At 38.8% G+C, this 65,882-nt stretch overlaps 1 protein-coding gene across 1 annotated transcript; it reads right to left on the reverse strand.

Annotated features, from left to right (window-relative positions):
• Positions 1 to 30,380: 30,380 nt before the first annotated feature.
• On the reverse strand, positions 30,381 to 57,232 carry znf385a (zinc finger protein 385A; the record flags this gene model as incomplete). The annotated part of the gene is given in 6 exon segments (XM_037684171.1): positions 30,381 to 31,163; positions 31,430 to 31,522; positions 32,292 to 32,476; positions 34,784 to 35,134; positions 40,295 to 40,469; positions 57,122 to 57,232. Coding segments are annotated over 6 exon segments (1,167 nt in total), but the record flags the coding sequence as incomplete, so codon positions are not given.
• Positions 57,233 to 65,882: the final 8,650 nt, after the last annotated feature.

Genomic DNA, 65,882 nt, shown 5'->3' on the forward strand with positions numbered 1-65,882 from the left:
TTTGGGAAATGAGTCAGCAGCGCGTCCTGGTGCCGAGTGGAGTGGAAGTGGATAGATCCTGCACTCAGATCCAGTCCAGATAAGTGAGACGTCCAAGCTTTGCGCTTTTAAATAACAGCCAGAAATGTGCGTAACGCCAATCAGCAGCTGGAGCGTAGGTGGTCATGCAGGTCTTATATCACATCGTTCCGAGGGCTACGTAGATCTCCCATTGATCGTGATATGAAGCTTCTTGGGGCGTTCCCCCTTAAAACACAGACACTCCATCAGAAAAATAGAAGGAACTGGACCTTAAAAAATAAAATAAAAACAGGCAATATTTGGTCTTAGTTGGTATAAATAAGTATATCCTCTTTTCATGCGATTTAAATGTCTTATTTCCATAATTTTGAACAATTATGTTGAAAATCTACCATATCCTTTCAGTTCTTTTTGCATAGTCAATGACTTTGGGATGTCACATTACTTTCTGCAAGTTTATCACAGAAATCTCAAATTTGCATCAACAGGCTTGTGGGGTCACTGTGGTGCAGTGGTAAGACAGCCGACTTGGAACCAGAAAGTTGCAGGTTCAATCCCCCGCCATGCCCACATGCTGTGGCATCCTTGAGAGCAAGACACCTAATCCCCAACTGCTCCCCAGCCGCCTACATAGCTGCCCGCTGCTCCACCTGGGTGTATCTCAGGTGTGATGGGTTAAATGCAGAGAACCATTTTCGTCATTGCGTGGCAGCACAAAACACTTTCTTCTTCTTCTTCTTCAAAAACAGTATTTGGAATAGAGCTCCACATTGGCTGCACAGGTTGATAGCTAACCGAAAACATTTCAGAGAAAGGAAAGAATTAAATGTCTTCTGCATCTTATATTGCAATAACAATGAACATAGTTCTCCAGGAACTAACTCCAGAAACTAACTCTTTTCACAGTGACTATATTGTATTTTATGTCACAGATCTGTGTCCATGCTTGTTACCTTAGAACAAGTTCATGTTAGACTCTGTCCAAATGCAGCAAGACCTCACTTGTTGCCAGTGTCAAGCTCTATTAAAATATTGCTTTCCCTCTCTCCAAATTTGGGATATTTCTATCAATTAGTTCTAAAGAAGAACCAGAAACAAACCATCCAAACACATTCTTGGAAAACCTTCATTTATAGTGTCTTGGCTCTTTGCGTCATGCTGCCCTTGAGAGCAGATAAAAATTCATTTTACTATTCATTTATAGTGTTTATTACACCTGTATACCTGCTGATGATGCTGCACAGCCGAGTTTATTCTTACATGTTTCAGACTTTTATTAGGTGTAGGCGAGGAGTGCTTTTTGTTATCTATGAGCCATTCGTGATGTCATATCCTTCTTAAATGAATAGAGTGAGGCTGAAGTGGAGCGGACCACAGACCTGCACTTTTACTATTTGAATCAAACATATGGGATCTCTGGATTCTTCTCTCTAATATATATATATATTAAATAAATAAAAAAATTAAAAAAACAGAAGAAAAGCATTTCTAAATCTGAAAACTCTCCGCTGAGTTTTATTGTCTTAACATCCATCCATCCATCCATTTTCTTTACCCGCTTATTCCATTTTTGGGTCACGGGGGTCGCTGGTGCCCATGTCCAGCAATCACTGTGCGAGGGGCGGGGTACACCCTGGACAGGTCGCAAGTCCATCACAGGGCCACATAGAGACAAACGAGACAAACAACCATTCACTCTCTCATTCACACCTAGGGGCAATTTAGAGTTACCAATCAGCCTAACATGCATGTTTTTGGACTGTGGGAGGAAACCGGAGTACCCGGAGAAAACCCACGCATGCACGGAGAGAACATGCAAACTCCACCCAGAAAGGCCCCTGGACCGGGGTTTGAACCAAGGACCTGCTCGCTGAGAGGCAGCAGCTCTACCAGTTGCGCCACCGTGCTGCCCATTGTCTTAACATCCACAACTAAATTAATCAGACCCTGGATAATATGTTGAATGCATTTACCATTGTAAACAGTGGGGGGCAATCTACGTGTGTTTGTCTGTCTGTTAGCCAAATATCTCAAAACCTAATCAATGGATTTTGATCAAACTTTCAGAAAGCAATTATTGGATGTAAGTGTACAACTGTTAACGTTTTGGATCAAACTGATTCAGTACAGCTGCCACAGCAAATAAACCATATATGACAACATAAAAGATAAAATTCTGTCAGTTTTACTGATAGAGCTAAAAGTTTGTGTGGTAGTAGTCAAAAGTGCTTTGAATGCTATCAAATCACACATTGTTTTGTTTAAAACTTTGGCATTACCTGTTAGTTACTGTAACCCCGTCTGTCTGTTAACAAAATATCTCATGAACGAAAGGTAGAATTTTAAGGAAATACTCCTAAAGTAATTGTTAGATGTACATCTACAACTTATTAACGTTTGAAGTCAACCTGATTCAGGATGTCTGCCACAGTCATTAACTTTAGCACACTCAAAAATGTCCACAGCTTTGTCATTTTCACAGGTTCTGAGCTGAAAGTTGATGTGGTAGTAGCTGAGTGCCATCACCAACACATACTCTGAGCACTGACAGATCACATAAGATGTTTGCTTATAGGCACTGGAAGAAACTCTAGCTGTCATCTGCACTGATGGGAGGGGAAGACAGCTTTTTGAAGTCAGAGTAACAAAAAGATAGTTAGTGCACTAAACTAACAAAAAATCTGATTTTTTGCCTGGACAGACATAATACCACTAAAATAACATCTGATTAACTTAAGCATGTTGTCACAAATGCTTAAATATCTCTGACAGGTGCGACATGACGAGTGCATCATCTAACTTGTAGAAGCATTCATCGTGGGGCTCTTTGCACAAGAACATAATCCGTGCAAGCTCTGCAGGAAAGATGTAATTTTCTTTCTAATCATCATTTGTTGGAAAATACCATTTAGTCCTCATTTGAATGCTGAAAAGACATTTGCGTGTAACGTGAAAACCAGTTATTTTTTTCTACCAATATAATCAGCAGTTTAAAACAACTAAAACACAGAGTTTATTCCAAACCCATCATATTTTTCTTGTAATTAAACATGCATTTATGCTCGTGTTAGTGTTCGAGATCACGCTGGGAATGCAAAATGAGCATGAATATTTCAGAAAAGCCAAGTCTGACATCAGGCAGGTGACACGAAACTGCAGGCGTCTCTCGCTGAGGCCTCTGGAGGTTTAAGGGTGCAACATAAACAAAGTAGCAGGCCAGAATCCAAACGGTTCATTTCCAAAAAGGTTAGCAGCCATGTTTTAGCAATGACTTCCTATTTCTATATTTGCCCTGTGCCTGTATGGAGGAGTGCAGGGGGTGGGTGGAATGAGGGGACTGCAGTGATGCAGAGGTGTGGGATGGGAGATCTAACAAATGTGGGGAAGTCATTAACTACATATTTACATTATTGATGAGAGCTCCCACCCTTAACTCCTCTGGCAATCAAAGCTGCTTTTGGAGAAGCGTAGCACAAAACGCAGAGAATGCCACAGGCTGTTTATCCACGACGTGCCAGGACAGAAGAAGCTTTTCATCCAACCAAAAAAAAAAAACCAACAATTGGATATTTGAGCTGCAGGGCCAAACGCCCTGCCATACATCACAGGTAGCCACCTGCCTTGTGGACTTCTGAATGATGTGACGCTCCTTCTTTACTTGTGCGACATTTGGATGTCATCTTTTCTCGAGTCACTATCAAACCTGTTGCACTCTTATTTTGTATAAACTCCCCTCAGAGTTGCAGACGAACAGACGTTTTTGGACATTCTTCAGCCCTGACAGCTCAGCAGGAGGTTTAAAAGAAAGAAAGACTTAAAAAACACCTCAGGCACATCATGAGAGCATTTCAAATCAGATTATTGTGCGTGTATTGGGTCTGTGCATGCTAAATTCTCCTTTTTTAATAAAATTTTCTTGCACACTTACCGGTTGGAAAGATGATGGAGCAGAAAGCAGAACAAAACATTATTCACTCGGGTGTTTCGGTATTTTCAGATGATTTTTAGGCAGCATTTACCTTGTGGGAGAAGAACGAGAAGGGGAGTTCAGAACCCCAAGAGACCAGTATTAGTCATCCAGGACACGATGATTCAAAGGGCTTGAAAAAAGACAACTCCATTTCCTTTCTTGCTTTAAGGTGAAGTTTTATCTTTCACATCTAAAAGAAGTGAAGAAGTCATTTGAATGAAAGATGAAATAAAAACTGGAAAAAAAAGCCAGTTTACTTTGATTTGAGTGAACTTTTAAGAAGCACCATGTCATCCAGCACTCACCAAATAAACTTTAAAATAATTTGATGACAAATTAAAACCAATTAAAAACTATCCAAACATTAAACCACCAGACTTAAATTATTTTATATGATGAATCGTAGTTTCCATCCAAGCTTCATTAAGAACCTACTGATCAGTTCAATAGATTAGGTGTAGCTGCAACTGATGAGGACTTTGCGGTATGTTTGAGACTCACAGGACACTTGGATTAAAAACGAGCCAGCAAGGATTGCAAGTTTTTCTCAAACTAACTATCTGGCTACTATTTAAACTAAAACGAAAAGGGAAAACATATTTTTGCTTTTCAGTATTCATCTGTTTCCAGTGCTATTAAAAAGGTGGTGAAGGAATATTGGCATACTGGCTACTGGCTCAGACCCATCCCTGAAAGTTTGTTCCCGAATCCCCTTGTTTTGATCAGAACAAACCTCCTGATTTACAAAACACGTACGTCTGATCAGATCTCCTTCCATATTTATCTGTTAGACACACTTTGGAAACAAATGGTGTGAACAGCGTAACTTTAGTCTAAAGATGGGCTTGAAAGGTTGCTTCAATCATTTTGTGTAATGTGAACTCTTTCTGAGATGAACCTCAATTCATTCTTTGTTCAAATCATGATTTGTTTCAAGTCCTGCCTACTCCACACACAATCATCTAACTCCAAACAATGAAAGACATCATTGCAGAAAATGAGCATTCGAACATGCAGCAACAAGGTAAGAACTGTGTGAACGAACAAACCTGAAAAACTTATTCTAGTTTTATATTTTATTACTGACAAGGAGCCTTTCATTTATATGAAGAGGCAGGACTTAAAACTTGTACTGGGATCAGCCTGTGGAGAACTGGTCCCTTTCTGAGTTTAAAAAGTATACATATATATAAAACACACACATATATATATATATATATATATATATATATATATATATATATATATATATATATATATATATATATATTCATTCAACCTTTATTTAGACAGGTAAATCCCATTGAGTCTCGAGGACTCGTTTACAAGAGAGACCTGATTTTATATATGTGTGTATATGTATAGCTCATACCCTGTTTCACCTGGTTTCACCTCCGCCCACAGTTTGCATATAATTTGCCCTTCTACTTCCCTGCTTCTCCCATGATGTGTAGCTGTTTAAGAGGCCGAACAGAAAGATGCTAAATTTCTGTGGTCTCAAAATACTGAAGATGAATACTCCATTCTTGTGTGTTGGTTTTAAACAAGCCTCCGTGTTTCATTTTTCATTTAGCCCTGCAGTTTTTCAAATACTGAATGGTTCGGTGTGTTTGGAGGTCCACGCAAGGACACGAGAGTGCACATTTATCCCTTTGTGGAGCTGCTCCTCTGATGGAGGAGAGCCTGAAGTACAGTCTCAGTGTTATTCCTCTCCTGTCTCTCTAATTGAGCTGCCAGTCATCCATTTGAGCAGACTTTCATGGCCTGCGAGGTAGAAGATAAAATAAGTTAAAGCCAGGATTTCCGTGGGGACACTGATGCAACAGCCCCTACGAGGAGGGATGCTATGAAACGCTGAGCGACCAAAGCAACGAGTGAAAGTAAGAGAAGAAAGCGACTCAGTAAAAATAAGTGAGTAAACACAGAGTGCAGATATAATTATGTTCATTTGGGAGCTGTTTGCACGGAACAGCATCTCTGTCTAATAAGTCCAAAGGGGGTCTTGGATGTGTGAACGCTATCCCAGAAAAGGCAGTTGTCACGAGATCTGTGGCCACCCTCACCGATTACAGATGCTTGCGGCGACATGGAGACTAAAAATATCAGATCTAAATTCAAAACCTCTCCACAGTAGATCATAAAACACCTCGTGATAATTGACTTAATGGGCTTTAATGAAGTCGGGACAATTTTAACTGTGTTCACTTTACACTCCACCTTCAGTGAAAGTCAGTTTGACAGATGTTTTTTTTTTTATGTACACTCTCCTCCCTGATCTTTGACATGTAGGGTCCTGAAATGTCACTTCCATCTAAATGTTAATTTGAAGGCTGCTTCTTTAAATCTGGCACAGACACTTTGAACAGGACCACAGTGTAAAAATGAGTCACTTTTCTTTAAAAAGCCTTTTTTCCCCAAAAATGTGTTGTTGAGTTTTGAACTCGGAAAAAAGGATTGTGTCCTCAGTTTTCTCCCCATTGACAACGAGTGGCAACAGATCTCTTTTTTGAATGGCAACCTTGTCTGTTTCATTTCTGCGTTGCTTATTTTCTACTTCAAAAACGCATCAACATACTGTTTGTCGCTGAAACAAGCAGTCTGTTTGATATACATCTTATTTGCACTTCACCATAAATGGCTACAATCAGATGCTTCAGTTTCGGAAACGCCTTTTTCAATTTAAGGAAGCTCAGAGTTGAAAAAGAATTGTTGCCAAAGGTATTTTTTTTTTTTTTTGTAATTTGTAATCAAATCAAATCCAACGTCTGAAGACAATTTGTCTGTGGGGGAGAAAATAGTTAAATATCCCCCTCTGTATTTTTGAAATAATGTAATCTAGCTTTCAATAAAACATTTTCTTGATGAGACTTAAAACATTAAAATTATTTAAAACGTCTTTCAATAAGTTGGTCAGAGCCTGCAGAGTAATGAGCTGCTGCACAAACGTTATTGTAAAAGAGATCCTTTACTTCTTTCATTATAATATTTTCAGATTTAATTATTCTTCATTAGAATTATTATCTGTTCAACTTTTGTCCAGTTGTCTTCTTTGATGAAGGACGTTTCAGCTTCTTTCTTCAGCTCTGAAAAACCCACACAAAACTTCAGATTAGATCATTCATAGTTTGTAAAAACAATTTGACTCATGCTTTTGTATTCTTATTAAAGTTTCGATGAGTTCAAAGGACAAACCTGCATGAATCTGAAATCATATGTTTGATTTTTAGTCACCCAAACTTGAGATAAATTTTAGACTGAAAGGTTGTGACTTTGTCTTCTGCTGATTGTAACAGTTTAAATAATAAACCTGAAAAACAGCAACATTTTGAGAAGTCATGTGTTAATACCACCTTCATTAATTGTTTTATCCGTTTTGTCTGAGTTGTATTTTGAAACAAGGCCTTATAAGGATTAAGGCCTTAATAGCATAAGGCATTAATTATATAATTAAGGCCTTAATAACACAAGGCCTTATTTATAAGCCCTTAATAACATAAGGCGTTATTTATAAGGCCTTAGGTTTTGTACAATTAGTGCTTGATATACTCTTACTTATCATATTTTCTTAGTTCATATCTTAGGTCTTACTACAGTTTTTCTTTACAATTTGTATTTTTGTTGGATGTAACTGGGACCCTGTGAACACAATTTCATTCTACCACAATAAAGACAACTTGACCTTATAATTATTCACAGATTACAGCGTTGAGTTGTTAGAATGACCTCTGAGACACAAAACTAATCATCCACAAGTCTGAATCTTGAGCAAAACATCTTTTTATATGAGTCTTTGGTTGTTTTAATTCTTCTTGCGAGCGTGTTATCATCTTGTGAAGCAAATTTAAATATATTTTTGTAGAGTTGAATCCTTTTTGTAAGTATTGGCATCAATATTTGGATTTATGGTAGAATTACGACAAAAAGAGCTCATAAAAAATGCATCTGAGCTTCAATTACTCTGAAATAATAACAAAGACGCAATGCTTGGACCTGACCTCTCCATGCTTCTTATTTAATTTGTCCTGCCTGCTCATAAAATTGTGTCAAAAGTAATTACGTAATTATAATGAGGGACTGAGATGGGCGCCATGAAACAGTTCAGTCACTGCTCACTTTCTGACGGGAATATTTGAGATCTGTTACTTTTTGCCGTACAGATCAAGCGTCCTTTTGCTCCAACATGTGAGTGTTTTTGTGAGAACATGTTCAAAGATGCAGCATCAAGTAAAGCTTCAATGTTTACAAAGAAAGCATGGATATTCATGCAGAAGCACAGTCAGCTATGAATAAATGTGATTCCACAAATAACTACAAGGTTTGTTTTTTTTGGAGGAGATCTCCCTGAAATATCCCATCGATCTCAGCTGCTTTCATCCAAACAGCTCAGTTATTACCTGAGAGGGCTGATACAGTCAGTAAGTTATTAATTTGTAAATGTGAATGTGTTTAATGGCTTTAATAAGATCAAAAGCTTGAAGAAGTCTGAGGGCGGGAACAAAACCTGACTCATGTCTGCAGAAGCTCAAAACACAACTGTTGCTATAGATTGCTGATATGTTCAGGCTGAAACAGGTGAATCCTGCATGAAAGTTGATTCAGAAACAAAAAATAAATAAAGAATAAACTTTATGAATAACCTCTGGCATGTTCTAGTTGTACTTTGTCACTTTTCACATGAGACCAAGTCAATGAAACACATTATTCATGTAGCGCTCACGTAATTTGTTGGTCCCATAACCTTGAAGAAAAGAGCTGTTATTGCTTTCATGGACTGTGGGGTCGTCTATTGATCATTTCTGACACATTAGGACTTTTCTCTTCTAAGCTGATCGTAGTTATTGAAAACACCAGGTCATATTTTGTATTAAGAGTCATTAGCAACTATTATTGATTCTGTAAAATAAACATAAATAAGATATTTACTGGATAAACACAAATTAGAGAAGCATAATAAGCCCACATGGATCAATATTTGTATATTAACAATGGATCAAATGATCAATGTGTCCCAATGGAGACAAACTCACAGAACAAAACACACTCATAAACAAATCACTGTTTCGGCTGTACAGTTGTTTTTGTTGTTTTTAAGAATATAGTAATCTACAATTTGGATAACATTAATAGACTTAAGAAATCTGAAGCAAACCTCTGGAGCTAAATTAGTCAAAAACATGAGTATGTTAATAAAGTAAAATGTTTTAAAATGAGCTTGATGGCTTTGTTAGTTGTATTTTGATGTTTGTAATGTCAAATGTGGAACATTTTTCCTTCTCAGTGGTGCATCAGCTTTTTTCTTGTGCTCTTTTTAGACATGACAAGTAGACCACCACCCAGCAGGAGAACAGTCAAGATAGGGTCGTGTGTGAGCCGGGTGGCCTGCGAGGGAGTGTCCCTGGGTTTATCAAATTCTGGCAACATAAGCAGGTTTTAGGTAAGCAAAATATGCAAATAGAATTTGAAAATTTCTTTGTCATATAGATTCAATGAGATGAAATGCAATACAGTAGTCCCACGCTACTTCGGGGTTAGTTTTTCACGGACTCGTTCTATCGTCGTTTGTTTAAGTATAGTACTGTACATAATATTTAAAACAAATAAAATAAATGTGCCGCCATTTTGTAATTTTCTTTCATTAAGCCTGCACTGTTTTGCCAGTCTAAAGAACTACGTTACCCAGAAGCCATCAGTTCACTTCCCAGAAGTCAGCACTGTTTCCTACTGCTGCTTGATGCAAATGGAGGGAAAGTTTTTCAACTCAATCTGTAAGGATCAGCTCACGGGACTGGCAGGAAAGTCACAAATAATTCTGAAGCTGAACTCGTCCTTCAAGTTGTATCTTCACTGCTGAGTAGCTGGGCTGCAGCTGATCTGGACTCAGTGTGACCCGGATCCTGGGAGCTGCAGACTACAGATGGCTGCAGGGTTCAGTCAGGTTCTGGTCACGCGATGCTGGTCCGGACCGGGCCAGAGGTGGTTGATTAAATCCTGGACAACCTTACTCCTGGAGCAGCAGGAGTGGGCTTTAGTCATGCTGTACCAGGACTTTTTTCATCTATCGGGTCGGACCGGAACCGAGCCGCTCCTGTACTGCAGAATCTGGTAAGTAAACTTTAGTAGCTATATATACTTATATGTAGCTTGTTGTTAAAATAAGTAGATTTACGAGTTTAGAGGACTGATTTGTGGGCTTCATTGTTGCAGGATAGGTCTGCAGAAACGAACCGAGTCCGAATAGAACAGAAATGGACTGGAACCGAGCCACTACTGTTCTGCAGAGCTAGTAAGTAAAACTTAGTAACATATGTTGTTAAAATGACGTACGTTTAAGAGTTTAGAACATTCCAAGTGTGTGGGAAGGGTTTCTAAAGCCTTAATATAAAGTTTACTGTACTTGAACTTGAACTTGGACTACTGTATTCGTACGTCGTGTTTTTTTCACTTATCGTGGGGCTTTAGGGTTTGGAGCCACTGCGATAAACGAGGGACTATTGTATTTATACAATCTGAACACCCCCTCCCCTCCCCCCGCACCAAAAAAAAAAAAAAAAAAAAGAAGAAAACATTCACTGTTGATCAGTGCAGTTGTGATAACTCAGACATCAGCCAACATCTGAGGACCAGTTGAAGCCAGAAAGTGATTGACCAAGGCAGTGAGTGGTAAACACACATCAGCTCTTATCTTCAGTGTCACAGTGCATGTTATTCTTCTCTTCTTGTCATTTCCAGCTTCTTCTAAGTTAAACAAGAAAAACCATGACATGACAGCTGCCTGATGAAATTATTAAATTTCTGCGGAAATGACTGCATTTCAGCCCGCCCTATCTGAACACTGCTTTGCGTCAGATCCTTATGAATTTACTGTCATGGGATCGCCTCACTTGAACGCTCCTATATATTTTTTGCTTTTATATTTACTGATTGTATCCAAGCACAACTTAATGTTTGGTTTTCAACAGAGCCACACAGACAGTTGGTAGTTAAGGGCCCTAACGACATCCTCTCAACACCCCCACAGACACACACACAACTTGCTCACACATACTATACACATGCCTGATGGCTCTAGGTTGTCCTCTGTAAAAGACAAGTGCCATCCATAACAGCCAGGTTGGAGTTGGTAAAGAGATTACATTCACAATAATAGAGGTCCAGGTAAATAAATCTGGCACCATGTCTGAAAGGCCAGACACCAATTGCTCCATCATTGCAGAATTGCTGATTATGTTTCAGGTTTGTCACTGGTATGGCAGATGGACTTCACCTTTATTCCACCTCACTTACTGGAGAAACTGTCTGTCTGGGTGAGAGGATGTTGGAGACAGCCCACAGTGATAAAAACTGATAAGATACTGGGAGGAGGAGACTTTGAGTCTATTGTGAGCATTGGGAGGACATTAAAAACTCATTATACAGGACTATCTGATAATCACGTGCATTATAATTCATTATAAATTTGGCACAATCGTATAATGTGGTTTTTATCTGTCAGGGCCATCTCCTGATTAGAATGTTTGTTCTTTGATTTGCTTTGGATAATAAATAGGCTAGATGCACAGCTATACAGAGCAGCATTGCTTTCGCCTAATTAATCACAAAACATCATTAGGAGCAACTCAGCCGGTATTATGTGACCAACATTACCTTAAAGCAATAGTTCAGATCTTTTAAAGTGTGGTTATGTGGAATGATCATGAGCAATTACATCCCATCAGTTTGGAGTAAAAGAGTAATTCACACGAGCAATATTTAACATTTGCCACTGAAGTTATTTTAGCAGAAAAACAGTATATCCTTGACTTGGGCGCCCCAGGCTGAACAAGAAGTGCTACAGCTATCTGATGCTGCCACAGTTTGTGCTTGCAAATAACCAACTGAATGGATAAGGAAAGATTTCTTGAGTTTCAGGACCAAGTTTGCTGATAAAAGAGGCAGAAAACAACAAAACACAAGTAAATGTTTTATTTTTTTAGCATACAAGAAGTAAATACTGTACAGCTTTTTGAGATCAAGATGTCTGTTGGGAAAAATAAGTTGATTTTGACATAGTTTTGGTGAAGATAATCAGAACAGGGTTTATCCTGAATCTTTTCATTTTTGCAGGTTATTGATGGCTGTAGGTTGCAGGGATCCAAAGAGGGCAGACAATAGTGGGCAGGGCAGCAACGTCATTTTTTGTTTTTAGGGTTGTGATGGATTTTTTGTTTGTTTATATATATATTTTTTTTACAGAAAAACCCTTAATAAGCTCACAGATGGACTTGACACTACACTTTCACCATGTGACGTTCAAGTATTCAAACAACAATTGTGTCTCAGCTCAGCCTTAAGTAGGAGGTGACTTATAGGAAAGAATGAGCTTCACCTGTGAGTAATTACCATCTCTCTTGAGAAGTGTCATCCTCAGCAGGGGCCTCATGTACAAAGCATGCATACACACAAAATCGGGGCATACTCCATTTTGCACACAAAACTTCAGATGCATCAAGAATGAAATGCTGCAGCCCCACGCAAACTTCTTGCCTGGTGTACACACGTTTCTATGGTCACTCGTCCATTGGCAACACTTAGAGGTGACACTAAGAAGCTGTTAATGATGTGAAAACTATTATACAATGAACAATTAATACATCCACATGTATGCTATCAGATAAGTGCATGCACAAAGAGGTGCAGAAAATACTTTTGACCACAATTACTTTAGCTTTATTAGAGGTAGTAAGTAATGCCAGTGATGATGACTGGCTCATCAGCATTTTTAAACTTCTGAGGGCAATCCTTTTGGAACTGTGCTTGGAGCTGTGGTCAGTCTTTGAGCGCGACACAGTGAGGAGCTGTGCGCTGCCCGTACACATACAGCTGCTGAGCACACTGTGGTTCCCAGCAACAGGGGCATTCCAGAGGGAGCTGGTAGACCAATCAGGACTGTGCCAGTTGACCCTGAGCCGAGTCATGCCAGCTGTTTGGGATGGAATAATCTGTATGTCAACATATATATAAAATTCCCATAAAATTCAGATGAACTGGCCAACACCAAAGCACAATTTGCAACAACAGCCAGTTTTCCTAATCTAATCGGAGCTTTTTTTTTTGTTCATTCTACTTTTATTTATACAGGCTAGCCTCATTGAACCATGGGGACTCATTTACAAGAGGGACCTGTATTGACTGCAAACATAGTGCTATAAAAGCGTCATCACATGATGAATATTTTTATGTTAACAGGAAGCATTTCATTCAATCAATGTGCAAATTATATGTGATGCACAAAAGCAACTTAACAACACTGTGGCGAGGTGGCCTGGTTCAACGCTCGATTCATTCATTCTAACGAACAACATGGTTGGAAACAGACTAAAGGCGGGATGAGTGGTTTCTTGGTGAGTAAATTAATTTAATTGTCCTAATATGTCTGAACATTTTTTCTTTAATTCTATGGGTGTGTGCTGCTCTGACCCCATAGCATTGACCATCACATTGTCCCACTCACTCCTCGTGCTCTTGGCACTAATACCAGAGGACAGAATGCCACACGGAATGTTTTTATGTGCCTCTACCTTATTTAAAAACGTCTCCAACTTACATTCCATTAAGTTTCTCCTTTTCCATCATGTAGACATGACTTTTGATTGTGCAGAGATGAGATTCCTGAGGTGCAGGGCAGATTTAAATCTATTTGCATATTCAAATGTGTCAAGGGAGGAGTCGGGTATTCCTTCATCTGCACTAAATTCCATATTGATTGGGATGCACAAAAGAACTGTGCTTGGATTCATGCGTATGCACAATTTTATACATCTGGATTTTTTTGTGTACACTGTTTTATCGATTTAAGCTTACGCCATGTTTCAGAAAGAAATTCGTACAGGTTTTTGTACATGAGGCCCCTGGACATCCTGAGAACTGCTCCAGTCTCACTCTATGAAGGGAAAAGGGAGAAGAAACCCTGGACAGACTCAAATTCAGACAAAAAAAAATTAATGTAAAAAAAACCCAGTTTGATGTGAAATTGACTGTGTAAATAAAATAGAGCTCACATTAATTACCAGGGCAGCACGGTGGCTCACGAAAGTTGGTTTCTTGCATTGGACCTTTTTGTGTGGAGTTAGCAGGGTTTTTCTAGTGCATGCATGTTTTTTCTGTGTACTTTCTTTTCCCCCACAACAAGATAAAAAAAATATCCATGCAATTGTTTTGATATTTTTGGCTACTCCATTCAACAGTGCCACAGCGTGCACACTCGCTTGTCATATTTGGCAATGGTTTTACACCACATGCCATTCCAGATACAACTTAGGCTCAAACCAACAGCCTACAGATCATGAGACCACAGTACCAATCTCCGCAGCTATGCTAGGTTAATTGACAACTCTAAAGCCCTCAGTATACTCCTGCGTATGTCCGTACGTGGAGGTACACGCGTACCTCTGCAGGGCATATCCACACAAAGCTAATTTTTTACGACCGCGTACGCGGTGTCGCACAATAAACTGCCCGGCAACGGACTGTTTTGTATGCAACACCAATGTATTAAATTCCCCTTCTTCATCCCTGATCTCACCTTTTCTTTAGTTTTTTTGCCAAGAGGCAAGCGAGCTCTTCTTCCTCGGTTGATGCCATGACTGAAATTGTGAGAAATTAAGGAATTTGTCACGAGTGAATTAAAATCAGTCCCAGCGTGGCTGCAGGAAGGTCTGGAGATTTCCTGTTGGGCTGATCTGATGTGTGGTCTGCAGGGCCAGTGCTCCCCCTTTTATTTATTTATTGTTTTTAAAGAAATTTTTATTGACAACATATAAATAAAGAACACCACTGCAGCTGGGGCTGACAGCTCTCGTTTTGTTTTTTTTCTGACCTGTCAATCAAGGCAGTAGGCGTGTCAGCAGATGACTAATTGGCGACCTCAATTTGTCCCGAAGGTAAACGCCCTTTGTCTGCGAAGCTGCTCTGCAGCTGCTCAGGGTGTACGCTCGAGTATGAAGTCTCAACCCTCCGCGTACCTCCGCGTGGACGTACGTACTCGGGGGCTTTACTTGTGTGTGTGAGTGAAAGTGTGGATGGTTGTTTGCCTCTATGTGGCCCTGTGATGGAAATGTGACCACATGTAAGATTTTGATAATTTATAGCATTTCCACAGAACCAAAGTTTAAATGGTGAGATTCACACTTAATAGTCCTGTAGCAAATAACTGAGATATCAGCATATACTCCTCAAAAATCCTCCATGATAAATCAGTGAGGGATATTAAAATAAGAGATTCTTGTGAAGATGAAGAGCAAAAAAAGCTATTTAAAAAAAGTCTTTACTTGACAACTTTAATAACACACATTTTACAGAATGGAACTGTTGACTTTTCCATTTCAGCTTCACACTTCATGTTAAACAACATTTGACAGGCTTTCAAGCTGTGATCTGTTGGTTTGCTGTCACTGTAGATTGTAATTCCTCCACCAAGGTGAGAGCTGTGGTGGAGGTACATGGTGAGGGCTGTTTATTCATCTGTCTGTCTGTACGTCCGTCTCTCATAAAACGTCAGAAAAATCAGAAGAAATCTCAACTTTATGAAACCTGACGGATCTGTGGAACCTGGGCAGAAGCTGAAGCCAATGAAACATTCATATACTTGGAGAAAATTAACCCTTTGTGCTTCATTTGACCAATAACTGGGAATTCTCTTTATTTGTAATAATTCCTTTTTTACACTTTTGAAAACAAAAGTGATCATGAATGTGGTAGTGAGATGTTGTCACATACAAAGAGACCCATGTGTGCAAAGAAGGATGGCTCATTAGTGAGTGGCTGTCAAAAGAGGATCCTTCTGAATGACAGCATTATTTGTTCCCTTCCCTCAACAAGTCATCTTCTAATTAACTCTGGCACTCCATCTTTCACTTTGCATACGATGTCTGACCATCAACTCTCAGTGACACTGTTTCTCCCATCTCCCACTCACTCTGATCACTTTCATCACCCTTATTTCCTGAAATGCTGCGAGGGTTTACACTCAAATAAAGTTAGACGTTAAAATAGAATGTTCATGGGAGGACATCTGTGACTCCCGGCACCTTTTGATCATAGCTGCAGCCTGCACAGTAAGATTGTCTGCAGAAGCTAATTACTGGACGATCAATGTATTTTAATTTCCCTTAAAGCTCATCATAAAAACAATAAACCCCTGCTAATTTGTCTGGTTGGTTGGAAATTTTAATAAGAAAATCATCACTGAATTTCAGAGAATTTCAAATAGCTCCATCTAATTATTCATGCACGTTTGATGTTTCTATCATTACGTTGCCATCCTTGAGGATTTTATGCTTGTTTTGCAGTTTTATTCCATTTGTCATCATGTTTATTGTTTAGCCATGTTTTTCTTGTTTTATTTAGAGAGGTTCTGTGTTCAGTTTTGTTTCCTTCTATTTATTTGCCAATGTTTTCCCCAACGTTCCTGGTTCCTCAGAGTCATTCACACCCATCTCACATCTGCTAATAAAACTCAGCTGTTTCTACTCAGTAATCACCTCTCTGTTTAAATGGTTCTCTGTCACTCATGTTGTCACTGCTTAGTTCTCCTCATGTATTCTGGTGCCTTGTGTTTATTTATTTATTTATTGTGAATTCCAGTGTTAGTTTTAGCTATATTAATTAATGTTCCTTTGCCATAATTATTATTTTTTCATTAAAGATGTTTTCCTTTTTACTGAGCACTGAATATGACAGTGCAAGGCGTTTCCTGAATCCTATGTGGCAGCAGCAACAGAACACAGTTTTAGGTTTTGTTGTGTAAAACTCTTTGCACGGCACTTGTCTCTTTTAGGAAATAAGAGTTGATTTTCTGGAAAGCTAAAGTAAACTATTCAGTCGTTCAGAAAAAGCAACTTGCTTTTTCAAATGCTAGAAAAATAAATCAAGGCAGGCAAAGAAACTTCACATGTCTACACACCAATGACCGTATACCTCTCCCCAGCCACACTCTCCTTCTACTGGGGGATCCTGAAGTGTTTACTGACCAGAAAGTTTATGTAATCCCTCCAGTCATTTCTCAGTACGTCTAAGGGTCTCCTCCCACTGATATGTGCCTGGAAAACCTCTGGAGGGAGACCCCCAGGAGATATCCTAATTAAATGCCTGAACCATCTCAGCAGATCCTATTTGATGCTTTACTTGTCACTAGTTTAACCCTCATGATGCTTTTGAGTCAAAACGACCCTGAGTGTTATATTGATACAAGAACAGCTTTTTACAACACTGGCAGATGTTGAGTCTTATATAGCATAAATGAATTTTAATAACCCTAACCAAGCATGCAAACAGGAAGTTAAGATTATCAACAAAATTACAAAGTTCTGTAAGAGCTTCCTGTGTGTGTGTTCATCTGACCTTTATCATTTATTTCTTCTACTTAGGCTAATGCAATTCACTGTTTTTCTCCAAACCCACCTGGAATTAGTCATTCCTCGTTCTTGTTGCACTTCAGTTTTAATTTTAGCAGATTTGCACCCCTGCAATTGAACAGTTTAAGCATCCTTTTATTTATTTATTAATTTATTTTAGCTTTTCCTAGTGCTCATTTAGTTTGTTGTCTTTTGTCACTTTTCTGATAAATTTATTGCGATGTTTATTCCAATTTTTTTTAAACTTCTGAGTATTTATTGACGTTGTGCTTACTTTTGATTCACTGACAAATTATTTGAATATTATTTTCCTGGCAGGCCCTCGACACTAAACTTTTCCAGGTTAGGTCTTGATCTCTGAGTTTATTCCTGGTTTATGACACAGAAAACGAATGTGCAATGATTCACACTCTCTAAACTAAAAATGGACTTTCAGTCTATTGAAACTTTTTAATATTTTTGTGATTGTTACATAAAATGCTCCGAGAGTGCATTAGATGAGTACTAAAGTTATTTTCATGTCCACATCAATGGCCAAAGAGAAATCAATAGATTGCATTTTGTGAAAACTTCAGCAACTTTATAAAATGTTACAGCAACAAAAACTAAAATAAAAACAAAAATGATTCATGACAGAAAAACAAACAACAATTGAGACATATCTATAATTAGTTGTCAAAGAGACATAAGCAAAGTTGCTTAACAATTGATTTTGACCAATTATATGTTCCTAACATATTCTACTACACCTTTTGTTCCAGGTTTTTCATAGATTTTCAGTAAAATGTGTTAATTTGTTTCACTTCCTTTTTTAATGATTTTTGTTCAAGGGTACATTTGTGAAGACACGCTTTGTAGTTTTTTTTTAGAACCCTTTTTTTATTGAAAGGCCCAAAATGCACTGATCAAAACTAACATCCACTTCTTTCACGGTCAGCACTTTGTCAGAGCTGAAGGGCATTTTGACTCAACCGCCCACTCCTGCATGAAGGACTGCAGACCGTTCCCTCACAACGGAGCGTTTTGTCTGGAGATGAATCGGTGCCGACATGGCCAAGCTGCAGCAGAGCCGTCAGCTCAGCCGGAAAACTTTGGTGCAAAATTCTTTCACAGTCAACACAGAAAACCATTTTACAGCTGTGGAGTTTCAGCTGCCCATGTGTGAAATAATTAACCGGCAATAGTTTTTCTGATTGTGGAAAAAGCTGCGGTCACAAGGACCAGTGAGAACATTCTACTATTAATAGTAAATGTTTTTCTTCTCTCTCACCAGGTTTTGTTTCTCTGTGTGCTGTGATCTGGACATTCTGGACTGAGAAAAATGTTCAGTGTTAGACACAAGGTTTTGTGACTTGGATACTTTCATGCAATGTTAAAGAAGTCATTTGAAATTGTCTTTGTTGTCCCTCGAACACAGATCTGACATTTTAGTTTAGTTTCAGCGTTTTTAGTTTCCTTGCTTAAGCAAGAACAGAGAATGGTATGGCGCGTACTGTGTGTCAGAGGTCATTACTTTTTAAAAACAAAGCCCCACCACTCACTGACAAAACAAATCAGTCCTTTATTATCACATTGCTGATTTCTCAAACAGCAAAATGAGGTTTTCTTGTATAAAAATGTGATTTTTCTATAAAATTAAGTATTTTTTTTTCTCACTTTGGTTTCATTTTACTGTTTAAAAGACCGTCGTTTGGTTTATTGGTGATTCCAAATTTAACGTGTGCGCGTGTGTGTGTGTGTGTACATGTTTATCTGTGTACTTGTGCTGGTGTTGCCATGTTCCCCTTCACTTCTATTTTACGAGTGGCTTATTTGTGTTTTACTGCTGATATGATTTGGTTTCCTCCTTTTTTCTTCAGTTAACCTCCATGACACATGAGCCAACACTTTATCTGGTGCTTGGATGAGTTGCTGTAACTCTGATCTGTTTGGTTGCCTACCTTTCTGGATGTTTAAAGCCTGTAAGTGGTTTGTTGCCACAACCACAATGTCCAAGAAAGCCAAAGGTCAAGTCCCATTTCCTAACATTACTCCCACTCTTATACCACCTGGACTCTATTGAAATCACAAAAAGTAGCTGATAAAACATTTCCTTACACCATATGAGACACCTATTCAAAAACCTGGTATTCATTGAGGTTGTTGCTTATTTGTTTTGCATGTAGGTGCAACTAAAAAATTTGAATATTGTGAAAAATATATATATTTTTTTCAGTCATTTCAGAAAGTGAAATTCCTGTTATATAGATTCATTACACAGAATGAAATACTTCAAGCCTTTATTTCTTGTAATTTTGATGATTATGATTAATAAATAATGAAAAACCAAAATTAATAGTCTCAGAAAATTAGAATAGCCAGCTTTTGGTACCTTTGGCAGCAGCGTGTGCAGGAGCCAAGTCCTGCTGGAAAATGAAATCAGCATCTCCATAAAGCTCGTCAGCAGAAAGAAGCACAAAGTGCTCTGAAATGTCCTGGTAGATGCTGTGTTGACTGTGGACTTCAGGAAACCCAGTGGACCAACACCAGCAGAGGACATGGTCCCAAATCATCACTGACTGTGAAACTTCACACTGGACTTCAAGCAATGTGGATTCTGGGTCTCTCCACTCTTCCTACAGACTCTGGGACACTGATTTCTAAATGACATGCAGAATTTACTTTCGTTTAAAAGGAGGACATTGGACCACTGAGTAACAGTCCAGTTCTTGTTCTCCTCAGTCAGGTAAGACACTTCTGATCAGGAGTGGCTCGACTTGAGGAATGAGACATTTGTAGCTCATGTGAGGAGTTAATCAGCTGATTATGGTGTGACACCGTGAGTTAAAAGTACTGAACACAACATTCTAATTTTCCGAGACACTAAACTAAGGTTTTTCATTATTTTTAAACCATAATTATCAAGATTACAAGAAATAAAGGCTTGAAAAATTCACTCTGTGTAATAGATGAGTTTCACTATTTAAAATGACTGACAAAAAAAATAACTTTTTCATTTAATTCAGATTTTTTGAGATGCACCTATAAATGTGGTGTAAGTATGCTCATAGATAGTTATCAAACCTTGGTTCAGAACAACAAAAATACCAAACATAATAATTCAAAGTATTGTACACTAGACTACAACACTTGCTGAAACAACAAAAATAAAATAAAATAAAAAAATCACTGGAAAAAACATTTTTTGTGTTATGCTTGCAAAAATGACTGACAGTCACAGAAAATCAAAGAAAATATCAAACACATCATTAAAATTGCTTTTGTGTGGGTATTTATTGAAGAAAGTATCTAAATGTGTGACATATTACTGTAGTTTATTCATTCTACAAGCCCAGCCGTGTGAGGTGGCCATCTTGAAAGGTGCTAAATGTGACCCTCTCTTTTAAAGTCTAGTCTGCGGCTGCTTCCACTTTTGGCTGATTTACATTACAAAGTAAATATTAGAAGCCATGAGGATTTCCTGCATTGTTTACCTTGGTTGTGTGTGTTAAAGTGCAACAACAGTTTCCTTAAGCCTAATATTAAAGTCATCTTTCTTATCAATGACTGGATTAGTGGCTGCCTAAACATGTACTGACTGCCCACATAAGTTGAACTTTAAATCTCCTTAAACACACTGACAATAAGTTTAGGTGATTTTACTTGTAAAAGTTGATACGTTTCTCTTATCATTTTTGTTTGTGTTCAAAGGAAGTCAGGACATAAAGATGATTTGAGGTAATGTGATTTTTGTGACTCTGAACAACGGTTTGATTATTTTGTGTGTTGTTCTAAATAAAACTAATTTCCCAGTGGAAAGCAAGTTATTATATCATCGACTCATTCCACTGTCTTTATGCTTGCATTGTGTCTGGAGGTTTCCGCGTTGATAAATGTGGCGGGATGTTGCCTGAAGTAGTAAAAAAAAAAAAAAGACATCCATCAGAGACCCTGAATGGAACTAAGTTGATGGGATTCAGTTTGAAAAAAAAAAAGAAGTGAAGCTGATGAGAAACAGCTGTTTTCCTCTGAGCTGCTGAGCTAACTGTTATTTTATAGACGTGTAACAAACCAACACGGCGACACCAACATTTATCACTTCAAACATTTGATAAACAGATGATGAGCCTGTCTTGAAAGAACAGCTACATTTTGGTCTCGGTATAATTATCATCTACTTAAGAAAATGAGAACACAGACTCATTTGCTCCACTGTGTTTGCTTTGTCTCCTGTGGAATAATTATCTCCTCCGTGCTGCACCTGAACCTGCTACCATCATGTTTGTGGAGGCAGTCAGGACAGCGCACGGTTGAGTTAACCTCAGCCTGAACAGAGCTGATGGTGTCCTGTTGCCCTCGCTCTGTGTCCAATGTGTAATCAGCTGGAGGTTTGACGATTTGCATTCTGATCACATGATTAGTCTTGCTCATCTCGTGTTTTAAATACAGGACAGACTGTGCAGCACGGATGGGCTCTATTGTATTTGCTTATAAAACATCTAATTAAAATGAATAAGAGCAACCTAACCAAACTTGACCTTTCAGAAGGGGCCAGGTTTGCAACAACGCAGAAATGTTTGTGGAAATGTTTAGAAGAGAAAGGTGAAAATGATTATGACGTGGACATCATCTTTGGGTCCTTGGGCTTCACTGAAAACATGGTTTTAAAGTAAAACTCTCTAGGGCACAGGGACGCTTCTGAAAACCAAACACAACTCAAACTATGTCAGGGAAACAAAAGCACAATCTTTTAAACAACCATAACAAAACCCACATGATGTTCACAAGTGAAAACATGTTAAATTAAAGGCCTAGCACTCCTTGATGTAATGTGCAGGTTTGTTCAGGCTGCTGTTTAATATATCCTATTTATATTATATTATTGTCATTTAGCATAGCTTAGATCCTTGTATACTGTTTCTTTTTTTATGTGCTTTATATCTTTGCTATTATTATTTATATATTTGCTATTTTATTTTATGGGTGTAACTTGAGTACACAGTTCCATTCCACCCCATGTACCACATGTGATGTGAATGACAATAAAGTCTCCTTGTACCTTGAACCTTGAACCTGGACATGAGAAAGTAACATTGTGCACAATCTTGTCCAGTATAGTCCCTCGCTGCTTCGCGATTTGACTTTTGCGGACTCGCTCTTTCACGGTTTTTCAACAATTGTCAACTTTAATATTACTCACGTGATTGGGATGGTATGGGATAAAAAGTTAACCAAAAAAAAAAAAACCTTTGGACAAGTGCCGCCATTTGAAAGTTTTCTTCAATAAGCCTACACTGTAACGCCAGTCAAATGAACTACACTACCCAGAAGCCAACACTGCTTCCAGCCACTGCTTTCTGCCAAATGGAGGAAAAGTTTTGCAACACAAAGTCAGAAGTAACAATCTGTCTATTAGGCTCACAGAACTGTCAGGAAAGTTGTAAATTATCCTGAAACTCAATTATCCACATGCACATCAACCTGGACGGGGCGGTGGGCTTCATCACTGAAGGGTTTGTTCTGCAGAACCAGAACCGAATTAAACTGAAACAGAGCTGCTGTTCTGCAGAGCTGGTGAGTAAAATTTTGCAGTACTGTACAGTACATATACATATGTTGTTAAAAGTATGTAGATTTAAGAGTTTAGAAGATTGCAAGAGTGTGAGAAGGGTTTATGAAGCCTTAATTTATAATAATAATAAAAATAATGATAATAATAATGCGTTTTATTTGTAGGCAGCTTTCTTGGCACTCAAGGTCACCTTACATAGTCAAGCATAAAAACAGACACAATATTATATACACAGTAAAAATAAGTACACAATAGAATTAAAATAAGACAGTGCAAATGCAATCACAATGCGTACGCTACTTTAAACTGATAAGTTTTGAGTTTGGGTTTGAAATGTGGCAATGAGTCTGTGTTGCGAATATCAGATGGGAGTGAGTTCCAGAGCTGGGGAGCAGAGCAGCTGAATGCTCTGTTCCCCATAGTAACAAGACGGGCAAGAGGAACAATGAGCTGAATAGAAGAAAAGTATCTGAGGGTATGAGCGGGTGTAGCAATGTGAACAAGGTCCGGAAGGTATGGAGGAGCGAGGTTATGGACAGCTTTGAAGGTGAGGAAGAGTATTGATGCAATATGAGATGGGAAGCCAATGAATATGTTGTAAAACAGGTGTGATGTGATGGATTGATTATATAATACTAAAATAAATATAGTTTTCCTACTTTGTGGTTTTTCACCTGTCACGGTGATGTCTTGAACGCAGCCCCCGTGATATTCGAGGGACTACTGTATTTCAAGATCTCACAAAATCAGTTAGCACTCAGAGTATGAGTTGAGAATGACTTTCAGCTACTACCACACCAATATTTCACTTAATATTTACAACAATGACTGAGTTAGCCACTTGTGTTTACTAAGGTCACCTAAAGGTTAATCAATTGCAAATATGCATTGTTTTAATAAAATCTGTCCATAATTTACGAGATATTTTAGTAAATGTCACACCTGCTGGAGGTGGGAGATAATTAACATCTGATGTGTGTGCAGCTCGTTCATGCCTTGCACATGATTTTGAACCATTTTCTAGATGTTCATGCTCACATATGAAAAACTTGCTTGTTTTCCTGTTAAGAAACACAGATATTACACTATCTTTTTGGGTCTCAAACTGCCTGTAAAATTGTAAATCACAATTATAAAATCCTTTTGGAAATCATAAACTCCCTGCCCTCAGAGAAGAAGAGAAGGCCCGTCTGGCTTGTTGCAGGTGCTGAGTCCTGCAGCCAGCATCACAGGCTGGATAGGGGTACATCAGTGCAGATATGTGGAAGGCACTAACTGTGCTATATAGTGGCACGTAAAGGTAGAAAATGAATTATGTGCTTAAATTACCAGACGCAGGAGGAAAGTTCAGATGTGAGGCGATTACTCAGAGATGTCAGCAACAGGACTTCACAGTGTAAGACTGATGAGGAACAGCTTATTCCTGAACACGAAACCTTTCTTCACAGTGAAATCTTCTGTAAGGAAAATCAGTCATGCTTGCCCTGAGATGCTGGTGGAGTTTAGTCATTCTCATGTTATGTCTGCAGAAGATGTAGAAATATATTTTAATGTGTATATTGGTTCATCACAGCAGTCAGATTATAGATTTTAAACTTTGAACTAGCTAAACGTAAGCAGTGAAAATGAAATAATAGGAGTCTGTGCAGGTCAGTTAAAAGGTTACAAAAAAAGAAGGGATTGTCTTGAGCTTATATTTTTGGACTCATAAAAGAACTACTGGGCTGACTTGGTCCTGAGCAGGTCTTGAGATGAGTCATGAACTCTGTTTATTGTTTCAGCTCAACCTCTTATACTGTATATTATATTGTTTGCAGGTCATCTTAAATCTTCATTTGGTGAAGCTGTCACACTGAACAACAAACCTGTCAAGTCTAGACCAAAGATTTTCTGATAAATCTTGCACCATGCATGATTTTATTTATGGCGGACAAATGGAACAATGTGAACCGGGCTTTAGTCTGAATTGGGCCAAGACAAATAACTGATATTCTAAAACAACTTCAATCTCACAATTATTTCAGCAGTTCACACAAACATTGTTTTCTAAACCTTTTACACCAGTGTCACTTTCATATTTCACTGTTATTGTGGCCGACATTAGCTTCCTGCTGAAAGTGTCCCGGACTGATGTTGGTGCAAAGGTTTGTAGATTAACATGAACCTTAATTATTGTTTTGGTCTTGGAATTGCTCAGACTAGCCGTTAACTCATCATTCCAGTCAGAATTAAACTCCATTTCTTCAAACTGAGGTCATTCAAGGAGTCATCCACATCAGGTAAGATACTGAGTGTTCATAATGTTTTCACAGAACCCCATAAGAGCTGAACGATTCCTTGTGGGTGATGCTGAATTTTTAATAACTGCTACACAACTCTTAATGACACTTTGTACTAGCTAAACAGGTCAAGTACATCAGATCAATTTGTCAAGATTGTGTCATTTTTGTGATGGAATTATTGTTTGAGTTTAGTTTCTTGAGTTTCTCTGTATTCAGTGTCTTCTTCTGTTTCAGTGTTCTTCACTCCTCCACAGACTTTCCCCTATTTATGATACACCCCTGTTTGCAATCAGCAATCACTTCTAGAGTGTATAGACTCCTCTGTTGTTGGTTTATGCTCCTGTTCTGTTCTCTTTGTTAACATCATATTAGGTTTTGTCATTCAGGCTCTCTGTTTGTTCAATAAGTTGTTTTTTTTCCTAAAATTTCCTCTTTGACTTTGCATTTTAGATTCATGTCTCACAGTTTGATACAATCTCATAGTTTCCTATAGCACACTGATGTGCAAAAAGCTACAGGAACAACTTTGTGGTCATAAGAAGACATCGAAAGAAGATGAAAGACCACAAAACCTACTTATCCCTTTCTGCTGCAGACTTCCACTTAGGGAAACATTCAGCCATGTCTCCGTACCTCTTCAGTTTCCATTTTACCACTCCTGTCTGACCATGAACTCACTGTGTCATCACCACGTTTCGATGTATGCAGCTCTCAGGAGCTGCTGGCTATACGCCTCTTATTTTGTGCCATTAGGCTCCGTCTTAAAGTGCTTGAACAAGGAATAGATAGAAACAGTGAGGGAGTTGTTTTATCTGCCTTATTTAAAAAAAAAAAAACATCTAGTGAAACAAGCTTCAGAGCTGAAAACATTAAAAATTAAAAATAAGGACCTTTAATTTGATGATCTAACATTTTAGAACTAATGACGGTTGACTTGGTAAATTGCAAAACTTCAAATTAAAATAGCCAGTGCATCTATAATGTCTTTTTTGCATATATATATATATAGATATATATATATATCTATATATATATATATCTATATATATCTATATATATATCTATATATCTATATATATATATATATATATATATAGTTACCCAAGTTTGCAGCACTTTCTAAAAGCACACCATTCACGCAACAACCCCCCCCCCCCCCTTTATTTATCTTAAATGGCTGCAAATTGTACGGATCATTTAGTTTTACTATGTCGTTGATAACATAGCAACCATCTGTTTAGTTTGTCCGTGTCTTTTCTGTGCAGATCTGAAAGTGCTGCTGCGTGTAGTGGACTGTACTTATTCCATACTGTTCGTGTGCAGTTTGTTCATGTATGTAACACTTTTCATCCTTAGTATGTAATGTTGAGGTGTAGTAGCTTTCCTTTAGGCACGTTTTCCACGTATCACAGTGGGACCATCTAGTGGCTGGGTTGTATATAGTGGCAGGAGGCTGCTGCCATGTCATGGTTGGGGGATGTGGTAAAACGACCACACTGATACAAACATGTTGTTCAGAAATGTTTCACAGAGAGTACAATGTTGCCCTTCATCAGGCAGCACAATGAAGGATCAGTTATCTGCCTTTGGTTGTTTGAATCGCTCCATTTATTGTAGAGCATGTTTGATTCATGGAGAACTGGAAATTCTTCTGAACGGTGCAAAAACCAGACCAAAGTTTCAAAGTTGTAAGAGAAAGAAGCAGCTTTGTGTCCAATTATTTAAAAACTAGTGTCAGCACTCAGTTTACACCAAATTATTATTATTATTATTATTATTATTATTATTATTATTATTACTGTTGCTGTTGTAAAGTTTTACACTTATTTCTGTATATGTGCTTAACTTTGGTCAATGCTTGATTTGAAATGCACATTTAAAAAGAAATAGACTTGAAAATAAAATATAATGGAAAAAACAAAGAATACTGATAACTCAAGGTGTAATAAAATTAGCATCCATTGAATATTTATTCTAGTCTAAATGTCAATAAAAGAAAGTAATTATAATTTTCAAAATAAAATATCACTTGCCAAACAGCTTTATGCATTTATTTCTGGCAATAGTTCTGGAACCTTCTAATGTTCTTCTCTTCTTATAAGTGAGATAAATCTAGGTTAAATCTTTAGATTTTATTTACAATACTAGAGAAAAAAAATGAAATATATATATATATATAAACAACTAATTTAATAATGAATATCAAAAATGATGATGAATAAATTTTAATTGTAATTATATTTTTTCTTTTTCAAATTTGTTTTTTTGTACAATACATGCGTTCAAACTGAAGCTGAAAATAGTTTCTTGGTAAATTTAAAAAGATCGTAGCTCTTTTTTTTACAAAAATCAACAGGTATATTTTGATCTAATTTCAGAAACGTTATCTGTTTTTGTAAATTCTGTATACAACGTTGCTGCATGCATCATCTTTGAGAACCATAAGGCATAAATATTATATTCTGCAGGAAGAATGCATGTTAGTTTGTCTGTTAGTGGGATAAACATGATGGACAAATCAGCAGCAGTGATGGCTCATAGCTGAACGTTAAACTAATATTTTATGTGAATGCAAATCCAGATTTTTTTTATTCTGCCTTACAGTTCAATACATTGAGGCAAAATTCATTTGAGCTGGAACAAACTTTGAACTAATGCGTTCAGTAATTATCAACGTGCATCATTTTGTTCTTAAATGATGAAATGAAGCGCACACATTTATGAACTCATAGAAACTCCACAAATGTTGTCATTTAACAATTTATTGACATTAACTTTTTTCCACCATGGTTTTGCTTGATACCAACAGTATTTACCATCAAGTATCTTTTTGTTATTTAAATTACATTTATGTTTACTTACATACACATGTATTAGATCCTTTTCTTATTGCAATAAACAAGAGTAGCCAGAATGAGTCAGGTATTGCTACAATTTGCCATACAAACTCTTTACCCCTCTGACAATGAAGTTCAAAAATAACTTTGTTGGCAAGACATAATCACACCGTCTCTCTCTGCTCTGAGAGAGACTGAGGGCAGAATAAGGCTAAGGCTGTAGGAGCCTAAATATAGCTAACATAAAGACCTGAAAATCGAATATTGACTTCCTCAATGTGAACAATGAGGGCGAATCTGTGGCTATCACCACTTTTGAACTAATCTGGTGCCATTTGACTGGCTGACCTTACAGATGTTTTGATGAAGCTGAGTAATTAATCAACTCTTTTGATAAAATCCTTGATTATTGATCCATCCCTTCTAAACCCAACAGTGTTAGGGCACTTTTTTCTGGATCCAGGATGCCTCTTGTCTCTAGCTGTTAATGGGGTGGGGGAGTTAGAGCGCAAGTCCCAGGACACATTAGAATGAGACACACCAAAAAGAAGGCAAGCACTAATTCTGGAAAGAGTAGCTTACTTGCTAAATGAACTCAGAAGATCACTGACCACAACAGCGACAACAAGAACAAAAAAAGAGCACGATGGTGGAAGCAGACACTGAGTCAGCTTCTTATTTAGGTGACGGTATTGATAATGATCCCCTGTTTTTTTTTTTACTTAAACACATTTCTTTACAGACAGAAAAAAATTCAACTCAGATATTCTAAATAAAATGAAAAAAAAACCCATCATCATCTGGTTATAACCCCCTCGATATCTGGTGTTGTACCCTGTTCTCCAAGCAGAGAATCCTTTAATAAGAAGGCCCTTTAATATGAAGGGTCGGTCCCTGTGCTGAACTGTTCCTCTACTCAGTATCCTACAGAGGACCTGAACTCCTCATGGAAGAAAAGAAAAGTCGGTCAGATGGCATGCTCCCAGTTTACACATGACTCCAGACAACAAGGTCACAATGAAAACAAGTCACTTGGATGAAAATTGCTCATTTTGAATTGCAATATTCAGACGAAGGTAAGACATTAGAGCTCATTGCTTCTCCATGAAAGGGCACAGTGTACATCGCGTTCAAAAAGGGGTGTTAGTTCCACGCTGTGTCAGCCATTACTCCCCACTGTGAATCAGTTTATAGCTTACTTTATAATAAGTGCACCCTTTCTTTGGGTCCCTTCATGAATGAGGTTATTAACATTGCCTACCTACAAAAATAGTTTTGATGTGTTTTGCTCTTTTTTTTAATTTTAATTATTTAAATGTGTGATATAAACACAAATCAACAGTCCAAACCAAAATAAGAAGAAAGTGCTCACCAGTCTTTGTAAAAGAAAACAAATCATGGTGCTTTCATGGCTTTCAGTTATAAGACAGGAAGTATGAATAGGTTGCCTCGAGCTGGGCATCGCAGCACTCCGCTCTGGGCAGCGCCCCTTAGTTTCTGGCTCGTCACTCCAGCTCAAGATCATTTATCAGAGAACGTTTGCGCTCATCTTGCTCCCTTTCAGTATTATGTTCTTGCCGTGACATGCTTTCTAAAACTGACTGCAAACAAACCTTTGGACATCAGCAAGGTGAAGAGGAGGAGGACTGCACAGGAATGAAAGGGGTCAACTCGGTGTTGTGAAAGCCCGTCCCTGAAAAAAAAAACCTAAATGCAAGGACGCATGCTAAAACAACGTAAAACACATCAGAGCACAGGGTCATGCTCAGTCATACCTGCTCACCTACGTGCGAATTCAGCCCGAGAACAAAAACCAAGGGGGGGAAATATCAAATATGCTCTTTCTCTGGTGCATGATACTGTAGCAGATCATTCTATCAAATGAACTCTGTCTGAGTTGAACTTTAAAATCATGTATAAAGCAGCTGCACAGCATGGCGTCTGGTGTCTACCATCTTCACCCGCCACTGCTGAAATCTTTCTCTGACGGTTATGAACGTTGGCAGATGCACCCTGCAGCAGTTTTTGTTGGCTTCTATTTTAAAACACAGATTTGTTTGTTTGCATGCTGCCTGTGGTCAGTCCATCCTGTGCCAGCCCTCCTCTCATCTCACCTTCACAGGAACTAGTTGGGAGCGCAATCCCCACTGATCAGTCTCTTTCTGTGCTCGGATATGTTCAGGAGTGGGTACCACCTGCCCGTCAGCCAAAGCCATGTTGCATCTAGCTAGGGCCTAGTGCCATGAACTGAAGAGCTGCTGACTGCAGAGCAAGACGTGTACAGTACTTTGGAGGCAGCCACGGCTACAAGTGGTGCACACAGCAAAGACCAATGGAAGCAGCTACCCTACAGACATAACTTTGTTGTCTTGTTTTTGTATTTTATTAAATTTTTTTAGGTGCATAGGATGAGAACACGTTGAGCCGTGACAACAGGGGAACCCCTCCCCCATAATAATAATGTAACATGGTTTAAAGTTTCTATAAAGATCTGCATGTGTTCTTTTTTTCTGTATACCGAGGTGGCCACTTTATGACCAAAGTGCAAGGGAGGAACCGGGAGAGATGAAAAATGTACAAGAGTTCAATGCATAATGAATTTCTCTTCTCCAATTCCATCTACTGATCCGTCAAGTCTTTCCAAACCGAAGGTCGAGTGAATGGAGAGTCTCAGGTAAAGGGAATCAAGGAGATAGTGCTCCATTTCGCCGTTCCTTTCCTCTGCTATTCTATCAATCCGATGTTGAAATGATTGGATTTTTTTCCCCACTCATCAGTTGCTCCTCGCTGATTTGTAGCTTCACAGTGTGCTTTTTGGAGTGGATGCTTCCTGACTGGCTGCCGTCACAAGACGATGCGTCAGTAAGGAGCGAAGAGGATTGGCCCGTGGGCAGTGCGGATTGGCCCAGGAGCAGGTCTCAGGATGGCGTGGCTGAGAGGCGGGCCTTGCAAGAGGTGGTGCGGGTGCGGGTGAGGCGCGGGAGCTGCTGCGCGCAGAGCCAGCGGGTTCGAGGACGCTGCGGCCGCCATCGCTGCTGCAACAGCCAACGGGCTGGGCAAGAGCCCTGCACCCAGAGCTTTGGTGAGGTTCTTGGAGAAGGTCAGAGAAGGCTGCAAACACAAAGTGACGCAAAAAGAAGGAGGGTGTTAACAATGATTAGTTTTAAAACATTACAAAACAGGCAAAATACATATATTTTATTTATTTATTTATTGCTCTGTTGAATACTCTTGGAGGAGGTCACAGCCTGACAAAGAATAAAGACGATTTTGGGGATTAAATAATCTTAACGGCCTCACAGACCTCATGATCGAAAGTGTTTTCAGTGGAGCTCAGGTTTGTTAACAGAATTCAGTGGAGGAACGGGAAAAGTTACCGTCAGATCAGCTCCCCTGTGCTTCTTGTGTCGGTTAAGGAGGGGGTTCGGCTTTCCTGCCATGCCGTCCCGATGTCTTCGACTTGATATGTGCTAAAAATAAGAAACACCAAAACCCAGTTTTAAATTTGCATTTGATTTTTTACTTTTCAATACAATTATTTATCATCTTTTCATTCCACCTCATGTACCACGTGATGGAAAATGACAATAAAGATACTTGACTTTTGACTAAATTAATTATATGAAGACGATCTGCATTTATTCACAATATATTGCAACCATGTGAAAAAAAAGACTTTAGTCAATTTGTTTAACGTATACTTATGCAAAAATAAACAATATTTAGAGTTGAAGGCACAGTTTCATTCTACACAGTGCGTATATGCAAATCTTAAATAAAATAAATAAATAAAAAATACACACAAACAAAGAAAAAACACATTTTGCTCAAATTGGTTGTGCTGTCCAATGTCTGTCTATTTTAATGAGAAATAAGAATACAGACACCTGTACCAGTTTACATTAATGGACATCAGAAATAACATTTATTGCTTCGTGTTATGGCCATTGTCTATAAATTTATATAGATTATTTTTAGATAAATCGAATAATAGGCACAAATTAAAATGTTATATTTGCCATTTTGTTTTGAGGCTTTTCCTCCGTATGCAGCATTTACTTTCAGGACAACAGCTCAAAAAAGGATTGATTAGGAACCACTCTTTGAAGAAACGTCAAATAGAAATAATTTGTTTTAATGACAATACATAATATATTTGTATGCGCTGATTTTTCTGAGACTCTAACTAACTCTTTTCAAGTGGACAACGTGAGATGTGAGCTTTGTTCTTCGTCGTACCTGTTTGAGTTGCATTTCTGTGTTGACCCGCACGTTGCAGATCTCACAGTGGAAGGTTCGTTCCTGAGTGTCGGGGTCCACTGGGCCCCCTCCCTGCTCTCCATTAGTCTTTAGGCCCAAACGAGGGTATGACTTGATGGGGCCCAGCCCGCTCCGTGCCTCAAGAATAGTTTTGTGTTTAGTACCTGCAGGCAGATAAACATAAAAACAAGCAAGGGAATCAGTTTATTAATGCTATCAGGCAAGATAAAAGTATTGATAAGAAAGAAGTAACACACTCAATTACCATTTAAACAGCATTTCTTTGGTCATATTGGTTTGATCAGTCTGGAGTGAAATGAAACCTGACAGTGTTTGTCTGCTGCTCAGATTGCAGCTGCAGAAACTATTAGTGGCAACTGTTGTGCACAGAAAACAATTTAAGTAATCGAATGCATCCTTCAGTAAATAACCACAAATGTGAAACAGAAACAGAAATGTTCTGCATGAAGCTGTAGATCTACATTTGTACCACGAGAGGGCAGTAGTGAAACACTGTTGGTGATGTGCAAGACGAACCCATGAAATCTTCTGATGATGCTGTCAAAGCAATTCATTATGTTTTGATTAAATAAGCTCACAGTCTGTGCACTGCAGGTAATGACGTCATCCACATATAAAATAAATGGCAGTACCACATCAGAAAATACTCATATCCTTCAAACGATGTTTAAAGGAACTTTTTTCTGAAATTTGATGCCCACTCTGCTAAACTCTCAGTTGACTATGAAAAAAATGACAAAAAAAAATTTTTTGACCCTAAATTCTCTCAAATGGGTCATATAAATCTCCATCGTGCTATTGCATGAGTAAAAAAAATGACTGCACAGAACAACAGGTGTTTACACAGTATATATTAATTAAAAAAATAAATTCCAGGAAAGATTTTCAATTTATAATCACACATTTTGCTTTTGTTTTGTAAAGCCCCCCTTAAACTCTTACTGCTTTGTCTGTCCACATATAAAATCCACCCATTATCACTAATTCTGATTTTGAGAGACAAATTTGAGCTTCTCACTGAAATCTCTTTGAACACAACGTAGTTTACATAAGAAGAATAAATCACAATCGAGGGGAGATTGAAGAAGAATAATGAGGCATCATAAAGGAGAAAAGGACTGACCTGACGTCTAAGATGTGCCTATTGTTTTATGTTTTGATTGTTTATGACGACTCTGCATAAGTTAGACTCACTTGTGTGAGCAGCATATTGTTGAAGATAAATCAGGAAATGAGCTCACAGAAAACAAAATCTTAAAATAACATTCTTTCTACATTTACTCTTTTGGTGTGTTTTTGGCAGTACATTTTTTTTGCCACGCACGCTTGTTCAGGCCTTAGTGTCTGCATGACATATGCTCATATTTTTAAACCCTGCAAACAGTTTTGATTTTGAGAGCGAGTGAGGGTGATTGTTTCCAGATTGTCTTCAGTTTCAACTGTTTGAACTTTTAGTTTTCCTGGCCTTGAACTCTGGAGACAAGCAACTCTGTCTGTGACCCAAGACCATGCAGAGAAGTGAATCTGTGCGTGTTTGTCTGTACAGAAAAATGCACAAACACAAAAAGTTAATTCTTGTTGACAGTGATCAAACTGTTTACTCAACATTAGGACACTTGTTATATGATTCATGTCTGGTTTGTCACTGGAGACAAGCAGGATATGTTCACACACACTGAATCAATCATCGTATGCTGCCACCTCTATAGTTTTATGGCTCGCTCATGTTCAGAGAAGAATGCAAACAGTTTACTGGACTCAAATGCTTTATGCTTTCCACATAACAGCCATTTTTTTTTTAAATTTACATTCTTGTTTACATTCCCAAAGCAGCAACTTAAACTCGTAAAAGATCTGCTGCAACATGTGACAACTCAAATTGTGAGTTTGCGGGTTAGGGAGAATATTAAATAATTGTGGAACCTTTGTGAGAAGAAATCTTAAGCATATGAATTATCAATGTTTAAGGTGGCATTCATAAAAGTTAAGAAGCTTTGACATGACTGTTCAAACCAAGACAGCAGCGCTTGGTTACAGATGTCAGGAGTGTTGGCAAACGGCTCAGTCATTTTGCTGATCAGTGTTTCTTTCACTGCCCTCTGGTGTCACACGAGACCCGTTTTGATTTGTAAGAGAGCAAATGTCTTCATGGGCTGGCATCATTCTGAAACGTGTTTGAACTAAAAAAATAAAATAAAATCAAACTTTTAGAAGTGTGCATGTGTATTTCTTGGACAGACTCCTACAAACACAGAATGCGACACAGATTTCACATATCCAGCAGAAACCGCGACGACTGAGAAAATAGAAAGATTTCCAACCCGAGATGAAAACATGTGGGAGAAACCTCCAGAAACGTTATTCACACAAGATCCGAAGAGGATGACCTCATAGGCAAACCCAAGTGGTTTGAGTTTATTTCTGGAAAGTGTGTCTCACAGAGGACCCACCTTTGTTGTGGGCCTCTAGCTGTGACAGGGAGTTAACAGCCACCTTGCACAGGGAGCAGTACAGCAGCTTCTTTGCCTTGTCCTCCTCCATTTCTGGGTGGGACGGGCTGCTGGAGGCCGAGGCGCCGGCGTCCCCTGAAAGCTGCGGTCCAGATCCGGGCTGCTCTGAGCCGGTGGTGCTGCCACAACCTGGGGAGGAGGAGGTCAAGGGGACCAGGGGTGGAGTAGGAAGGAGAGGGCACGCTGAGGGGACGGAAGAGTCCATGGGTGGGGTGGGTGATGTTGGTAGTGAGGGAAGTGACCCCGGAGCTAACAGGGGCTCGTTTAACTGCGACAGAGGCTGAGTTTCATCTGGAAAAAAACATACCAGAAGGAAGAATAGAAATTCATAATTAACCTGATTTTACAGATTTTACAGAGCAAACGTGCCACAAAAGAAACAATGATTTGCTTTATTATTGCTTTTTTTTGTGTGTGTTAAACAGTCACACCACATTCCCCCTGGAGATACAATTTTGTGAGCCTTAACCACATAGTTAACCACTCCCAGAACAAGGGAAACGTGTGCTGCTTCACAGATCAGACAAACCAACAAACAGAAAGAACGTTTCTTCACTATGTTGTAGGACATAAATAACGAGGAGGAAAATAAAAAAAATCCTAATCTAAGCTGTACAAACTGGTTCAGGGAGGGAAAATGTACGGTCGCCGCGGGTAAAGCATGTGGTTAATCTGTTTGAAGGCTTCATCTTTTATTGATGTGGTCTCATCGAATTAAAACGTCTCCAAGAGAGGGGAAATGGAGAACAGACACCACAGAGTGTTGTGACTCCTGCCAAAAGCACCTGTTGTTTTTGGCTGTGGGTGAAACCAGTAATGGCACTGGCTTTATCGTGATTCAACTCATAAGGTCCAAAAAATATCATTACGTTAACTTTCTTCTCACTTTTTTTGTTGTTACACACTCGCAAGTTCCTCTTCATGCCATTTACTTGATGAGTTTTCATCCCATACCATGTCTACACATAAGTTTCTAGACATGTGTTTCTGATCAGCCACTCCCATACTAGACAGTCGGTATTCATTAAATAGTGAGGGCTGAAAAAGTTCACCCTAAATTTGGGTGGGGTATTCAGACTCCCCATTAGCAGGGACCAGGAGATCTTTATCCAATCTCCACAGGATGCAGCGCCTGAGGCAGGCAGCAGAAAGCCTCACTGGATTATAGTATTTAAAAAATGCCATGTGGTATTTCTGGAAAGTAAACAAAGATTGATTTGAGCGGCCTAGTTTCATTGAGCAGATTGACATACTTTTTTTTTTTTCATATTACCTGACTGCCAAAAGGATACAGTATTTATTTTTATTTCACGCTAAGGTTGTTCTGACATTTTTGGATTGGTAACTTTCTTACGTCATTGCTGGTGGATGCCATTGTAAATGTTTTCCATTCCACGGTCTTCCCAAAAATAAATTTTGTATTTTTTTCTTGCGTTTTAGTAGCTTCCAGCTGCAGAGCTGTTGGTTTCAGCGCATTTGTCGAACAGATGTGTAGATAAAAGAAGCAAAAAGGATTTTTTTCTTCTTCTGATTTTATGTGGCATAGAGAAATCTATTAGGTGATCCATGATCAAAGCACAGTTTAAAGGGCTTGTACATTTCTTGGTGACTTCATTACTATGGAGACAAACCAATTTATTTTTATATAACATGCCCTATTGGTTAAAATAAACGGGCAAAAATAAAGATGGTTTGTCAAATAATATTAAGGATATCCATGGTGGCCATAGGTATCAGACAGGATTTGTTTGTATTCCTCATGAAATGGGTTTAGCGTGAACATATTTTAGTCAGCTTCACTTAGTAAAATAAACCATTTGAAAGAGGCTGTAAACTCTAACGTTGTCACAAACAAAGAGTTATGGTTTTCTTGCTTAAGAAACTTTCAGTCAGACCAGACTCTCCCAAAACTCTAGATATTCTGTAAGTCAAATTAATCATTTACAAAGCAGCTAAGTGACCTTCCTCCCTCTTGGCCAAACATAAGAAGTTATTATTAATGGGGAGAGGTCACAAGAGGGGATAACTCAATCCAGATGCTTTACACTTAGTCTGGTGAGTCTGCATGGCCTTAATCCACTTCAGGAAATTAGAGCTGCAGAATGTATAGCATGCACTCCTCTGCAAAGGTTTTGTTGACTAAACCAGCTGATTTACCCCAAACTCTAATGCTGCAGCAGCTTGTTTGCTGCAGTACTCGTTCTTATTTTTTTAATGTGACAGTTTCTGTGAAAGCTTTGTAAAACGGGGGGAAACGTGGAAAACAATATATCACTCGCTGCCCATGTATGAAAATGTTCCTCATTAAGCACAGATTGTAAATGATCTAATAGAAGCAAACAGAAGTAGGCATTTTTTTTGGGGGTTGTAATCGTTAAAAAGTTAAAAAACATTGTTATTATAATTATAAAACTTGAGCGAGGGAAGGCCGTTGAGCAGTGAGGCATGTATTTATTTTAGATTTCAGATTTTGTAAGTGATACAGATTAAATCAAAATTCATTCATCACATCACTTTCAGGAGGAAAAATTAAAAAAAATTAGCACAAAGCTATAATTAGCCTGTGTGCGTTTCTGCCACCAGTGACTTATGATGGCTATTCTTAATAATTTAACAGCAACGAAACCCAATGTTGATCCCACATTCATTATGCATCTGGGTGCGTTTTCTCAAAGCGGTCTGTTTTCAAACCCTTGGTCATGCTTACACACACCTATGTCATGCTGCTCATGTTTAATGTGTTAATCAGGTCTTGTTGTTTCAGGTTTGTTGAACAAACCACAACAAAAAAAGGGTAAATTAAAAAAAAAGATTAAACCCAGAGACTAATAATAAATCCAGCATGAAAGACCGTCAGCTCTGTGTAACTCTATACTGCCAGCTCCCAGACATGCAACCTGAGCCATCACATGGAAGACATCTGTTTAATTGACCTTGGGTGGGTGCAGGCTGGTGAGTGTTTGCATGAACTACAAAGTGCACTAATATCAGAGTGGTTTTAACACTGCCCTTCATTAAAGTGGGAGTATCAGACAGTAGTAGAAATTTTTTCAAAGGAATGAGGGAAGTAAGAGCAGAGTTCCTCTCCAATGTAACATCTGCCTAAAGCCAAACCAGCCAAACCCTCATCTTCACCAGTCCAAATCCCTCACAGCCAAGGACCTCCTTTTTTGGGGACAACAACAACCGCAAACCCTTGAAGGGCTGTAAAACTCACGATTCACTCTGAGAGCTGTGAGCTGTTCTCCAACTGTATAGCCAGAGACGCAATAGGATTCATGCCATGTCTTTTCACAGTTCCAGCCCTTAGCAACGCCTCTACACAGCATGTTTGTCGTTATCACTTCTGATTGGATGCTTTGATGTGTTAATAAAAAAGGATATTCGGTTCATAAAAAGAAGGTCATAACACGCGTGGTGGTCGGGGTTGCCATTAGATTTGTGTTAGTATGTCCCAGAAAACCTCAGCTTTGGGAGAAAAAAAACACTCAACATCAACAACTAATGCTGCTGCACAGAGTTTTAATTCCTGTGTGGAAAAGTCACGGCTCCATCTGTGGGACTGACTGAACTGTTTGTTGATGTTTTATACAAATTATGTGAACAACGCAACGCGACTATGTTGTTATCATTGTCCCACCAATGAGTCGACGACCAAAATACACACACGCACACACACCCCTACACACACACACACACACACAAGTGAGTATGCTTGCTACAAAATCAGGAAGAGGCAAGGTTCCAGGGTCACGAGAATGAGTCTTGGATGGAAAAAGGCATTCTTTCACGTGTTTCTACTTTCAGATCTAAATTGTGGCAGACTGGCTTTGGTCCCTTGCACACTCGATTATTGTCTCAGGGACTTTCAGCAATGGGGTTTGGTTTAGGATTGAAGCCATGGTGGTCCCCCGTGAGGGAAAAGACAAAAAAGTACAGGCACTTTTACTTTTCTGGGACTCCAAAAGAAAGTAGAACTAATGCTGAGACATTTGTTCATGCACAGTTGTCTTTTTAGGACCTCAGTTTCCTCTTTTTGATTGCAGTGTTTGCTCTGTGCATCAATATGGTGAAAATGTCTGCAAATACTCAGCGATACAAACCTTTGTAAATGTCACTAAAAACAATGCTGGTGTATTCATCCCTGAGTGTTTGATCCAAACACAGATCGGTGACACTGAGGGAATGGAAACTTCTTTGTTAAGAAAGGAGAAGGGCAAAATGTCCAGCCTTTTATAGCCTAAAATAATTGGATAAGTGAGACTGGAAGAGATAAAGTAAAGCTAAGACAACACGAACAAAGCTATAGATGTTCTACTTAGGAATGAGACTGCATCACTTCTCATCCCACTGAACAATAATTAACTTGCCAGCAGTGAAGCATTTTCCAATAATGTCAGATCAGCTGCTGTTGCTGTCCTTTCGTTTGTCTGCGTGTATTATAGTCCTATTTTTTCCATTTGTAATCAGTCTTAGCACTTGTTCTCCATTTTGAGACTATAATATTGTATCAATATAATCCATCCATCCAGCCATTATCTTTTTCAGGTCACAAGGGTCACAGGTACCAGCAGTCACAGCACGAGAGGTGGGAGACACCCTGGACAGGTCGCAAGTCCATCACAAGGACACATACAGACAAACGAGACAACCATTCAATCTCTCACTCACACCTAGGGACAATTTAGAGTTACCAATCAGCTTAACATGTATGTTTTTGGTCTGTGCGAGGAAAATGGAGTACCCGAGGCAAATCAATACCTGCACGGAAAGAAAATGCAAACTCCACCCTAGAAAGCCCCTGGCCAGGATTTGATCCGGCAACCTTTTCGCTGAGAGGCAACAGCTCTACAACTGAGCCACAATGCCACCCATCACTGGACTTCGGAAAGATGTTCTTAATGATACTGCATTCAAAATGTTTGATTCTAAGACTTAGTTAAATTTTGTGTTTTAACTTTGAGTTTTTATGATAGAAAATAAAATTTAAATAACTTGCCCACTTCAAAAAGGTGTTTGAATTCCTGCAGTATCTGAATAAAATCCAGTCTCATCCATCATTTGTACTATTAGATTACCCGATTTTTTAAAGTCATAGTGTCTGAAAGGTTCCACTATGAGTTGTTTAATAATTTTCTGAAATGTTTATGTTTCTGATAATATCATCTATACCTCAGCAGTTTGACCGTAGGATTGTGCTGCTGCAGCTAAATCAGACCACACAGAGAGCATTTTTTCTTTAAGGAAGTTTATCACTGAATCAGCCTTATTCTGCAAAGCCTCTGTGCTTAGAAGCTTTTGTTATTCTTGCATTTTTTTTTCCATTTTATTTTTAAGCTAACTTAAATCCTCCAAACATCCAGAGTGGATTGTGATGTTTATTTCTGCAACAAGAGTCACAGAGGCACTTGAGCAGTTTCCACTCCTTCTAGTATTTTTCTGTTTTCATACCTGCTGTGCCAAGCTCACAGTCTGGCACTGTGCCAGGAGCACCGGGTGGTGATGGGGATGAGGTGGGGGGTATGGTATGTGGCTTGTCCCCCTCCTGAGGACGACTCTTGGAGGTCTCAATGCCTTTAACTCTCCTAGCGTGGCGGTTTCCCTTGTAATGGGCCTCTGCCTGGTTCTGTGGAAACACAAAAAAGAAAGGTTTATGTTTAAAATGGGAGCCAGTGCCGGCAGGTAGACAACAGGTGGGATTAGATTCTCTGTCACATGTGCACATGAAACCATGCCTTTATGCTTTTACATTATTTAATCTACTCTGAAGTCATGGCATAGCCAGCCGGTATCTACTGGAGAACAATAACAAGCAAGACAAGAATAAAAAACATGCAAAAACTTGGAAACTTAGAGACATTTAGGACAAAGACCTACCCAAACTATTATTGGTTTGTTTATGTATTGACAGATTCGTGCTTCAGTTTTTATTTATATACTGTATAGTACTGTTTTGTATGAACAACACATACTTCTGTTTCAAAACTATATTAAAAATACCATCTCCCAAATACAGTCAAATGGGTTGTTTCTTCTTACAAGACGTTACAATATGCACTAATGCCTCCTAACATGAGACCTTAAATTGTTAAATAACATCTCTGCATGGGATGCAGGCACTGTCTTTGCAATCCAAATTTGACATTCTTTTTTGAAAACCACATACGCCAAGTTCTTTGTGCTAAAAAGGAGGAAAACCATCTGATCTGTTATCAGCGCTCAATTCAGAAGCCTGCCTCTCTAAAGGTATGGGGGTGCATTAGTGTCTCTGCCATAAGCAGCTTACCATAATTGTAAAAAAGTATATACAGGTTTTAGAGAAACATATGCACTCATCCAGAAATTTTATTTTTAAGGGAAGGCCATAATTCAGCAAGACAATACTAAACCGCATGCTGCATCCTTTACAACAGCTTGGCTTTAAAGTAAAAGTGTCCTGGTGCTGAACTGGCCTGCTGCAGTCCAGAACTCTTACTTACTGAAAGCATCAATAAACAAAATGTGCAGTCACAAAGACCCTGGACTGTTGAACAACTTTAAATCTTATTTCAGAAAATAATGGGACATTTCCCTCCTAATCTTCCAGCAACCTGTCTCCTCAGTTCCTAGATTTTTACAGACTGTTGTTAAAGAAGAGGCGATGCATAAACGTGGCTCTTTTTTGACTTTATTGAGATGTGTTGTGGCCATCAAATTCACACTTATCTTTTAGTTTTTACTGAAAATTGAATAAACTCTTATTTTGAGCGTTGGATACGTTTTCATGTTTCATTGTGAATAAAATATGTGTTTGTAGCATTTACATTTGTCCTCACTTGTATACTATTTGAGCATTCTGCCCACAAAGTTTTGGTGCAATCGGATTACAGACCCAAGACGAAAATAAGAAACTTATGATGCAGGTTATGTGTGTATAAAAATAATTTTACAGGAAACTAAAGTATTTAAAACTGTTGCAATAACTAGAGTTGAAAATTATATTCCATTTCAAACTGATCACTATGGAAAGAAAAAAGAGAGGAAGTGGAGTGTTTACTAAATAATAAAACTTTAGCACAATACTAAAGACACTGTCAGTAATGAATGATTGCAATCATTTAGAAGGTTTGCATTAAACACTCCAGTTATTTCCACACAACACAAGGTGATCATAAACAAAACCTAATCTCTGATGAGCTTAAAACAAAGTTGAGGGACAAATAAACAATCAGAATCAGAATAAACTTATTGGCATTGCACCGAGATACAACGCGAATATGTACATACAGTCATCCGAAGATGGGCGGAGTGCACGAAGCCGCGGCTATAAATAATTAGCGCGGCCTTCTTATTCTTATTCAGAATAATATTTTGCTTAGATAAGAAAAGGAAAGAAAACATGAGGAGAGACGGTATAAAAAAAAAAAAAGATCTCTCACACCGTGTCCTAGACAGGGCACAATTTGAGGCATCAAAAAAACCTACCACAGCAAAGCAACATAAACAGACGTTATACATTTACATATAGGCGGTGAAAACATTGAATTTTTAAGGGAAAGTCATAGCATAGTCCAGAGCCCCCCCTCAGCCATTGTCCAGATAAGAGGTGACGTTCATCTTCAGCTCAGTTGAGGTTCTGTCACATGTCCACGGCCTTGGGGAAGGGAGGGGTGAGGAAACAGTCAAAGCATCTTTGTTGTTTTCCAAACATTCCAGGAGGAGTTGAGATAAGTCCGGCATCAAGGCCACAGTTTGGGTCAGGCAGAACTCGTAATTGTTATTTCTGCCTTTAAAGTCTCGCTGGTACATATTCTCTGATGGAAACTCCAAAACAGCCAAATTGATCCTTTACTTCAAAGTCGAGCTCACAGCTTTCTCCAAGATTATTCCCACCATTCATGAGTGCTGCCAGGGAGATCACAGTCCTGATACAGCTGCTCCAAATCCCTGTCACAGCTCCACATTCAGTCCGAGCACTGTCAAGCTTCAACACCTCCACACAAATTTGTAGACAACCAGATTCCACCAACCCAAACAGTAGATTCTAGTCGTCATCATGAATCCAATTTTTCCTCTAGATTTCAGTGTCCTCCTTACCCTGACTCATGTCGGGAGAAGTTGATCGATTTTGTTGAGAGACCAGCTGATCCTTCCAATTGAGAGGTATGCAGGAAAAAAAAAGAGGCTTTTTAAGGGTTCACAGGACAAAAGAGCGCAGCAGGGAAGCGGGTGGTGGGCAGAGAGTAGGACTGGTTTCACCGTAGAGTATCAAAAAATAAATAAAAAAAATCAGAAACCTATTTTAAACTTAAATAATGATTAAACTAAGAAGATAAATGCTTTCATCTCCAAAGTGACAACCAGAGAAAAGGATATTGCAGATACTGTATTTCATTCTACAACTGTGACCAGAAAAGGCACAAGGCTCTGCGTTCATGGACCATAAAGAGTGGTACAGTTCCAGCTATATGGAGAGTAACTGCGGGGGGGGGGGGGGGGGGGGGACAAAAGGTTGACACAGACATATTACAATTCTAAGTTTGAAACTGGTCACTGTCTGATTTATAAATTCAAATTGAAAGGAATAACAGGTTTAACAGTGATGGTACTGGTGGATATGTCCAAGATCTTAAAAAACATTGAAGAGTCTGGTGAGATTGCAGAAGAAACCTGGGTAAATGATACCATAACATAAAACATCTTCTCTTTAGGCAGCATCATCTAAGCATCAGTCAGCCTTAACTGAGGACACTCATTTGTAAAAACTGCTCGGACACTCAAGATGTCAAAGAATGCTGAAGATGATGAGCAGGGTGATACATCTTAGCGGTGGCCTAAGCTCTTTGAAGGTGTGTCACAATCAGAGAAATGGGTGAAATAAAAAAAAATCAAAGAAAATGTTGACAGATCTAACTTAGACTGTGAGACCTTCACTCTGGAAATTCACCCAGACAATAGGAGATGTCTGATAGAATAATAAAAGCATTGCTTGAACTACAGCACATACTGACTGAAGGCCCTGTTGAGCCAGAGACTGATGGCTTTGAGGAACCTCTGGCACTTACTCAGATTTGCTTTGTCTAGTTGAAGGGCCAAAGTGACACATCAACACTAATTTAAAGTTCATTGCTGAAACTTCACTGAAGGTTCTTAATGATGTTGTTGAAGCATTGGATGATAAGGATTATTGTGCTGCACTTTTCTTAGACCTGTCTAAAGCTTTTGACCCTGTGGATCATAACATTTTGTGTAATAAGCTCTCAGAAATTGGTTTCTAGGATCACACCATTGGTTGGTTCTCAAACTATCTTTCAGATCGGTGGCAATGTGTTCAACATAATGATACTTCCTCTAGTTATTTAACAGTCAACAATGATGTACCACGAGGCTCAGTCTTAGGACCACCTTCTTTACAATCTACATAGGTAGTATAGGTCAGAACATCCCTAATGCATCCATACATTTCTATGCTGATGACACAGTTGTTTACTGTCTAGCTTAAACAGTTGCTAAGGCTTTCCAGCTTTTGCAATCCGCCTTTGACATCATCCAGACAGATTTGTTCCACCTGAAACTTGTCCTAAATGCCGATAAAACCAAAGGGATGGTCTTTTCAAACTGGAAATTGGTCCCAGCAGTTCTTCCTTTGGTTTTATACTCAAATGGTGTCCCTACTGAGTTTGTTGATTCCTATAAATATTTGGGTATCTTGGTCGACTCACATCTTTCTTTTAAGCTCCATGTGGAAAACTTGGTAAAGAAACTGAAAGTTAAACATGGTTTCTTTTTCAGAAACAGATCCTGTCTATCTCTGAATGCTAGGAAACACCTTGTATCTGTGACTTTCCTTCCCTCCATTGATTACGGGGATATTATTTACATGAACGCTCCTACAAGCACCATGCAGATGTTGGATGTTGTCTATAATGGTGCACTAAGATTCATAACTGGCTGTGATTATCGTACCCACCACTGCACCCTGTATTCACTGGTTAGCTGGACATCATTAACTTCACGCAGACTCTCTCACTGGTACATTTTCATCTTTAAATCACTTCTTGGTCTGCTGCCTTCATACATCTCCTCCTAAATGTCTGTGCGTGAGTGCAGCTACAGCATGCTCTCTCAGGACATTATTACCTGCAGTGTTCCCTCAGTGAGGACTGAACTAGGCCAAAGGACCTTCTCCTACTCTACTCCTGTTTCCTGGAATATCTTGCAAAAAAATCTGAAGCTCTCGACCTTGACCTCTCGAAGTGGCTTTAAAAATCTTTTGGACTCCTGGCAAGATCCAATGCAGACATGTTCCTGTTTTTAGTTTTCCACACTCGCCTTACAATCTAGCTGTTTTTTGCTACTTTTTTCCATCTTATTTTAATTTGTTAAAAAAAAAAAAAAATCTGTATGCCTCTTTTATGATTGTCTATTGTTGTCGTTGTTATCTACTGTTGTCATCACTCTTTGTTGAAATCAGGTCTCTCTTGTAAACGAGTCCTCAAGGCTCACTGGGATTAACCTGTCTAAATAAAGGTTGACTGACTGAATGAATGAAACAAGGCTTCATGGGAAAAAGACATATAGCATTTTATCCAACCACCAAGGAAGGTACAACTCAATGAAACTGAGAAATACTTTTAGAAATATATTCAGAATTTGTCAAGGTTTTGTTTAGGAAACGATCATCCTAAACTCTGTAGGATGATTCAAAGACTCAAAGACCATTTACAGAAGCTCATAAGGCTAATCTCTTGATGACAGGTTAGATACAAGCTAATGTGTTTGTTCAGACAGTCATTTGTCACAAGATTATATGGACATTTGAAGGGTCCGTCTTTAGCCCCTGTGTTTCAGTGCAGAGGTATGTGAGTCAGGGTCAACATGGAGGATAAGATGCCATGTTGCTATGCAGATTTATAGCCTAAAGTCACGGCTTGATCCCAGACATCCAGTCACAGGTACACAAACCTCTCCTTACAAAGTAGTGCACAATTCCAATGTGCTTGCTTTAACATAATCATTTTATCAGTGCTGCACTAGACTCCAAAATATTTTGAGTGAGTCCATGTTCCATGAAATAGATTTGACAGACAAATAAATAAATGTATTTTTTATGTACAAATATATATTTTGTTTTAATACCTAGATAAAATTTGTCTCGATGAGCAGCCGACAGCTGTCCTGCGAGCTCGGACATTTTGACTGACAGTTACTACATCTCACTGATCACAGGCTCAAGGGTGGAGATAGCCCGGCTTGGCAGAGCAGGCAGGGGGTGATGAGTGATGTTACTGGGCTTTGTTGTTTATCTTGGCTTTATGTGAGTGTTTGGTGGCATCTAGGACAAGAGCTGGCATGATGAACCTTAAAAGCACTTTAGTACATTGAGGGGTCACCTGTTACTTATAAATTATGGAGAACTGTCAAAGGGATCCTAAGGAGCTTCTCCAGCAAAGCCCGAGGATTAGGGTGAAGGGATGAAGAAAGGTAGTGCATAGCAAAGCTGCCACATATGTTCTCATAACCTCTTCCACGAAGTCAAAAGGAGCAGCTGCCGAGCATCTGAGTGTGAGGTGGGTTGGGAATGAGGGAAAGATAAAAAAAAATGACATGCTGTCTGAAGACATGCTTGAAAAGAGGTTGCACGAAAAACAAGAATCCTGTGTGTGAGAGAGAAAGAGGCAACGCTGCATCGCATCAGTATGTGATGTTACATTAGTTTATGTTACATTAAGTTAAGGGTTTAAACTGAACACATTTTCCAAAGAGGAAAGCTGGGAAGTTAATGAAAAGCTACACTGAAATCAGTGCTTCACAGAGACGGAGATGATGAGAAGGGGACAGGGAGCAATGTTGAAGCATGGAGCAGAGAGAAAGGATAAAAGAGCAGTGAGGATACAAGGACAAAAATAAGAGATGGATATCAGCCTCTTCCTGCTGCAGCAGCTGTGACGTCAGGCGATGCAGCTCCATAGAGACTGTGATGTCATTATTGCAGCATGCCACCAAGGTTATTCTGCATAACCCAGCGTTTAGCACCTCACGCCACCACAGAGTGTGGACAGAAGGACGCAAACCCTCCCCACCTCGTCGTCTGCTCTTGCCCTTCCCCTCTATGTATGTCCCCTCTTTATGTGCTACCCAAGATGCATTGGGGCTGTCAGAACCAGACTCTAATCCATGCCCTTGACGAATGCATCTTATAATAAGTACTGGCAGGCAATTTTAGGCATTTCCACACAGTAAATAATGCAGGGGGGGGAGGGGGGGTGGAGAAGGAAGGGTAGAAGGCTGCTTGGGAAGAGACAGTTAAAAAAAAAATCAACATCAGTAAGAAACGACCTAATGGGACAAATGAAGGGGAATATGGCGTGTGAAGCTTTTTGATCTTAGCAACTCAGTTAACCAAGAGATGCCAGAAAAAAACTGAATGCTGACATTAAGGACACAGTCTGATCTTGAATAAGAATAAGCAATTATTTTTGTTTTAATTTATAGCCTAACTTTTTCATTTATGACATTTTCCTCTATGTGTGAATGAAAACAGAGTAGAAGGAGTGTCATTCTATGACAGTGGAAAATAGGTTTATTTTTCCAGCTGAACCAGATGAGGGGAAAACAAACATATTGTGGATGTGTTTTTTTTTCCATCTACACTGAAAATGGAAATGACAGTGACAGAGATGGTGCAGTCTTCCACAATGTAATCTGGAATCTTTAAGAACTGAATGTATAAGTCATACATCAGAGAGAGACTAAAGACTCATAAATATTCAGTACGAATGCTTATCTACAGAACACTGAGTTCTACAAATTGAAAGTCAAAAACTCAGTGTGTAGGTTACACCACAATCTCACTTGGCGAGCACTGGTTTTCTAATGTTTTCTCTGTGAACCAGTTCTGTCAGATATTCATTTAGCATTCAAACACACAGAGTGAAGCTTCACTTCTAAAATATATGAACTAAACAATAAAAAAAATGTGGTTCCAAGCAGACTGTCTGAAACTTTTTTTATTGTGACAGATTTTCACCTAATTTTCATTCTTAAAAAATTATCAAGTGCCTCATTGAAATGTATGTTTTCTTTGGTGTTTAAAGTAAACTTTAATCCACCTAGAGGAAAGTTTGTCACTTCTAAAAGATGGGGCAACTTAGAGTTGTGTTTGAGTGGAAACCATCTAAATCAATGATTTGAAAGAGTTACATAATTAAACCACCTGTTTGGGAGCACAAATAACTGTGTCTCTTGTGCCAGTCCCAAGCCTGGGTAAATGGTGAGGGTTATGTCAGAAAGGGCATCGACGTAAAACTCTTTTGCCATAATAACTAATATGTGAGTTTATCTAAGCGACACCATACTGGATCAGTTGAGGCCTGGGTTAACACTGACCGCCACCACTGCTGTTGACAAACAGGGTGCCAGCAGAAATTGTGTTACTGTTAGTCGAAGACCATGAGGAGGGAAACGTGTCAGGAGACAGAGAAATAAGCGAAAAGTCAAGAATATACAGTAGGTCTGAGGGTTGCAACTCTAAATGTGGGGACAATGACAGGCAAATGTAAAGAACTGGCTGGCATGATGTAAAGAAGAAAGGTAGATGTTGTATGTGTCCAAGAGACCAAGTGGAAGGGCAGCAAGGCTCGCAGTATTGGAGCAGGGTTTAAACTGTTTTACCATGGTGTGGATAGAAAGAGAAATGGAGTAGGGGTGGTCCTGAAGGAGGAGTTGGCAAAAAATGTAGAAGAGGTGGAGTGTCAGATAGGGTGTTGTGTTTGAAGGTAGAAGTAGTAGGTCTGATGCAAAATGTTGTCAGTGGTTATGCTCCACAGGTTGGATGTGACATTGAAGAGAAAGAGAAATTTTGGAAGGATCTGGATGAAGTTATAGAGAGTATTCCCATGGAGGAGAGAGTGGTGATAGAAGCAGACCTGATGGACATGTTGGTGAAGGAAACAGAGGGGATACGGAAGTGATAGGTAGGTTTGGTGTCAAGGAAAGAAACCAGGAAGGACTGATGGTGGTGGATTTTGCCAAGAGAATGGAAATGGCTGTAGTCAACATTTATCTCCAAAAAAGGGGGAAACATAAAGTGACCTATAGGAGTTGAGGAAGATGTACATAAGTAGACTACATTATGTGTAGAAGAGGAAACCTGGGGGCGATTGGGTACTGTAAGGTTGTGGCAGAGGAGAGTGTAGCCAGACAGCACCAGATGGTTCTGTGTAGAATGACTTGTTGTGAAGAATAGAAAAAGAGTAAAATCAGAGAAGACAAAGTGGTGAAAGTTGAGAAAAGAAGAATGATGTGAGGAGTTCAGAAAGGAGCTGTTAAAGGTTCTGGGTGGTTAAAAAAAAAAACTTTCTGACCGGGCTACTACAGCAACAGTATTTATAGAGACAGGTAGGAAGGTAATTGGTGTGTCATCTGGAAAGATGCAATAGGATAAGGAAACTTAGTGGTGGAATAGTGACGTGCAGAAAGCTATTCAAAAAAAGAGGTTAGCCAAGAAGGAATATGACAGTGAGATGACTGAAGAGAGGAGACAGGAATATAAAGAGGTGCAATGTAGCACATATAAGGAGGTAGCTAAGGCAAAGCAGAAGGTGTATTGTGAATTGTATGGGAGCTGGACATTAAAGAGTGTGAGAAGTCAAGTCAAGTCACATTTATTTATATAGCACATTTAAAACAGTAACTGTTATCAAAGTGCTTACCAAAAAAGACCACAGGATTCAAAATTAATAACAAGATATTACAGCAACATGAATAAAAGCATAAAAAAGAGAAGGGCTAGTACCGATTGGTGAGAAAGAGGGATCAGGCTGGAAAGAATGTGTAGCAGGTTAGGTTTGTGAAAGATAGGAATAGTAATGTTCTAACAAGTGAGAAGACTGTGACGGGAAGATGGAAGGAGTAATCTGAAGAGCTAATGAATGAAGTAAATGAAAGAGAAAGAAGAGCAGAGGTCATAAAAACTGTGGACCAGGAAGTGGGGAGACTACTTAAGTTTGGAAAGCTCTGAAAAGAATGAAGAACAATAAGGCAGTAGGACCTCATGACATACCAGTGGAGGTTTGGAAATGTCTAGGAGAGTTGGCAGTAAGGTGTTTGACTCAAATATTCAATAGCATATTGGAGGGTGAGACAATGCCTGAGGAATGGAGAAGTGTGTTGGTCCCCATTTTAAAAAACAAGGGCGATGTACAGAGTTATAGCATCCACAGGGGAATTAAGTTGATGTGCCACACGATGAAGATCTCAAAGAGATTCGTAGAAGCTAGACTTAGAGGAGAGGTGACAATTTGTGAGCAACAGTATGGTTTCATGCCGAGAAACAGAACTACAGATGACATCCTTACTTCGAGGATACTGATGGTGAAGTACAGAGACGATCAGAAAGAACTTCATTGTGTCTTTGTGGATTTAGAAAAAGCATGACAGAGGAAGAGGTGTGGTATTGCGTGAGGAAATCTGGAGTGGCAGAAAAGTATATTAGACTGGTACAGAGCATGTTGGACAGCAGGACAACAGTTGGATGTGATGTAGGAAAGACAGATAGCTTCAAGGTGGGGGTGGGATTCATCAAGGATCGGCTCTGAGCCCCTTCTTGTTTGCTCTGGTGATGGACCGACTAACAGTTTGAGGTCGGGCAGGAATCCTTGTTGACTACAATGTTTGCAGATGTTAAATGGTAAATGGACTGTACTTATATAGCACCTTTCTATCTAGTCAAGATACTCAAAGTAATTTACACTACAACCTCTGCCCTCATTTACCCATCCACACAGCACTCTACTAGATCTCTACAAAGCTAATCTGAATCTATAGAGATTAATCAATGCTTTAGATCACATTCATACACCGATGGGACACACGTCAGAGGACATAAGGGTATCAGTGTCTTACCCAGGGACACTTCAACATGTGACTGCTGGTGGAATCAAAATCCCAACTCTCCAATTGTAGGACAACTGCTCTAACCATGCCACAGCTGCCCACAAACACAGATGACGTGATCTGTGGTGAGAACAGGGAACAGGTGGAAAAGAACTGAGAGGTGAAGGTATGCTCTTGACAAAAAAGGAATGAAAGTCATTTGTAATAAGACAGAGTACATGTGTGCGAATGAGAGGGAGGCCAGTGGAACAGTGAGGCTACAAGGAGCATAGGTCATAAATGTGCAGGACTTAAAGTACTTGGGGTCACCTATCCAGAAAAACAGGGAGTGTTGTAAAGAGGTGAAGAAGAGAGTCCAGGCAGGACGGAGCTGTTGGAAAAAAAAAATAATAATAATCTCATCCAAACCATCCACATGTCTGCTAGATCCCATCCCAACCAGACTGTTTAAAGAGATATTTCCCCTAATTAATGTCCATATTTCGGATCTACTTAATTTGTCTTTAATGGATGGTTATGTACCACAGCGCTTTAAGGTTGCTGCAATCAAACCTTTACTTAAGAAGCCTGATCTTGATTCAGAAATTCTGGCCAACTATAGACCTATATATAATCTAACTTTCATCTCAAAAATTCTAGAGAAAATAGTTGCAGGTCAGTTGCGTGAACATCTACAAAGAAATAATCTGTTTGAAGAGATTCAGTCAGGGTTGAGAGCTTATCATAGCACAGAAACAGCACTAGTAAAAGTCACTAATGATATTCTCATGGCCTCAGACAATGGACTTGTGTCTATACTGGTCCTGTTAGACCTCAGTGCTGCATTTGATACAGTTGATCACAATATTTTACTACAGAGGCTTGAATATGATATTGGGATTACAGGAACGGCTCTAAAATGGTTTAAATCATATCTATCTGATAGATTCCAGTTTGTAAATGTAAATAATAAATCTTCTTCATACACCAAAGTTAGTCATGGAGTTCCTCAGGGCTCAGTGCTTGGGCCAATACTCTTTACTTTATATATGCTTCCATTAGGTAAAATTATTAAACAGCATGGGATAAATTTCCATTGTTATGCTGATGACACAATTCTATTTGTCCATTGAACCCAATGAATCCAATCAGCTACTTAGATTACAAGCATGTCTTAAAGACATAAAAACATGGATGACCCTTAATTTTCTCCTGTTGAACACAGACAAAACTGAGGTTTTGGTTTTTGGACCTGAGCACCTTAGGAATGAATTTTTCAGTCTTTCTCCCTCCTTAGATGGCATTAATCTGTCCTCCAGCTCCAGTGTTAAAAATCTTGGTGTTATTTTTGATCAGGACATGTCTTTTATCCCCCACATTAAAAACGTTACTAGAACTGCCTTCTTCCACCTGCGTAATATCACTAAAATTAGAAACATCTTATCTAAAAATGATGCAGAAAAACTGGTCCATGCATTTGTCACGTCTAGACTGGACTATTGCAATGGTTTATTATCTGGGTGTCCAAATACTTCTTTAAAACGTCTTCAGTTGATCCAAAATGCTGCTGCCAGTGTCTTAACTGGAGTTAGTAGGAGAGATCATATTTCTCCAGTTTTAGTTTCTCTCCATTGGCTCCCCGTCAAGTCCAGAATAGAATTCAAAATCTTACTTCTAACCTACAAAGCTCTCAACAACCTGGCTCCATCTTATATTACAGATCTTATTGTTCCATATTTTCCTAACAGAGCACTTCGCTCTCAGACTGAAGGTTTACTTGTGGTTCCTAGAATTTACAAAAACATAATGGGAGGCAGATTCTTCAGTAACAGGCTCCTCTCTTGTGGAACCAACTTCCAATCTCTGTCCGTGAGGCTGACACATTATCCAGTTTTAAAACTAGGCTTAAGACTTTAATTTTTGCTAAATCCTATAGTTAGGGTCGGCTTGGTTTTCCTGAACTGTCCCTTAGTTATGCTGCTATAGGCTTAGACTGCTGGAGGACAAACTGACCACAATTGTCACTCTACTGCTGTCTTTACTTACTTGCTCAACCTGTTTTGTATTTGTAATTATTTTTTCTATCCATAACATGTGTTTTCTTTGTCTTTCAGATACACCTGGACCTATACCTGGACCTACCATTCAATGTCCATCTGTCTCTCCTTCCTGTCCTCTCAACCAGCCAGTCAAAGCAGATGTCCGCTTGTCCTGAGCCTGGTTCTGCTGGAGGTTTTTTCCTTTTAAAAGGGAGTTTTTCCTTTCCACTGTTGCCACTGTGCTTGCTCAGGATGGGAGACTGCAACAAAGCCAAGATTCAACTTGTCTGCTGGATTCCTTAGATAGAGAACTTTACTAATTGGCTTTTAGGTATGTGAATGTTCCTGTAAAGTGCACTGAGACAACTTTGTTGTGATTTGGCGCTATATAAATAAACTGAATTGAATTGAATTGAAAAAAAGTTTTATGAATGATTTGTGACAAAAGAGTGGCAGTAAAGTCAAAGGAAAGGTTTACAAGAAAGTGGTGAAACCAACTATGTTGTATGGTCTTGAGACAGTGACACTGACAAAAAGGCAGAAGAAAGAACTGGAAGTGGCAGAAATGAAGATGTTGAGGTTCTCCTTAAGAGTGACAGAATGGATAAGATTAGGAACGAGCTCATCAGATGTACAGCACAGGTTGAACAACTGGGAGATAAAGTTAGAGAGACAAGACTGACATGGTTTGGACATGTCCAGAGGAGGGACAGTGGGTATATTGGTAGAAGGATGTTAGAAATGCAGCTTCCAGAAAAAATAACAAAGAGGAGATATATGGCTGTAATTAGAGAGAACATGGAGGTAGATGGAGCGAGGACAGAGGATGCAGAGGACAGAGAGATGGAAGAGGATGACTCACTGTGGCGACCCCTGATGAGGGAAAAGCTGAAAGAAGAAGAAAGAGTTAAATATTTGTGACATGGAGGAGCTTGATTTCACATTACTTGTTTTCCATTTCTTTGTAATATATACTGTTATATTATTGCAAAGATCATATGAGGTCCATTAGGTTTTCTTCTCAAGTATGCTGTGACTGTTACATAATGTTGGGTCTGGTATTCAGAAGATATCTCTAATTATCAATACTTTTACATGGTTATGTCATTTAATTGCTCAGGAATTTAAGTTAGTTAATGTAAACCACTCTTAGGAAAAAAAACTCCCTTTTCCCGAGCATTTTCTCAGGAAAAAAAAAGAAAAGAAAAATAAATGAGTGTAATGTGATGTAAAAGCAGTATGTTACATCAGTTATTTATAACTAATAGCTACTTTTTTCAAATTAGCTATTATATTCAAAATTATAAGCTTGCATTATCAATTGATCATTTTCCTCAAAATGATAACCATTTTAAGTTGTGAAAACTTTCATCAATCGTTTTTTACTCTAAACTATATACAACTATATCCAGCAAGGCAGCTGAACTAAACAAACCAGGACTTGATCGATAGCTGTGGGTCTCAAAATATTTTATATATAAACATGCATAACTGTTTCCTGTTGCTTGTGAAAAAAAAAAAACAAAGAAGCAAACTCTACAAAAAGAAGATTACAGCCTTGCTGCTCCCTGACCACACAGAAACCATGATTGCAGACATGCAGTGTATATATAGTGCTGGCCCACTCCTTAATGTTGTGTATTGTGTTTGGTTGCACAGAAGAGCCCTCAGTTCCCACCCAAATTATACTTTGCACACATGACATTTAGTGTTGAAGTCGTCATGTGTCCATCCTGTTTGTCTAGAGATAAGTTGTTTCATCAGCACTCATGAACAGATGGAAAATGTATAGATGGCTTTCTGCAGACTTAAAAAAAAATCATAGTTTGTTCAATTTAAATCAAAAAATGTTCTCACATAGTCTTGTTTGTATCAATCATCCCGACATGCTTAAGATCTTATTATTGTTTAATGCTGCAGAGCATATAGCTGGACTCTAAACCGTCTTGAAATAAATTCCAGTGGGGTCGAAAGAGCCAAAACATGGAGCAGAAGAATGCACATCCTCTATTCGGGAGGGCAAACCAGAACAGAGAGAGCCCTTCAGAATATTCCACAGGGAAAAATGCAGAGGAAACAAGTTTCAGTGACAAATAAAACCCTCTCTCTCTCTCTCTCTCTCTCTCTCTCTCTCTCTCTCTCTCTCTCTCTCTCTTTTATAGTATAGGTAAGTACAAACTAATTTAAAGAATCTGAGAAAATTAGCCCTTTCCAGCTTTTAAAAATAGGAATAGAAATTTTTAGACGCAAACAACAGACAATATAATTCTAGATCATTTTAAATTGAACAAAAACTAAACATCTGTGCAGAGCTAGTGTATGAGAAACTGTTTATTTCATTCATTTAATAGTTTTTTTTTTTTTTTTTTTTAGGAAGAATGGTAGTTATATCTTGAAGCAATCACTGTATGTCCTGTATAGCTGAGGGAGAAATCTGGCCAACTCTTATTTATAATACGGCTTCAGTTTATTCAGGTTTGAAGGTGTTTATTAATATGCAGCTTTAAGGTCCAACTTCTACCAAATTGAGGTTCGCTTTAAAAATGAATCTCTTTATCAGCCATTCTGGTGTATTTCTGTTGCATGACCCACTTTTGGGCAAAATTCAGAATATACTAATTTGGTTACCAATTATGTCTTCCCCATAGACGTATTAAAAGTAGTCGCATAATGTTATCGCACTGAAAACAAATTTGTGGTTGTTTAGCATAGATTTAGACTGATCAAAGTGTTTTACTCTAATTTCTGAATCATAATGTTCATTCGTACTCATCTGCTCACACAGACTCATGCTCGTGCTGCTGTCCAGCATATTGTTTTTGTACTACTAGTGCTTAGTGTATTTTTAGTTAACGTTTTTCTTAGTCATGTCTTAGATCTTATTACTGTTTTTCTTTTACATTGTATACTTTTGCTGTATGTAACTGGGACCCATCCATCCATCCATTTTCTTTACCCGCTTATTCCATTTTGGGTCACGGGGGTCGCTGGTGCCCATGTCCAGCAATCACTGTGCGAGGGGCGGGGTACACCCTGGACGGGTCGCAAGTCCATCACAGGGCCACATAGAGACAAACGAGACAAACAATCATTCACTCTCTCACTCACACCTAGGGACAATTTAGAGTTACCAATCAGCCTAACATGCATGTTTTTGGACTGTGGGAGGAAACCGGAGTACCCGGAGAAAACCCACGCATGCACGGAGAGAACATGCAAACTCCACCCAGAAAGGCCCCTGGACCGGGGTTTGAACCAGGGACCTGCTCGCTGAGAGGCAGCAGCTCTACCAGTTGCGCCACCGTGCTGCCCGTAACTGGGACCCCGTGTACACAATTTTGTTCCACCACATGTGGTGCGAATGACAAATAAAAACCTTGAATCATTGAATACTATAAAAGAAAGACAAAGCAGTGTTTTGCCACTTTTACGACTGACTTTATATTTCTTTTACATCATCACAGCTGAATGTTAACTGATCAGCAAGCTGGTGTACTGGCTGAACTCAAAGTCGGGGGTTTCATTCAACACTTATTTTCGGTTTGTAACTAAAAATGTATTGCTGAGAGTGACAACAAGTTGTTTTAAAGCCAGAAATGGCAGAAGCAAAATCTCAAGTTTGTGCTCTCATGGGGTGAATTGAATCCACATTGATCTGGTGCCTCTACAATATTATAATGTATAAAGAAGTTCAAGATCAACTCAAAGACCTCAGAGTGTATCTGTTCTTGGGACTGCAAAATAAATTCAAAGCATCAATCCTCCACCGCTGTGCTCTGCAACAGCTGAGCTGTTTGGGCTGACATGCTGTGTTTGGTCTTCACCACACATGGTCCTGTGCATTATGGCCATACAACTACTTTGGTCTGGTCTATTTAAAGAACATTGTTCCAGAAATCTTCTGGTTTGTTCAAGTCCAACTTTACAAACCTCAGAACGTGGTATTGTGTTCTTCTGTGAGAAAATAAGTTTTTTTTCCCGTTGATCTGAGCTGCCATGCTGACTGAGGCCTGTAGAGTCTCAGATGTGGCTCTTGGGTTTTACAGTTACTCATTGCACAACCTGACCTTTGGCTGAGCTTGCTGGGACGTTTCCCTGCATGCAAACTCTCTAGTTCACTACTTGTAATACATATTATTAATAGTACAATTACAGACACCTGTATGGATTGATGGGAACCAACATTTGTTTTACTGACATTACTGATGTCTTGGTTTTTAGGCATTTTTTTGTCAACACATTTAAATTCACACTTCCAAACCTGATTACAAAAAGCGACAGAGATCATGTTCTCACATTAAACTACAACTGATTATGTGTTTTGGAACAATGTGAACCCGAAACAGAAGGTGATTTTATGTGCTTATTGTTTATTTGGCTTTACCGCTGAGTTGAAGCGGATCTGGCAAACGTTGCAGGAGATGATCGGCCGCTTCGTCTTGACCAGAGGAACGCCAAAGGTGTGGTTGATCACTGCCTTCTGCACCGGGTCCATCTGAGGAAGGAGAAAGAACAGAGCAAGAAAAATGTGAGGAATAATTAATATTCCAAGGGTCTGCGCTTCCAACGTCAGTCATGATGTGAAGGTCTGCTGTTACGTCTGTTGTTGGAGGTAGTAAAAACAAACTCTATAGAAAACACTAAGCCTTAAAACCTACATAACCACACAGACGGTGGATAAAATACACAGACAATACTGTTTGCTGTGTCTTTCTGGTGTTTGCTGAATGCCCGAGTTTGTGTTCAGCAACAGTGTTGACAGCACGTTGCTACAACTCCAGCTTAAGCATCTTATTCTCTGATCCTGATCTTGTGGCATCACACAGTAATTGTTTCAGCTGGGATGTCAGTCATCCCCCGGGTGTTAAATACATCATATAATTCAATTAACTCCCGTAGCAGCACACACACAGAAACAAGTCTGTTCCAAACAAAAGAACACCCTGCCTGCATAGATCTGAAAGAGTTAGCTCCGAAGCTGAATTTATCCAACAATCACTGTTAGTTGACCTTAGCATTAGTTTGGAGTCAGTGGCTGGAGCAGATTTTCACCACAGACAACTGTCTGGAAAATGTCTGCAGCCAAAGCAAGTAATGTTTATAAAAATATCTGTCTGGGGTGTGCAAAAACAATAAAAGTTAAAGGCCTAGCTAACCTTGAAGACATGCACATCACTCGTTCATGCCAGAAGATGCCTTTATGTTGAGATATCATTAAACTGAGCACAGTATTTGCATCTTTGCCTGAGTTATGTACATATTTTGGGTGTTGTTGGGGTTCACATTCAAATATTACTTTTTGAGAGATTTGTTAAAATCGGTCTTGTGGTTCATGGGATGTTTTCTGCCAGACAGTGCAGTTACAGCTAAAGTTTTAAACAAAAATCTCAGACAAAGAGGAGCTCTTAGAATGTGTTGTAAGTGACTGTCAGCTGTCAACACACCAATATTTTACAACATCAGAACCATTTTTGTATTTTTGAAATTCACTTTGGTGTTGGCGCCATCTTGAATTGGGTTCATGCTAACAGGTGTAGAGGTACATCCAATAACTATTTTCTAAAAGTTTTGTTAATGCCTTTGCAGAGCTTTCTGGAATATTTAGCTAACAAACAGCCAGGTCTGGCTCTATTTGGTATTGGCAAATGTTTAAACTAGGGGTGCCCAATCCTGGTCTTCTAAAGGCCACTATCCTGCATGTTTTACTTGTTAACCTGCTCTTCAGCACATCGTTAAGTTCTGCAGAAGTCTTTTAATCAAAGTAAAGAAATGTGTAAAAGATGCAGGATAGTGGCTCCAGAGGACCAGGACTGAATACTATAGATTTAAACCTAATCTTAATCTACTAATGTTCAGAATATGTGTTGGGGATCAGTCTCAACAACTAAAACATAATTTCCACCTGAATATCTGTAAAATAGGCTGTTATAGACTGTTTTATTTGTTTGCTTCAGCTCAGTTGGTGGTTGCAGCCATTTTGTAATAGGCTGACTCTAAAAATAATCTGGTATAGAAAAACATCCAATATGTAATCTCTGCAAATTTCATTAAAATCTGTCCAGTGATTCATAATATAATTTATTTCCCGATAAATATTTTCCTTATGGCAACAGTCAATTATAAGCTAAACTTGTGTCTTCAAATTCTCTACAGAGTTTGTTTCTTTCAGCTTCTTAAAAAATGATATGAAGATAAGAAAAGTCAGATATTTTGCTGGGAAGTATGACACAGAAACATGGGGGAGGTTCGATCTGGACATCCTCACATCATTCATTCTTATCTCATTTGGCTCTTTCTCATAGTCTACATATTCCATGAATCCCTCTTGTTATCACCCTGCTGAAGGGGAGGGAGGAGCGATAATGTATTGGCCTGTGGATGTGCAAGAGTTCATCTGTCTGTCTGTTGTTGCTGTTGGTGGTTTTCTTCCAGCTGCTCTCTTCTGCAGCGGTCGCCACAGCGAGCAAACTCACATGAAAGATTTAGCCATTGTTTTACATCTGATGCCCTTCCTAACACAGCCTGGACTCAAATCTTCAGCCCCAGAATTACAAGACTGCAGCACTGACCGCTGAGCTGCCACATTAATATCTGAAAAACTTACGGACTCCTCCAATTGAAGATGGCTGCCTCAGCCAACTGATTTAGGAAACAGAAAAATGATTATAAGTCAATGAATTTTCAAGATAAAGAGCCAAAAGGACCACTCAGGACCTGCTCCCCTCAGGCAGGAGGTTGAGGAGCATTAAGTGTAGAACCACTAGACTCAGGAACAGCTTCTACCCTGAGGCTGTTAGACTCATGAATCTCTAACCAGGAAAATCACTGTAATGCCATTTTAGTTGGTGATATGTGACTTATCTGTACTGCTGATTATCCATGCTGCTGATCTCATGCTGCTGTATTCATTCATACCATCTACAGACTCATGTTCCGGAAGCTAATTAATATACTGTATTATTTTACATTAATAAGTGGGAGTGGTGGCGCAGAGGTTATAGAAGGTGGGCCTGTGATCGGAAGATTGCTGGCTCAACTCCCAGCACTAACAACATCAAAATGTGGGTGGGATAGGTGAAGCACCCACACCTGCCTCCACCCTCATTTGCACCACTCTGGGCCCTTGAACAAGGCTCTTAACCCCCATCATCTGCTCCCTCGGGTGCCCTAGATAGCAGCTCTCTGCTCCACACAGAGGGCTGTGGCAGCTCGGTGGTCTGTGGTTGTGTCAGGAAGGGCATCCGACGTAAAAAATAATTGCCGTGTCTTCATGCAAGTTCGCTGTGGCGACCCCTGAAGAAGGGAGAAGCCGAAATAATAATAAAAAATACATTATCAGTGTTTAGCGTATATTTTAGATCCTTATTTACCGTTTCTTTATATTCTTTATATTGTTGCTATTTTTGGGTGTAATTGGGACTTTGAGCACATAATTTCGTTCCACTTCATGTACCACATGTGATGAGAATGACAACAAAGAAACTTAAACTTGAACAAAATATAGCACAGGAGTAGCCAGGTGTCATCCCCAATGTATATTCTGAGTGCTAATTAAAACGAGAAAATGTTTTGTGTTTTTACTAATCCACTAAGTCAGGATCAACTCTTATTTTTAACAAAATGTCTCGTGAACCACTTGATGAACTTCAATAAAGTTTTCAGAAAATAATCCCTGGCTATATAGACAGATTAAATTTTAGAGACAACCCAATGTAAGATGGCTGTCACAGCTAATAGAACAAAAATGAGTATAACTCTGAATTTTACAGATATTTAGCTAAAAGTTGGCCATCGCGCAGAAGTTGAATGTCTTTCACAACAGATACTAAGACTCTGGCATGAACAATTGCAGGTGACTTGTATTTCTTCAAAGAATGCTATGATTATTTTAAGGAAACAAACTGTTGTACTTTTTGTTTATTAGAGGTAACTAAAAGAACCTGTAAGCTGTTGGGACATTTAAACAAAAGAAAGCCTTTGTTTCTGTGAAACAAAACACTGGCCAAGAATAAAAAGCAGTCTAAAACTTTAACATAAGTGCAGCTATTTTCCATTCATTTCAACAGCCGGCTTATTATTAACGTTTTTAAGAATTTCACAAATGCAACCAGATCTCTAATCCTTGAAGTTGTGACCTTTTACCCTCATGTGTGAGGTGAGTTCAACATAATTTCTAACAGGCGTGGCTCAGATTGGTTAAGGTTACACACGAATAACAAGACTTCTCCAGACCAGCCAGTCCAGAACTGTGTGTGTCTACAGTCCATTCACTCGATCCAGTTATTAAAAACACAGCTGCCAACAAGCCTCTTTGGAAGACAGCTCACATCATGTTTTGCCCAAAAACATGTGCAACGAACACCGAGCAGAATGAGGCAACTTCAGGGAGACGACCAAAACTCATTAACTCACAATTTACACGAAACTCAACAGAATCCAACAAAAAGAGTTACGGTACGTTGAAGAATCACACAATCTTGTCCAGTTCTGGTGAAACTGGAAACGACAACAGCTCCAGTTGAGAAAACCAAGTTAAAGTTTTGTGTATTTTTGAAAGTTTGCAGTCATTTCTGTACTCACCTTCATCTCATCTGTGTCTGTGGGAGCCTGAAGCTGCATTTGTCCTCCTGTTTGTGTGCAGCCGGCCAAGTTCAGTGTTTTGGCCTCAGCATGTGAGAGACTGAGCGAGTGTGCTGCACCTTCCTCACTCATTCGGCTTGTCAAAACTACTTGCAAGACAAAGTCACAGGAAAAGCATTGCCAGCCAAGATGCTGCCCTCCTCCCTCAGAATGGCACTCTGCTCCTTTTTAAGATGCTACAGCTGAAACTCTCTTTCTTTTTAAACACATGACTCATCAAGTGTCTCTCCTTCAGCCTCCTCTTCCTACTCCTCTCAAATGCTGTTTCTCTCTCTGCCTCATGCTTCACTGTATTTCCCTTTTGCTGCTTCCCAGTTTTCTCCTCCCCTTTTTTCTCCGTATCTACCCTTCTTTTTCTGTGCACACTTGATCTACCCAGGATTGTGTGTCCAACTGTCCCTCTGCTCGCTTCCTCATACTGTAAAATGTCCTCAGCAGCTGCTGAAAGATTTTCTTTTCTCCTGATTAGTTCCAATCAAATACTGTATTCTCACGGAGCTGGCTTTTTGATTTAGAAGATCTGTACAAAGCAGATGTGTAAGACGGGTGGAGGAGAAAATGTATTTTACTTCAGGGTTTTATTTACTCACACATCTTGTATGTTGTGTATGACAGACAAATTATCCTGGGTATACTGCTACTAAAGTATCTCATAAGTTTTGTTCTTCAAATTAATATTTATAAGTGTTGCTTTCATTAAAAAAAAAAAAAGTTGCTATTTATGGCCAAAATAAGCTGCAGTCCAATTCTGTGTCAACTCCTCACCGTTCCCCTGAGATACAAACATGTAGGAGAAAATAAGAGGCACAAAAGTCTCCCTAAAAGTTTAAAAGATGAATCAAAGATATCATTTATTAATGTCAAAAGTTGTCATATCTTTTATTATCTGACACTAAAAGGCAATGGTGGACAATGACATTTTTGGTTGTGTTCTTGGTTTGTCTGTTAGCAAAATATCTTATGAACCACTGTATGTTTTTTTGTGAAATTTGTAGAAAGTAACCTCTGGATGTGTATCTACAATGAATTAACTTTCAGAACCAGTCCATCTTCAGATGAACACTGCAGCCAACAGACCTTTAAAACCACAAAAATGGATCTAATTTAGTCACAGTTTACAAAATAAAGAAATAGAGACATTTCACCCATTACTTTAAATCAAATATGCAGTTTCATTCTTACTTAACTCGCCAGAGTCCAGCGCTTCATCTTTTTAAATATCAGAGCAGCAGAGCTCAGTTTTCTCTCCGTTACAGAGCAGATAAAGTTTGGAATGATTTTTCACATTTGGTAACGGGCAGGCCTTCTGTTAAAGAGTTTAAACATTATTTAAAAGTTTATTTAATTAAATAATTGTGATTGTCACTTTTTAATTGTTACATATTTTATTGAAATTTCCATTAATACTTTGTATTGTAATGTTTTTTATATATATATATATTTTTTTTTTCTGTATAACTGTATTCCTAAATGTATGATCAACTGACTGTATTCTTGGATTGTATTATTTGTATTATTTATATGTATTGGGTGGAGGCTTTATACAAGTCCACTGGGCTTCTGCCTCTCCCTGCACTGTTATTATAATTATTTTTTCTTTATATTTTTTATATGTATTTTAATTGTGCAAACTAAACTTAACTAAACTAAAATAAAATAAATACTTACAGATTTTGAGTTAAATTTTTGGTTCAGTAGTAGCTGAGTGTTGTTCACATCCCATACCACAAGTACTACTTATGAAGTGAGATCCTTGGATGTTAGCTGTTGGAGTCTACACCAACTGTTAGTAAAATATCTCACAAACCAGAAAACAGATTTCAATGACACTATCAGAAAATATTAACTAGAGATACATTACACTAAAATAACTTTTGAAGTCTACTTAGTTCAAGATGGTTGAACTAGCTGGTTGAACTTATCAAGCACAGAAATGGCTATGCAGTGACTCGAGCAGTTTTACAGATATTAAGCTAAATACTGTCGTGGTTGTAGCTGAGACTTATCCTCATAACATATTATGAGCACGTACAGATTACACAAGATCCCACAGTATCACACATATCAAACAAAAGGTTTGTAAATGGTTTCATCACAACAGATGTCTTAATTTTCCAAGATGAGATCATTTTAATTCAAAACTGTAGCATGAAATATGGTGGGCGATATACATTCCTAATTTAATCAGCTGTCACCTCAGAATAATTCATGAAACAGTATAATGCACTGAATCTATAATAGAATAAGCATTTAAAGTATCATGCAGTCAACTATTCACCAAGAAGAACCTCCTATTACGGCACGTGTCAAACTCAATGCACGGGGGCCAAATGTGGCCCTCATTAACATCTTATCTGGCAACCAAGATGATATTTTAAATGTAAAATACTTTTATCACTTTAATTTTTTCAGTAATCTTTGATTATGATGTCAAAAGTGTAAAAGAAAACATCAAATGAGACCGATCAAACTCTTGATGAGGAACCTGCAACCAAGAAAAGAAATTGTGTATCTACTGTAACTTGAGTTAATGTAGATTCTGAAACCGACCCTTAATTTGAAAAAGGTTTTAATTTTGGCCCTCTTTTGTAAGTGAGTTTGGCAAGTTATTTACGCACAAGTGAAGCAGTGAGCTTCTCTACACCTTTAAACTTTATGGATAATCTTTCAGATGTGCAGCAATCTGACTCCCCCAGTCCTCTTTATAATGAAAACAAAATTAATGTGACTGTGGATAAAAACAAAGATTATGGTAATATCAAAAATTTCTCATGTTGTCATCAGTCTGAACATTCAATTCAATTCTGTTTATTTATATAGCACCAAGTCACAAGCCATCTCAGGGCACTAAACAAAAACAATTAGTAAAGTTATCTATCTAAGGAAGCCATTTTTGTTGGGCCAACATAGCCCAACAAAAATATTACAGTGCATGACCTAAATCTTTATGATGACCAAACAGTAAAAATAAGATGTTTTCACAAAGATCAACATGTACGAGGCTTAAATTGTTGCACAAATATTCAGTAAAGTTTTTTTTTTTAAATATATTTTATTGTTGGATGTAACTGGGACCCTGCGTACATAATTTCATTCCACCACATGTACCACATGAGATGTGAATGACGAATAAATCTCTCTGACCTCTCTAAACCTGCAAAACTTATTGTCATCAATGTCATTTGAACAGCAATAAAGTTCAGACAAACTGCCACTTATAAAAACAAAAATATGAGTCATCACTGCAGGATTGCGTAAAAGATGTTAAGACCACATGAGGAGCTGCTCAAAACGTGTTTTACTCAAATACCTTGATGTTCTTAAAGTGGACAAAGAAATTGAACTTTTCATCAACAAGAAGCTTTTTGTTTTGAAGGAAGAGCTGTCCTGCAAAAAATTTAAGTTTCTCTTGGAGAACAGTGGAAGGTCAGATTAACTTCTGTGATGCAAGAGCGTTCATTTTTAGCAGCATCGCTGTTGCAAACTCATAAGGCGTCTTTCACCTGCAACAGGACCAACTATTGTGGCTACATCACACTCACTCTCATCAGACATAAAGACACAAGACAAATCCCATCAGAGAACAATTAAAGTTACAAACGGCTGCAGGAGATGCCTTTTCCCCGTTCTGCTGTGGAGTAACTAAAGCCTCAGTGTGGAGAGAAGTCTCATTACGCCTGTACAAATTCAACAAAGATCAATTATTTAAAAATAATGAAAGAATAACCAGCTGCCGGCTGACTCTCAGCAGTAAACTGCAGCGTCCTCACTGAAACATTAAGTGTATCTAAATTTGTCACCGTGTGAGTCCACAGAGACACAGAAATGCATCTAAAGAAAGCCGCAGACTGCTGCGCTCTGAGTCTTACAGTAGGAATTTACTCATCAACACAACGTTAAATAAAACATAAAACGTCTCGGGGAACGCTGAGGGCTATGACTTCCTCCACAACGAAGGCAGAGCCTTCAACTGCAGCTACCAAAGTGGTTTTCTTTGTTTCTGCTTTTTTCTTACAGCACGTGTAATAAATCCAAAACATGTCGTTCTGCATGATGCACTTCAGGCAATAAACACTTTCCCCCCAGCCTTTGAAATCAAACACTTACAGTGCTACCAGAGAAACTGTGTGTCAGTCACTTTTTTCTTTTTCCACTGCAGTAGATGAGAACATGTATTTCAAGTATGTGTTACTACAGAATAAAGATGTAAGGTCAGACTGTCCTTCAAGCTTTTCCTATGGCCCCATCTCCTGGTCATGGACCTAAAAAACACTCAGCTCAACCACCCCAGAACCCCTGTGGTCCATCAGATTGAGCTGATGCTCTCCAGAGTAGGATGGGGAGAAGAAAGCAGGAAAGAAAAAGAGACCCAGAAGGACGAATGCTGAGACAGCAAGACAGAATAAAGACATAGAGATTATAGGAGCTCTACTAACAGAGGCTAAAAGAGAAACTGAGTGTGAGAACAAGAGTGTGGGAAGGGTTTAAATTGCCATCAAAGGGAA

Source organism: Nematolebias whitei, chromosome 11 (genome assembly GCF_014905685.2).
Source record: "Nematolebias whitei isolate Nwh7 chromosome 11, NemWhi1, whole genome shotgun sequence".
In the NCBI taxonomy this organism is placed as follows: domain Eukaryota; kingdom Metazoa; phylum Chordata; class Actinopteri; order Cyprinodontiformes; family Rivulidae; genus Nematolebias; species Nematolebias whitei.